The sequence below is a fragment of the Pongo abelii genome, chromosome 5 (assembly GCF_028885655.2).
Source record: "Pongo abelii isolate AG06213 chromosome 5, NHGRI_mPonAbe1-v2.0_pri, whole genome shotgun sequence".
In the NCBI taxonomy this organism is placed as follows: Eukaryota; Metazoa; Chordata; class Mammalia; order Primates; family Hominidae; genus Pongo; species Pongo abelii.
In genome coordinates, this window is record NC_071990.2 from 109,093,442 (window position 1) to 109,159,235 (window position 65,794).

General features: G+C 41.1%; 1 protein-coding gene across 2 annotated transcripts; it reads right to left on the reverse strand.

Annotated features, from left to right (window-relative positions):
- Window positions 1-22,219: 22,219 nt before the first annotated feature.
- OSTM1 (osteoclastogenesis associated transmembrane protein 1) lies at window positions 22,220-54,318 on the reverse strand. Of its 2 annotated transcripts, XM_063724933.1 has the most exons (7): window positions 53,774-54,318; window positions 43,504-43,618; window positions 41,680-41,775; window positions 33,887-33,984; window positions 30,392-30,559; window positions 28,632-28,797; window positions 22,220-24,244 (listed from the first exon to the last, which is right to left on the reverse strand). In XM_063724933.1, exons 1-7 carry the CDS (start codon window positions 54,173-54,175, stop codon window positions 24,189-24,191), a joined length of 1,101 nt encoding a protein of 366 aa, XP_063581003.1. In that variant the 5' UTR covers window positions 54,176-54,318; the 3' UTR covers window positions 22,220-24,188. The 2 variants fall into 2 exon arrangements, with proteins under 2 accessions (XP_063581003.1, XP_024104633.1); XM_024248865.3 differs by lacking the exon at window positions 41,680-41,775.
- Between the last annotated feature and the right edge of the window lie 11,476 nt (window positions 54,319-65,794).

Consider the following 65,794-nt stretch of genomic DNA (forward strand, 5'->3'; position numbering starts at 1 on the left):
ATGCTGTGATTCTGTTTTCTCCTGTGAGAGACTTTTGTGAGGACAATGTAAGAGATAAGGGGAAAGTTTGGGCAGAAAAGGTCAGGAACTTGGGGTATCAACAGGGAAGTGAAAGTTTTCCTAGGCTCGAAACAAAGCGTGGGACCTGGGTGTCACTCTTGCTGGTGCTGGTTTTGTGACATTTGACAGGTCATCGGCTTCCAGATGAGATCTGGTCTCCATGAAACCTTTCTAGAAATCAGACTCCTTCCAGGATGGCTTAAACATTTCAAAACAAGTTGACAACATACATCTTTACAATGAGTTATACTGAAATTAAGGAAACTTCAGTTCAAGGCCACATTCCTCAAAGAACGTTTTTAATTTTTTCTTAATACCTTAATAAGGTTTTGTGGAAGAAAAAAGGGGTGGGCAAAACCAATGTTAACCTGATTTCTTTATTGTAATTCTCAGAGCCTTTTATATATATTATATATAATATAAATATATGTATATTTTTTTAGATGGAGCCTTGCTCTGTCGCCAGGCTGGAGTGCAATGGCGCCATCTCAGCTCACTGCAACCTCCACCTCCCGGGTTCAAGCAATTCTCCTGCCTCAGCCTTCTGAGAAGCTCTGACTACAGGCGTGCCACCACACCCAGCTAATTTTTTTATTTTTAGTAGAGATGGGGTTTCGCCATGTTGGCCAGGATGGTCTCAATCTCTTGACCTCGTGATGCGCCTGCCTTGGCCTCCCAAAGTGCTGGGATTACGGGCGTGAGCCACTGTGCCCAGCCTAATGTTAATGTACATATATACATTATGAATCGCCAAGATAATGTGTGTGTGTGTGTGTGTGTGTGTGTGTGATCTCTGAAGACTAGAATTCTGCAGAATCTTTTTTTGGGAAATACTGACTTATTGAGTAATTCTACCTTCCTCTTATATACTTTTTTGCTGCAGAAAGTGTCAACACCTTTCTCTTCAGTGTCAACACCCATAAACAAAGTGTCAACACCTTTCTCTTAAGTGTCAACACTCATAAGTGTCAACAGCTTTCTCTTCAGAGGTCTTCATTTTCTTTGTGTGTGGCATGGCAAAAGCCAAAAAGAAAGTTTAGAGACCAAATATATCTAGATATATATACATATACAGATAGATAGATTTTTTAAATTTTATTTATTTATTTATTTTGGAGACAGGGTCTTGCTCGGTCACCTAGGCTGGAGTGCAGTGGTGTGATCATGGCTCACTGCAGCCTCAACCTCCTGGGCTCAAGCCATCCTCCCACCTTCGCCTCCCAAGTAGCTGGGACTACAGGTGCATGCCACCATGCCTGGCTGATTTTTGTATTTTTTGTAGAGATGGGGTTTCGCTATGTTGCCCAGGCTGATCTTGAACTCTTGAGCTCAAGCAATCCATCTGCCTCAGCCTCTCAAAGTTCTGGGATTACAAGCGTAAGCCACCATGCCTGGCCAAATATGTATTTTTAAATAAGAAGGAAGTAAGTTTTTCTTACAAAGTAGGTTTTGTCTTTTTGCCTATTGAAGCCAGGACCTTTATTATTCCTTTTTTTATGTATAAAATAGTCCCTCAGTGACCATCACAAACAAAAATATAACAAAACTGCTTTCCAAAAGACCATGAAGTTAGAAAAACAATTTTACCAAAATATAACTTTAAAAAATACACTTAAATAAAACTACCACAAAACAGAGATATAATGTGATTTTACTACCATATATTTGAAAAGTAGAATGACTCATTATTTTAATATTTCCTAAGAGTATTGTTTTATAATTTGCCCAAGGATTTGATTTGATTTTCTACTGGCCCCAAAGGTGGCAATATCTGCTTATGAAAGCCTTGATTTGGGCTGTGTAGGCTGCCAGAGTTTTTTTCAGATTTTTTTTTTCATTAAAACGAGATTGCACTATAGGTCAGCAGCATCACCCATGCTTCCTAGACGCTTATATGATCAGAATTTACTTTTTCCTTTTCCTTGAATAAGTTTTTTTTTCATACTTAATGAGTGTAAAGTATTATCTGAGAGGAATCCACAAATGTTGAAATTTCTTCCTCCTTAGGAAAAGACAGTAGATTGTCAGTTTATTTACCCTTTGTTTCACTCAAAATATTTTCTTACAAATTCCCTGCAGGTTTTCTCTCTTCCTTCCTTTCTATGGAGATTTGTGAAAAATGTGACACACACACAACTGATAGCAGTGGCATGGGCCTTGGCCCATCATCATTTGTCTTTTAAGAGGTGTCCTAAAAAAAAAAATTTACAGAAATTAGCTGGGCGTGGTGGTGATGCCGGTAATCCCAGCTACTTGGGAGGCCGAGGCAGGAGAATCTCGTGAACCTGGGAGGCAGAGGTTGCAGTGAGCAAAGACTGTGCCACGACACTCCTGCCTGGGCAACAAAGGGAGAATCCATCTCAAGAAAAAAAAAAAAAAAAAGAGGTGTCTATAAGAGTTTGAAACTAAATTTTTAATTCCTATTGGTATAATATTTATAGATTCTTTTTTTGAGTCAGGGTCTCTGTCATCCAGGCTGGAGTGCAATGGCATGATCTTGGCTCAGTGCAGTCTTGACCTCCTGAGCTCAAGATCCTCCCATCTCAGCCTCCTGAGTAGCTGGAATTACAGGAGCGTGCCACCACGCCTGGCTAATTTTTTATATAGACAGGGTTTTGCCATGTTTCCCAGGCTGGTCTTGAACTCCTAGGCTCAGTGATCCTCCCACCTCAGCCTCTCAAAGTGCTGGGATTACAGGCGTAAGCCACTGTGCCCAGCCTTATTTATGGATTTTCAAAAAATAAACAACCTGCCATCATCCTTAGCAAACTAACACAGGAACAAAAAACCAAACACCACATGTACTCACTTAAAAGTGGGCGCTGAACAATGAGAACCCATGGACACAGGGAGGGGAATATCACACAGTGAGGCCTGTCAGGGAGTGGGGCGTGGGGAGGGGGAGTATAAGGAAAAATAGCTAAAGGATGCTGGGCTTAATACCTGGGTGATGGGTTGACCGATGCAGCAAGCCACCATGGCATACATTCCCTGTGTAACAAAACCTGCACATCCTGCACATGTACCCTGGAAATAAAAATAAAAATAAAAATAAAAATAAAATAAAAAAAGAAAAGAAAAATGTCTAATAAACGTAAGACATTTTCAACTTCACTTGCAGTCAAAGGAATGGAAGTTAATAAGTTATCACTTATCTAAGAAAGAAAAGGAAAATAATTTAAAAAATAAAAACCACACTAGGCCCAAGTAGGCCCAGATAAGAAATACATCTTGGCCAGGTGCAGTGGCTCATGCCTGTAATCCCAGCACTTTGGGAGGCCGAGGCGGGTGGATTTCCTGAGGTCAGGAGTTCGAGACCACCCTAGCCAACATGGTGAAACCCTGTCTCTACTAAAAATATAAAAATTAGCCAGGCGTGGAGGCGGGCGCCTGTAATCCCAGCTACTCAGGAAGCTGAGGCAGGAGAACTGCTTGAACCCGGGAGGCCGAGGTTGCAGTGAGCCGAGATTATACCACTGCACTCCAGCCTGGGTGACAGAGCAAGACTCCGTCTCAAAAAACAAACAAACAAAGAACAAAACAAAACAAACAAAAAAATGAAATACATCTTAGTAACTCAAGCAACTCTTATTTGACTATCGTCTGCTCACTTTTATACTCTGACAGATGCTTCTCCTCCCTGTAGCATGAAGGAATACAGCAATAAGGGCTGAGGCTGTCCTGGAGGATAGCTAGAGAGGCGGCACTGAGGAAAGGCGCACAGTGAGACTCCAGGATGAGCCACCCATGCAGTGCTGAAGATTCTGGGCTGCCCTGTCAAAGCACGGTAAGAAAGTGGGTGGTCCCGAGCTCTGAGAGCTGCCCCCACTCCAGTAGGAGTTCTTCCTCAAGAGAGATTCTTCAGAGACAGAGTCACACTCTATGGCCAAGGCTGCAGTGCAGTGGTGCAATCATAGCTCACTGAAGCGTCAAACTCCTGGGCTCAACTGATCCTCTCACCTCAGCCTCCTGAGTAGCTGGCATATGTCACCATGCCTGGCTAGTTTTGTTTGTTTGTTTGTTTGTTTGTTTAGACAGAGTCTGGCCCTATCACTCCAGTTGGAGTGCAGTGGCATGAACTTGGCTCACTGCAACCTCCGCCTCCTGGGTTCAAGTGATTCTCCTGCCTCAGCCTCCTGAGTAGCTGGGATTACAGGCGTGCAGCACCATGCCTGGCTAATTTTTGTATTTTTAGTAGAGACAGCGTTTCACCATGGCCAGGTTGGCCTTGAACGCCTGACCTCAAGTGATCCACCTGCTTCGGCCTCCCAAAGTGCTGGGATTACAGGCATAAGCCACTGCATGGTTCCATTTGCTGTACAAGTTAGAGCGGTGGCTGGATTACAGAGCTGTTGTGTAGCTCTGAGACAACTGTGCAGGTTATAATTTCTCTACTTGCCTCCTGGATTCGTTTTTCATCCTTCCTTGCCCTGCTCTGGGCCCAAGGAGACTGAACCAACCCCTTCAGATCAGAGGGCAAGAGGAGAGAGGGGTCAGGCTTCATTCTCTATGCCTTTGCTTAGGAGCTGTGTCTGTTGGTAGCTGTCATGCTCCGCACCTATCACTCCCATCAGGTGGCCCATGTCACCAGGCTCTAATACCACTTTTCTCTCTCCTTGCTCCTTTAGTCCTAAGGGAAATAATGGTTTCCTGGAGCCAGACTTTGGGTGCCTCATGCCACAGGGCATGGATTTAGCTAGTAGCCATGGCAGTTGCCTGGCAAGACCATTCTGTTGCCTTCTGGCAACCTCCATAAATCACAGGACTGGATTTATGTGATATTTAAAATCTTAAAGATTTAATTAAAGATTTTCGAGTAGATGAGCACATAAGATCAGATATGTAGTCTGAGAATATTAACCTGGTAGAGTATTAAATGTATGGGAAAGGGAGAGAATGGAGATGACACCAGTGAGCAGAAACTGCCATGGTCCCTGTCAGTGGTGATGACAGGTGAGATACACAAGGTCAATGGGAAGGCTCCAGATAGACATCTACTCCAAAGGAACCAAAAACCGATTGTCTTCGGGGGACACAGTGGAAGGATGTTTCAAGTAGGAATCTGCCAATGTTGTCTTTTCTGAATTTCCTTTTGTGAGGAACTGCTCCTCTGCTACTCTGCATGATTTTGATGAGGCTGCCAATTGCAGGACTCTGTCCCTCTGACCACAGCGGGGTGTGTATGTGATAGTGGTAGGTGCGACCAAGAATAGTACCTCAAACCCAGCCCATCATAGTGCCTCATTCTCTTGGGCAGTGTGATTGATCTATTGGTGGTCATGTGCCTCAATCTAGGCCAATCAATGCCTTTTTTGGTGACTTTTCCATTTGGAGCTGAAGGAGAAGGGGCCTTACTTTCAGAAATATGTGAATGGGGATGCTGCAGCCTCTTTTTTTTCCCCACAACAAGAAGAACAAAGACAACATAGACAAGTGGGTGGAGAGTGAAGATGGTGACTTCCTTCAAGTTCTTGAGTCTGGTCAAACTAGAAGCGAGATCAATTTCTGGACTTCTCAGTTATGTGATCCAGTAAATCTCCTTTTATGCTTAAGCTAGTTTGAGTTTTGAGTTGGGTTTCTGTCACTTGTAATCAAAACAAGTCTGAACTTTAAAAAAAAAAAAAAAAAAAAAGCGGGGGCTGGGCACAGTGGCTCATACCTGTAACCCCAGCACTTTGGGAGGCCGAAGCAGGCGGATCACCTGAGGTCAGGAGTTTGAGACCAGCTTGGCCAACATGGAGAAACCCCGTCTCTACTAAAAATACAAAAATTAGCCGGGTGTGGTGGCATATGCCTGTAATCCCAGCTACTTGGGAGGTTGAGCTGGAAGAATTGCTTGAGCCTGGGAGGCAGAGGTTGCAGTGAGCCAAGATTGTGCCACTGCACTCCAGCCTGTGTGACAGAGCAAAACTCCATCTAAAAAAGAAAAAGTAACATGCTCTTCCTATTAGAAATAGGCTTAAGAAACTTCCATGAGTCCACAGTAAATTCAATGGAATGAATGTTTAAGCAGATACGATCTAAGGAAGTTTTATTAGCAAACTATGGATAAATCAAAGGTGTTTAGGAGAATGTTAGGGAAACCAGTTTTGCTCATTTTCATTCTTTATTTTCCTTCTTATGCTAGTAGTTTCTGCTTTTGAAATTCTAAGAGGAAAAGAAACAGTAAGTGTAGCCAGCCAAGGGAAAAGGAATAGACTGAGAAGCAGTAGAGGAAGCCTGGGAACAGAGTGATGGAGAAGGGAATCATGAGAAACGCCATGGCGTATGAGACAGCTCCAGCCTGGGAGTCAGGACCTGCGTACAGTCCTGGCTCTGCCACAAATGTGCCATCTGCTTGCATAAGCTAGTGTGACTAAGTTGTAATTTCTACACTTGAGAAATAAGGAGACCTGGAATAAAAGATGATTAATATTCCCTTTCAACAGTCTATTATTCTAGTGTGTCCCTATTTTTAGCAGGAACATGAAGGAAACAAGGGATTAGGGAGCATCACTATTGGATTCATAGCTGTGAAGACAGTTTCCCAGAAGGGTTCCCAGGAGGTCTGGCTTGGAGGGCAGCTGCTCCAATGCCCCCAGACCCAGGCTCAGATCAAACCACAGGCATCTGAGGCTCTGGCTTTATCCTGGAAGGGTTAAGATGTGGTCAGTAAGCGGGGGAACCAAGCAAGGTCTCCTTGTTTTGCTAAATAGTTAATGTAATCCCCTAGGCAGAGAGGGTAAAACCAACCTAATTTCCTCCTTCCCTCCTCACCCTTTTCCCACCCAATGAAGGAATCCTGACTCAACCTAAACCCCACCCACAGCAGCATACCTGGAACCCATCCAACCTAGCAAGTGCAGCCTGCCTAGTGGCGACCTGAGCAAACCAATTTCTCACCGGAAAATTCAATAGCCTGCTATTATCACAACCAGGAAGACAGGGAAGGAGCAGTTTCATCCTCACAGCAATTTAAGCAGGAGGAGAGAAGAGTATGGGGAGGAGTGGTGAATAAACACACAGGAAAAGGAAGTTCTGCAGAAGTTTGCTCCTGCTCCAAAGTTGGGTTTGAAGGGTAGTGTATAAGAAGAAATGAGTCTTCTAGCTCTTTAAAACCTTCTGCCATTTCTGCCAAAATACCACCAAAGAGTTTCTGAGTTCTCAGATTCCTGAGAAACAAGAACTGCCACACAGTAGGTGCTTGGTAGATAATAATTTTATGTTATTTTAAATTATTAATTTAAACACTAATTGAAAGTTAAACTAAAGGACGGATGCGGTGGCTCACGCCTGTAATCCCAGCACTTTGGGAGGCCAAGGTGGGCGGATCATGAGGTCAGGAGATCGAGACCATCCTGACCAACACAGTGAAACCCCGTCTCTACTAAAAATAAAAAAAAAATTAGCCAGGCCTGGTGGCGGGCGCCTGTAGTCCCAGCTACATGGGAGGCTGAGGCAGGAGAATCGCGTGAACCTGGGAGGTGGAGCTTGCAGTGAGCCGAGATCGTGCCACTGCACTGCCGCCTGTGACAGAGCGTGACGGAGCGTGACAGAGCGAGACTCTGTCTCAAAAAATAAAATTAAATTAAAATAAAGTTAAATTAAAATAAATTACTAATTATTAAGCACCTCGCTCTGTCACCCAAGCTGGAGTGCAGTGGTGTGATCATAACTCATTGCAACCTCAAATTCCTGGGCTCAAGTGATCCTGCCATCTCAGCCTCCAGAGTAGCTGGGACTCCAGATGTGCACCACCACACCTGGCTGTTTTTTTTTTGTTTTTTGGTAGAGGTAGGGTCTTGCTCTGTTGCCCAGGCTGGTCTCTAATTTCTGGGCTCAAGTGATCCTTCCACCTCCCGAAGTGCTAGGATTGTAGGCATAAGGCCCAGCGATAAATATTTACTGAGTGGATAATTGAACAAATGGATGGACACATCTGTTGGTCATCATATTGACTCTTTGTGGTGCCAGATGTGATGAGTCACAAAAGTAAAATATGCTCCATGAAAGAGAAGGGAGGATCAGGAGAGGGGCTCACGCACACTCAGCTGAAGCTGATTCCCCACTCTGGACTATCCAGGCAGAATCTTAATATTGGTCACAGTGCACACAGGGTATTTCCTTCAGTCAAGGAGCTTCCTATGGGCCCTTCCTATAGGCCCAGGACGACGCAGTTAGTTATTAGTCCCTGACTTATAAGAGCTTGCAGTCTAAGTGAAGAGACAGTGTTAGCTCGGAGGAAATAATGACATGATTTGCACAAATCAATAAATAATTGGGCTTAAGTAATGTAGGGAGATGTATAATTATAATGAGTTCGAAGAAAAGAGAGATAAGTGGGGCTAGAACAGTCCAGAAAGCACCATTAAAGAAGTGGGATTTGACTTTGATGCAGAGAACAGGCAAATGCTCATTCACGTGGGGGAATGTGGGTTAATTTTCTGAACCCTGATCCCACCTGGGGCATCACAGTGCTATTTTCCAGATGCATGCCCAAGTCCCCTTTCAATTTTCCATCCCTGGTCTGCATGGCAGGCAAGATTTCCATCACCATTAGAGCAGACGGGGCTTCACAAAGAGCAGTGCAATTTGAGTGCTGATGAGGCCAACAGGTTTGATTCAGAAGGTTGTTATTGCTGCCAGGCTGTAACTTAGACATATAAATTTGCTGCTTCAAATGTTCCATCAGGAGAATCAGCTGGGGAGCACTAATCCTAAGTGAAACCATCTCGATTACAAAGGAAGAAATGACAACACCATATCATTTAACTGCTGAATCCTTAAAATGAAACACAAAGCAGCATTAAAGTTCTCTGCCTGTAATGCCATGGTTTAAGCAGTTAATCTTATTTTAGCTGAATGGCATGTTCATTACAGCAAATAAGTAGATAATGTGTGGGATTACTGAAGTGGGAAGATAAATTAAACCAGTTATGGGCATCATGTTGGTTTTTTTCAACTGTCTGATTTAACTTGGTATTTTTCAACAGCCAGATCTAATAAACACTCATTTAGCAGAGATTAAGGAGATGGGACTCTTGCCCAGAAAAGGTATTATATATGACTTGAGATGCTAGTTTTAAGGGCAGTAATTCATGATACTCAGCACTGGCTCCAGCCTGGAATCTTCAGCGCTTTAACAGGAGGGGTTCATGAGTGGCAAAGCAGTGCTTCTCACTTTCCACTAAATAGTTACGTTTCTACCATTTATACTTTTCACGGGCAGCTGAAGGACTTTTCTTCAAGGTCTCAAACATTCTTTTCTGTAGACCTGCTACAAAGACACCTTCTAACATCATACAGTGTAGTTCAGGAATGTATTTTATCTTTTCTCAAACAAGTGCTACTCTAACTTCAAAAACCATTCATTGAACTATGGGTACAAAGGACAAAGGAGATAGAGTCCTTGAATTGGAAGAGATTACAATGTAGTCTGGAGAGGAGGAATAACAATCACACACAGTAAAGAACAATAAAGAAGCTGGTAACAGCATGAGCAGGTGCATAAACAAGTGCCAAATTACATAGCCAATTTGTGCAGTGTAGCCCATAAGGAAACAGATGGACAAATACTTACTGAGCAGCATGAAATACTCCAGGTTGGGTATTGTGCTGTAGGCTTTTTGTATACTTAATTTGTGCAAAATTTTTTTTTGAGGCAAGTATTATGAACTCCCATTTCACAGGTGTAGAAACCGAGGCTCAGAGAACCAAATTGCTTATCCAAGTAGGAGGAAAGCCCCAGGTCTGATTTCAAAGTCCTTGCCTTTTCCTTTATGGCAAGTTGCTTCTTTGAGAAATATGAAGAGTCAGGAGCAGAAGAAAATCATGTAAGATGTCATGGAAGGAGTGGAATTGGATCTGAGTCTGAATGTACCCTTCAACCCAACTTCAAAGCAGCAAATGCCTTGATGCAATCTGTTTGACAGTCAATTCTGCTTCCAGGAATTCAGCCTAAATAAATAATTAAGAAAATGTCCCTTTAGAAAGTTTGTATCCGTTTGCACTCACACCATATATTATGTAAATTCATTGTTCTCAAGCCAATACCAGACATTATCATTCCTTTTCAATATCTGCCAGTCCATTAGATGGAATATAGTATCACCATGTAGCTATAATTTGTGTTTCTTTAGTGGGTAGATATGAACACCTATTCATATCTTTGCTGCCTAACTTTGTTTTAGAATTCTCTGTGCCTTTTCCTTTGCTGCTTTTTTTTGAGACAAGGTCTCGCTCTGTCTCCCAGGCTGAAGTGCAGTGGCATGATCTTGGCTCATTTCAGCCTTGACCTCTTGGGCTCAAGCGATCCTCCCACCTTAGCCTCCCAAGTAGTTAGGCACATGCTACCATGCCCAGCTAATTTATTTTTTTATTTTTTTTTGTAGAGAAGGTTTTACCAGGTTACCCAGGCTGGTTTTGAACTCCTGAACTCAAGCAATCCTCCCGCCTCAGCCTCCCAAATGCTGGGATTACAGGCATAAGCCACCATGCCCTGCTTTATTTTTCTATATTTATTTACCTCTAAATAATTTTATTTAAAATTTAATTTTATAAATTAAAATTAATTTTCATTATCGCATTTAGAACACTACATATTAAGATTTTTGAATTGTCATATATGCTGCATATTACTTCTAGTTGATTTTTTTTTTAACACAGACAAATCTGAGTCATTTTCTTTATAATTTCTGCAGTAGCATCCTGGAAATACAGTTACAGCAAGAGGTAACCTTCAGAGTAGACAGCTTTCTCAAAATGGTAGCTCAGGTGAAGGGATAGCCAGGGCAGACTTGTACAACTTCTATCTGCAAGGACAATCCCAGTTGTGCAGACTCAGGGCTCCAATGAGATTCATAGTTGTTAAAAGGACAAGTAACTCCTGATGGCTATACAACTAAAGGTCGCCTCAGTTACACTGATTTCTTAGTAACTTGAATTCCTAGGATAATATCTAATTTGTTCAAAGTGTACTATTCTTTTAGCATACTGTTAAGTCCACAAATACTATATGTGACATTTTGTCTTCAGATTGATGCAGGATTTTTCTTGGCTCCTTCACTGGACTCCCAACCGGAGGGAAAATTTACTCGGCCCACCATATTCAACCCCTTGTGGGTGGGAGCCTGTCAGCAAGTGAGTGCGGGATCCAGCCGGCCGCTCTGGGCACCAGCAGAAGCAAGCTCCATGTGGGGCCCATGGCCAAACCAGACATGAGCAAGTGAGTGTGGGATCTGGCCAGCTGTTCTAGGCACTGGCAGGAGGAGGCTCCATGTGGGGCTCATGGCCAGATCAGGAGTGAGCAAGCGAGTGCAGATCTGGCTGGCCACTTTGGGCAGTGGCGGGAGCAAGCTCTGCAGGACCCATGGCACCACCGAGGTGAGGATGCCCATGACCCCAAAACCCCAGGGGGCATGTTACAGTGCTCTCTTAGTGCCGCCATCTGCAGATGGCTATGTGTTAACAGCTCAGCTGGCCCCTTGTCTCATCACGTGGGGTGGCTGCCCTCTAACAGCAAGGGCGAAGGGCTGGTGTGATAGCCTTTTTGGGTCCCCACACTCGGTGAGTCCTGAGCTCTTGTCCATCCAGCATCCAAGAAGAATGAGGTTGTGTGGACACTTGAAGGATGGTGAGGGTAGAGAATTTAATTGAGCAGTGGAAATGGCTCTTGGCATAGAGGGGAGCTGGAGAGGGGATGGGAAAAGCAGATAGTCTTCCCCAAAATCTGGCCGTCTCTTCCCCAAAGTCCAGCCATCTCTCCTTTCTACTGACTGAGTCTGGGATCTTTATAGGCACAGGATGTGGGTGGGTGGAGTGGGGTGGTCCACAGGTAGTTTTGGAAAAGACAACACTGGATTGGTAAAAAGACATTATTCAGAAAGAACCAATCAAGAGAGAGTGAGCAAACAGGAATAGAAGTTCTCACTTTGGACTGCAGGTTTCAGGCTTTTAGGATTGAAGATGGGGTTTCACCAGGGACCCATCCGTTTGCCTAGGCGTTTGGCTGCCTCCTGCCACTCTCAATATTTTTGTTTGTTTGTTTCGTTTTCACTCTCAATATTTTTTAGTGAGTTTTTTAGTTCATTTTTGTGCTATGTTCATCAGGTTTGACATCAAGATGATGCTGACTTTGTAAAATTAATTGGGACTTCCTTCCCTTCCTCCCTCCCTCCCTCTTCCCTCCCTCCCTTCCTTCCTTCCTCCCTCCTTCCCTCCCTCCCTTCTTTCCCTTTTCTATTTAATCTACTTACTGATATTTGAGTTTAACATGTCATGTTACTATTTGTCCTGTCCTGTGTTCCTGTTTCCCTTTTTTCTTGATTTCTGTTATATTGATATTTCCCCCTTCCTCCATTAGTTTGGTAGTTATACCCTCTTTTACTTTTTTTTAGCAGTTACCTTAAACTTTTCAACATTAATCCTAATCTTCAATGTTACTTGAATTTTTGTCTTATTCCCAAATAATGCAACAACCCTAAAACATTTTAACGCCAAGAATATTGTGATGGTTAATTTTATGTGTCAACTTGACTGGGCCACAGGGTGCCCAGACATTTGATCAAACATTATTCTGGGTGTGTTTGTGAGGGTATTTCTGAATGAGCTTAGCATTAGAATCAGTAGACTGAATAAAGCAGATGGTCCTCTCCAATGTTGGTGGACTTCATCAAATTAATTGAATACCTGAATAAAATAAAAAGGCTGATAAGAGGAAACTTCTCCTGCCTGACTTGTGAGCTGGGGCATTAGTCTCCTGCCCTCATTGGAACTACATCGACAGCTTTCCCAGGGCTGCAGCTTGCCAAATGCACATCTTGGGATGTCTCAGGTGCCATAATCACATGAGCCAATTTCTTACAGTATGTATGTATGTCATAGGAGACATTTATATGCTAAATATATATATGTCATAGGAGACACATAACAGAGAATATATAATATATAGATCATATAACATGTAGATTATGTTTCATATAGAATGTTATATATGTAGATTATGTATTTCCTATGACATATTAAACATAAAACATATATATAAAATATCTGTCTCCTATGACATACATATTAATTATTAAATAGTGGCTTATGGCCAGGCGTGGTGGGTCACGCCTGTAATCCCAGCACTTTGGGAGGCCGAGGCAGGCAGATTACCTGAGGTCAGGAGTTTGAGACCAGCCTGGCCAACATGGTGAAACCCCATCTCTACTAAAAATACAAAAGTTAGCTGGGCGTGGTGGCATGTGCCTGTAATCTCAGCTACTTGGGAGGCTGAGGCAGGAGAATCGCTTGAACCCAGGAGATGGAGGTTGCAGTGAGCCAAGATTGTGCCACTGCACTCCAGCCTGGGCGACAGAGTGAGGCTCTGTCTCAAAAAATAAAATTAAATTAAAAGTGGCTTATATATTATCATATATAATATGGCTTATATACCATATAGCTCTCTCTCCTCTTGGTTCTGTTTTTCCTGGAGAACCCGAATACAAATCACCTCTTGACTTTTATGTAACTTGTGCATTTTATTCTTTCTCTGTGTGTATGTGTGTGTGTGTGTATATATATATATGTTAACTCCACATGACATCATTGTATACAGCCAGTATTTATTTAGATTTATCCATATAGTTACCCTTTATACTAATTTCCTGTTCTTGCCCCTGTGAGTTTCCAACTGGGTTTATTTATTTATTTATTTATTTTTCTGAGGCAGAGTCTCGCTCTGTCTCCCAGGCTGGAGTGCAGTGGCTCGATCTCCGCTCACTGCAAGCTCCACCTCCCGGGTTCGCGCCATTCTCCCGCCTCAGCTTCCTGAGTAGCTGGGACCACAGGCACCCGCCACCATGCCCGGCTAATTTTTTGTATTTTTAGTAGAGACGGGGTTTCACCGTGTTAGTCAGGATGGTCTCAATCTCCTGACCTCGTGATCCGCCCGCCTCGGCCTCCCAAAGTGCTGGGATTACAGGCGTGAGCCACCGTGCCCGGCCCCAACTGGGTTTATTTTACCTCCACCTGAAGACGTCTTTAGCGTTTTTTTAATGCAGTGCTACTTGTGATAAATTCTTTTTGTCCTGAAATGCCTTTATTTCCCTTTTAATTTTGAAGACCATTTTTGCTAGGCATGGAATTCTAGACAATTGGTTACCCTCTTTTTTTTTTTTTTTTTTTTTTTTTTAAGCAGACTCTTGCTCTGTCACCTAGGCTGGAGTGCAGTGGTGCAATCTCAGCCCACTGCAACCTTTGCCTTCTGGGTTCAAGCAATTCTCCTGCCTCAGCCTCCTGAGCAGCTGGGATTACAGGCATACTTACTACCACGCCCGACTAATTTTTGTATTGTTAGTAGAGATGGGGTTTTGTCATGTTGGCCAGACTGGTCTCGAACTCCTGATCTCAAGTGATCCGCCTGCCTCGGCCTCCCAAAGTGCTGGGATTACAGGAATGAGCCACCACACCTGACCAATCAATTACCTTCTTTCAGCACTTTGAAAATATTCCATTTGTCTTCTGGCTTTCATTATTTCTCTGGAGAATCCAGCAGTAAGTCAAGTGGTTGCTCTTTTGATGGTGATGTCTTTTTTCTCTAGCTATTTTGTAAGATTTTATCTTTGGTTATCAATTACTATGAATGTGCCTGGGTTTTTTGTGTATTTTAGATTCTGCTTGGGTTTTTTAATCTGTGACAATGCTTTTCACCAATTTTGAAAGTCCTCAGCTATTATCTTTTCAAAAGTTGCTTCTAGGCTGGGCACAGTGGCTCACACCTGTAATCCCAGCACTTTGGGAGACAGAGGCGGGTGGATCACCTGAGGTCAGGAGTTCAAGACCAGCCTGGCCAACATGATGAAACCCCGTCTCTACTAAAAATACAAAAATTAGCCGGGTGTGGTGGTAGATGCCTGTAATCCCAGCTGCTCGGGAGGCTGAGGCAGGAGAATCTCTTGAACCTAGGAGGCAGAGGTTGCAGTTAGGTGAGATCACGCTATTGCACTCCAGCCTGGGCCACAGAGCAAGACTCTGTCTCGAAAAAATAAAAATAAATAAATAAAGTTGCTTCTCTCACATTTTCTCTGTTCTCTGCTTTTCAGGGACTCTAAATACATTTATATTAAATCTTCTCATTGTATCCCCTATATCTCTTACCCCCTTGTCTGTACTTATGACTTTTTTCACTCCATGTTTCCTTCTGGAAATGTTCTTCTAATGTATTCTTAATTATTATTTGCTATAAAATCTTTCCATTTAGTTCTTAATTTCAGCTACTATTTGTTTTTGTTTGCAATTTTGTTCTTTTTATGGTTTCCATAATTATTAATCTTGTTTCTTGTTTTAGCTCTTCAAACCTATTAAACACATTTCAGAGCAATTTTCTGTCAAGTAAAACTTGACAAAAAAAAAAGCAATCAATAAGTTCCAGTTCCACTTATGATACAGAAAGCCAAGAAGCGTTGCTTTCACAAACTACTTTGCCTTGGGCAGAGTACAGGATGAAAGATAGCAGCAAATTTAAAAAAAAAAAAAAAAGAGAAGAAAACTGAAATTTTAACAAATGCTTCAAGAGTAAGTGTGGGCTAGTGTGACAGCTTAGAATCCCCGGAAGCCACAGATACAAGGAGAGTTTAGCCCCAATTACTGGCTCTTTTTCATAGCCTCCACTGGGTATTCATAAGAAAAACTGGGGACAGAGCAGGAGAACTGAAAGAGACTCCTTTTGGTGACACAGGCATGCAGGTGACAACCAGCTACCACTGTGAGAGAGACATAAAACCCAGGTCCTTCTCTTACATAAAGAAAAAGCCATCTGCCACCAGGGAAGTGATACAAAACCTCCTATCCCCTGGTTTCAGCCAACAAAGTTGGCTGTAGGCAGGGAGGAGTTAAGCAAAAACCATCTGCTGTTGGACGGAGCAAGGAAACTCACACTTGTGACCATGATCCTGCACTGATACAAAGCAGAGGTTTGGCGCCAGTGAGAGAGGGACAGGAAACTCACTCTCACCTAAGACCCCACAATTACAAAACAAGTCCTGAGTGCCACGGAGAAAGGGGACCCAGCCCTGAAACTCACAAACCCATGGTTTGCATGAGACTGAGGCTGGAGGAGGAGAACCGCCTCCTGCCCCAACCGTAAGCCTTGCACAAAGTAGTAAGCAATAGATTTCTACAGCTGAGGAGGAGCAGGGGCAGAGAGAAAGAGATATCATTGGTGGTACAAGTGTGCAGAGTCTGCTAAAAGCTGAGGGTGGAGCAGGAACACAGAAAAACTCTGGCACTGTAGGCCATACACTAAGCCCACAGCATCAGCAGTCCACCACTGAAGAATTTGAAATCTGTGATATACTGAAAGTAACTATAGCAGCAACAAACTCAAACCCAGATCAACTATTTATTAGAGTTATTTGCCTCTCCCCCAACACTAATGGCCTAATAGAAGGACAGCTGTGCCCATTTCCAGATATAAATACTATTTACCTCAGTTTCTACTGTTCTTTAACATGCAACATCTGACATTTAATCAACAATTATAAGACATTTTAAAAAGTAAGACTTTGGGAGGCCGAGGCAGGCAGATCACGAGGTCAGGAGATCGAGACCACCCTGGCTAACATGGTGAAACCCCGTCTCTACTAAAAATACAAAAAATTAGCCGGGCGTGGTGGCAGGCGCCTGTAGTCCCAGCTACTCGGGAGGCTGAGGCAGGAAAATGGCGTGAACCTGGGAGGCGGAGCTTGCAGTGAGCCGAGATCATGCCACTGCACTCCAGCCTGGGTGACAGAGCGAGACTCCGTCTCAAAAAAAAATAATAAAAAGTAAGAAAAAAAATGATCCATTATCAAGAGATAAAGTAGTCAACAGAACCAGATCCAGAGATGACCCAGATATTGATATTATCAGATAGAAACTTTAAAACAACTATAATTAAAATGCTAAAGGACCTAGTGGAATGGAAGGACACCATGCATAAATAGGTTGGGAATTTCAGCAGAGAGATGGAAACTGTAAAAAAAGAGTTAAATGAAAATGTTAGAAATAAAAACATGATATTAAGAGATAAAGAGCCGGGCGCAGTGGCTCACGCCTGTAATCCCAGCACTTTGGGAGGCTGAGGTGGGTGGATCACAAGGTCAGGAGTTCGAAACCATCCTGGCTAACACAGCGAAACCCCATCTCTACTAAAAATACAAAAAAAAATTAGCAGGGCGTAGGTGGTGCATGCCTGTAGTCCGAGCTACTCGGGAGGCTGAGGCAGGAGAATGGCGTAAAACCCGGGAGGTGGAGTTGCAGTGAGCTGAGATCATGCCACTGCACTTCAGCCTGGGAGACAGAGCGAGACTCCGTCTCAAAAAAAAAAAAAAAAAAGAGAGATAAAGAATCTCTTCAACAGGCTTATTGGTGGACTAAACACAGCACAAGACAGAATCAGTAAGCCTGAAATAGGTTAACAGAAATAATCCAAATTGAAACACAAAGAAAAATAGAGTGTATAAAAGAAAACAGCACATCCAACAGAGCCGTGGGACAATATCAAATGGCCTAACATAAATCTAATTGCAGTCTCAGAAGAACATTTGATCATATAATGGTTGAGAATTTTCTAAAATTAATAAAAAACAACAAACAGATCCAAGAGGTTTGGAGAATCTCAAGCAAAAGAAATACAAAGAAAAACACACCCAGAGGCTGGGCACGGTGGTTCACGCTTGCAATCCCAGCACTTTGGGAGGCCAAGGTGAGAGGACTGTTTGATCACAGTTGTTCCAGACCAGCCTGGGAACATGGGGAAACCTCATCTCTACTAAAAAAAAAAAAAAAAAGAAAAGAAAAGAAAAAAAGCTGGGTATGGTGGCACATGCATGTAATGACAGGTACTTAGGAGGCTAAGGTGGGAGGATTGCTTGAGCCCAGGAGGCAGAGGTTGCAGAGAGCTGAGGTCACACCACTGCACTTCAGCCTGGGCAACAGAGTCGACCCTGTGTCAAAAAAAAAAAAGGCACATCCTAGTTTAACTGCTGAAAATTAAAAAAAAAAAAAAAAAAGGATATCTAGAAGGCAGCAAGAAAAAAAAATTACATATAGATGAACAAAATTTAGAATTACAGCAGAACTCTCAACAGAAACTTTGCAAGCCAGGAGGCAATGGAGTAATTTCTTTAAAGTATTAGAAAACTTAGACTTTACCACAATCCTACCAGGTAACTTGAAATCTTGGTGTTGGTGAGGCTAATCAGGGCTAGAATTGAGAAGAAAGATGGTGGTACTGTGGGAACAAGAGTAAATGACAGGGCTTAGATGCAAGGTGCTGGGGTGTACCTGAGAGCCAGAATGACATGGGTATGCCTCTTGAAATCAGACCATCAATAAGCAAGGTCCCCAAACCCAAAATGGGTTCTTCAGAGCCAGACCACATCAGACTACATTCTCTAAATCACTTTCAGCACAGTGGAGTTGGTTACAAGCAAAATTGCATAACTGCAGTGCTCAGCTAAGCACCTATTCCCCAGTGTCTCAAAGACATAGAATGAATGGTACAGATTGTGACAAAAGCCAAACTACAAAGGATAGTTCCTATGATTTCATCTATTGTGATATCAGGAGACAGGAAGAAGGTGAACAGATAATCCACTGATGCAGAGGTCACAGACCTAGGAGGAACTGAAGCAGCTAAACACCCATGTGCTCCTATTTGAGATACTGGGTTGAAGCAAGGGGTAAGTCCTGAATGGATGGTGGGCCAAATGTGCCAAGTAGTGCAAGGTCAAGCAGAACTTCAATTCTTTCCACAATCTCCATCATTTCCCAAAAGCTTAAAAATATACAATCTAATTTTACAATTTTTTTTATTTTTATTTATTTTTTGAGATGGAGTCTCGCTCTGTGGCCCAGGCTGGAGTGCAGTGGCGCGATATCAGCTCACGGCAAGCTCCGCCTCCCGGGTTCACACCATTCTCCTGCCTTAGCCTCCCAAGTAGCTGGGACTACAGGCGTGCACAACCACGCCCAGCTAATTTTTTGTATTTTTTAGTAGAGACAGGGTTTCACCATGTTAGCCAGGATGGTCTCGATCTCCTGACCTTGTGATCCGCCCGCCTCGGCCTCCCAAAGTGCTCGGATTACAGGCGTAAGCCACCATGCCCGGCCTAATTTTACAATTTCTATGCATACACTCTTCCAAGACAAGTGACCCCCAACTTCCCTTTTCCATGTGGACTGCTACCTCTAGTTCCCTCATATACATTCAGGAATCACAGGATGGAGCCACGATTGGGAGTAGTGGAAATTCGATCTAGAGATTCTACTTGCTTATTTACCTTCTTTATGCTATCCTTATGCTAGTTGTTTGCCTGCACCACAGTAAGAGAAAAGCAGCAAGAGGGAACGTGAGCATGGGGTGGGGAGGGAGGTGGGTGGGTGTTGGATTTTGACTGCTCAGAATCCCTGGGTTATACAAATAAACATTGTGCCTTATTTAATGGAGGACAGCCAAGATATAAAGAGGGTTTCAAAAAGCCAAGGCCAAGCAAGCCCTTGGTATCTCAGCTTCTATTACGTTACTGGCAATAGCACTACAAATCAATGTAGAAAATGAGGTACTAGTAGGAGAGAGAGGAAAAGGAAGAAATAGCTGATCACCTCTGGAAAGAGGGATGGCTGCAAGGCTTTCTGCTGTGGGCCCCTGCCTCTAAAGATACCCAATACAGTGACAGTAGCCTTCTCCTACCTTCTTTTTATTTTTTTGCTGGAATGCAGTGGTGTGATCTTGGCTCATTGCAAACTCTGCCTCCTGCGATTCTCCTGCCTCAGTCTCCCGAGTAGCTGGGATTACAGGCACGCACCACCACGCCTGGCTAATTTTTAGAAGAGATGGGGTTTCACCATGTTGGCCAAGCTGGTCTCAAATGATCCACCAGCCTCAGCCTCCCAAAGTGTTGGGATTACAGGTGTGACCTACCGCACCCAGCCCTTCTCCTACCTTTGTGTGATCACTCTTCTGTTTCAGAAGTCAAAACAGGACAAGCAACTAATAATTTTCAATTCTGCTTATCTATACTCTAGTTGTATACAATTATCTGAGAAATTACAATTGAATTATTTTCCACTTCCAATGCTATTGGGCAGATCTTTCAGACATGATCCTGAGCATTTAAGACAATGGAGGAATTACCACAATTTCTAGCTAAAATGAACCTATCATTCCTTTTACTTTTTAATTTTAAAAATATGAGATGGGGGTCTCACTTTGTTGCCCATGCTGATCTTGAACTCCTGGCCTCAAGCGATCACCCTGCCACAGCCTCCCAAAGTGTTGGGATTACAGGCAGGACTCACTGCACCCAGCATCATTCATTTTAAAGCTCTGAAATTTTTTGATTGCATCGGGGTACTGACATGGATTTTTTTTTTTTTTTTTTTTTTTTTTGAGACAGGGTCTCGTTCTGTCACTCAGGCTGGAGTACAGTGGCACAATCTTGGCTCACTGCAACCTCTGCCTCCTAGACTCAAGTGATCCTCCCACCTCAGCCTCCTGAGTAGCTGGGACTACAGGTACACACCGTGATGCTCAGCTAGTTTTCTAATTTCTTGTAAAGACAAGGTCTCACTATATTGCCCAGGCTGGTGTCAAACTCATGGGCTCAAGTGATCCTCCCGCCTCAGCCTCCCAAAGTGCTGGGGTTACAGGTCTGAGTCACCAAACCCAGCAGATTTTAAAAAATACCTGTTTATCACAAGAAAAACATATTTAAAAAATAATTATTGCAAAGCTCCACACTATATGAAGCATGGATCAGTCAAATTATCTTTTAAAAGCCCTCTTTAATTCCAAGGAGACAAAGAAAGTTATTGGTCATTAAACATGTTACATGTATGACTAATATTTATTATAGCTAATATAATAGTTTAGAACAAGGAAATTTAGTAGAGTTGTAACATTTTGGTGCTACATGTATAATTCAGCATAAGCCAAAGCCTTTTTAAAATAACCAATACTATCATTTTATGAAATCTTTACAAGATAAGCACAGTAGTACAATATTTAAGCATCTCAAGTCTCCATTTAAGAGTTGACTATCAAAGAATGACTGTTATAAATAAAGAGCTCTATGATGTTCTGCTTATTTAGTTAATAAGGTAGGGAAATAAGTGACACACTTTTTAGAGGAATCCATGCAGCCGACAGAAAGTCAGATTAGGTAGTCTCTAGGGATCCATCCAGCTCTGGGACTCTATGATCAGATGGCCTCTAAGGTTTCTTCTAGCTCAGAAAATAGAGGTACCTGGAACATAATTTTTTAAATTTTAAATGGTTATATAGGTTAATAGTATTTTTTGCTTTTCAAAATTCATTGCTGGTGATGTCTATTACTTATTTGATGTCATGTCTTTGGCCAGGAATGCAATCGTAATTAGCATTGTCCCAGGAAAACATTTCATTTTATAAGGAGCATATCCCAGAAACATTAGAAAATACTAGTCCCAACATAAGCAACATTTACCAACTAGACTCTGGGCTACACTTTAAAATATCTGATGTTCAGCCAGGTGCGGTGCTTATGCTTGTAATCCCAGCACTTTGGGAGGCTGAGGCAGGAGGATCACTTGAACTCAGGAGTTCAAGACCAGCTTGGGCAACATAGTGAGACACTGTCTCTACAAAAAAAAAAAAAAAAATTAATTATCAAAAAAAAAGAAAAAATATATCTGATGTTATTTCTATCTCTGAAGTTCAACAATAAATAAATAATCCAAAGTACATTTTTATTTGCAGCAAAATTTAAGACAGATGGTACTTTCTCTTTTTTTTGAGACAAGGTCTGGCTCTGTCACCCAGGTTGGAGTGCAGTGGTACAATCTCGGCTCATTGCAACCTCCGCCTCCCGGGCTCAAGACATCCTCCCATCTCAGCCTCCCAAGTAGCTGGGACTATAGGCACTTACCACCATACCCAGCTAATTTTTGTACTTTTTGCAGAGACAAGGTTTCGCCATGTTGCCCAGACTGGTCTCGAACTCATAAGCTCAAGCGATCTGCTTCAGCCTCCCAAAGTGCTGTAAATACAGGTATGAGACACTGTGTCCAGCTGATGGTACTCATAAAAGTAGGCATCTAAACTCAATACCTGAAAAACAAATGTGATGTTAAATTACATCTGAAATTTTAAAAATGTATTTAAAAATCCAAATAAAGCTTACAATTCCTTATTTCCTTTAATGTGTCAAAAAAACACTTAAAGATATTCTTGTGAATACATATAAGCTGTGTCTCAGTCAGCATTCAGTACTATGCAAATAATTTTTCAATATGACAAAATGAAAAATTTACACACTTTAGGGTAGCGCTTCATACTTATCTTCGAAATCTATTGCTGTTGCTAGATCTAAAGAGCAATGACTCAACCAGAAAAAATCGTAAAGGCTGCCTTTTCCTTTTTAAAGTGCTTATTAGCTTTATATCCAAAAACAATGGTTTTTACAAATACATAATACTGAAAGGTGCTCAAAAAGTCACCACTTACAGAATTGAACATGTCATTTTCTAACTCTGCACATGTAAACTTGTTTTATCTGCATTAATGAAATTGCTTCAAATGGCTCTCAATCATATGCTTCAAATCAAGACAGTGCTAAGTTCCAGCAGCATGAACAGTGACAGTAGAACAAACCCCAGCACATTTTCAGTGGATCACAGCAGATCAGAAAAAGTGTAACAGCTTTTGAGTATGTTATACATCCAAGAGCCTTATATTTCACTCCACATATACAGTAAACATAAAAGAAAAAAGAAACACTTTGTCTCCCTATAGAGCATTTTATAGGATAGGAAGGGATTCAAATTCTCTTATTATTTAACAAAACTCTTGTTTCTACATAGAGATTTTATATTCTTCATGTTTACAACAAAGCCTATTTCCACCAAAAAAGCAAGAAGAAATTAATAAATGAAATCCTGAACTCTAAAAACCTAAGAAATAAAATTGTGAACAATTCTGAAACGAAGTGTTTTTTTTTAAAGGCGAATACAAACATACCAAAATAGAATTTCTGAGCATGAAATATGTGATTTCATTTCAATCGTATCACTTTCATCTGATTGAAATAATTTAGAAACAATAAGGATGATCTTAATCTCACTACTTTCTGCATGAGACTATCGTTCTGATTCATCCCCTCAATACACACCACTGTCCAACAGTCTTACAGTGAGCATCCTCTCAGGTCCCTTTCTGCTCGCTGAACCTTAAGCTGGTTTTACCCCTCCTTTCTCTCTTCTCCAAAATCCTCTATATATCTTAAGAGGAAAATATTCCTTTAAAAAATGACAATTTAAATACAGTGTGATAATGCTACATTTGATTTAAAGTAGTAATAAATTATAAATTGCCAAATAACTTAATGTAATTCATGATGCAAATCCTTGGTATAAAAATAATCCATATTGCCCTGAATATAATAAAGCAATCCAGTGATTTTTAAATTACTTATGAAATAAAGGCAAAAATAAGATGTAAAATACTATTTATAAAAGTCAAGTAAGAAACCAGTTACCATAAATCTTTTTTACAAAGATAAATGTAATGTGGCTTACTACTTTTAAAAATTGTTAGGGAGGTTTGGAATCAGTGGTTTCAAAAATAACTCTAGGGAAACTAGAGACTGAATTATATATTATTGTGATGTACAACATATTAACTATAACAATAATACTGCAATGGGGGGTAATTAATCTTTGGGTCTGTTACTTTCTAACAAGTACATTTCTTTTTCAAAGTCTTTGCTATAACTGATTAATTTTTAAATGTTAATTTTCAGAAACTTTTCTACTTGAGATACTTATGTTAATAAGACACCAGAAGTCTAGAATAGTAATAAAATGCCTATAAAATAAAATAATGATTGTTCTTGCATCTTCTGTTATTGTGACAAATATACATTAAAATAGATAACATTGCTACACCTGGAAATTAAAAATATCCAAATCTGTTAGAAAGAAGTGGAAAAGGAAAGAAAAATGGAAAATTCTTATTTAAAAATGGATCTGAAGTCCTTGTATTTCTTAAGAACTTGACTTGTCAAATCACAGTTTATCTTCTTTCTGAAACCAAATTGTGTCTTCCACCATTCATTCACGTGATATGTCAATTCTCCATTTTGTAGGTCTCAGTTTGAATTTTCCTGAATGTTTGCAAAACTGGTACTGGACTTGAGACGTTTGGCTAGATAAATAAAAAGAATTATATTTTAATTTAAATTTAATTATCAAACATGATTATTTACTATTTTTATGTAATCTATAGTATTTGTCTATTAATTCTATGTTTGAATCCTAACAGTTCCAGCCTTATAAGAATTAAAACCTAATTGAAACTTTTTTCTACCAACCTCAAAAAAACATAACTTTGTTAGAAATTGCACATGACTTTGTTAGAAGCAGTACAAATAAAACATCATCATTTGTATCTTCTTGAACATCACAATCTTAAATATGTAATGTAGGTGAAATAAATGTACTTAGACAATGAAAGTGCTATAAGGTAGAATAACAAAATTATACATCTAAAAGTCTAAGTTAGAAATCCAAATCTGAATTTCTCTTAAAAGAATTCAGTGAAAACTTCCCCAACCTGATAAAGAGCATGTACAAAGATTCTATAGCAATCATTATGCTTAACTGTGAAAGACTGAATGGTTTTTCCCCCTAAGATCTAGAATAAGACGAAAATACCTGGTCTTGCTTGACATCATGCCACTAATTTATCACCAGTGCAATAAGGCAAGAGAAAGAAAAGGAAAGGTATACATATTGGAAAGAAAGAAAGAAAACTGCTTCTATTTTCAGATAAAAAAAATTCAGTGAAAGAACTCTGTAATGGGAAAAACAAAACAAAACATTTTAATGATCCTCAAAGAAAAGTGAGTTGTATATTATTATGGAACTCTGTATTGTAAAAAACAATTTTTAATGACCCTCAAAGAAAAGTGAGTTTTATGTTATATACACACACAAACACATATGGCTGCTAACAAAATACGTTACCATCAATTCTGATTTGATGCTAATGGGACTGAGTCATTAGGGTTAATAAAACAAATCATGGCTATTTGGCTTGGTAATATGTTTTGTACTTATAGTTAAACATGAATGTTTCTCATGTTCTAGAAATGAAAAACAATCATGCCCATAGTGAGAGTATTTTATACTGAGTAACTAAGAGTCTCCCTACTTCAGAGCTTCACAAAACTTGGGTAGAGGTTATGATTTAGAAGCTCTGCAATGGGACTCTAGTACCTGTACTTTTTTTTAAAGCTCTGCAGATAATTCTGATGTGTAGCCAATGATGAGAACCAGTGTTTCTGGTTTCTTTATCTTATTTTATTTATTTATTTTATTTTTTTTGAGACGGACTCTTGGCTTTGTCGTCCAGGCTGGAGTGCAATGGCTCCATCTTGGCTCACTGCAAGCTCCACCTCCTGGGTTCACACCATTCTCCTACCTCAGCCTCCCAAGTAGCTGGGACTACAAGCACCCAGCACCATGTCCGGCTAATTTTTTTTTTTTTTTTTTGTATTTTTAGTAGAGACGGGGTTTCACTGTGTTAGCCAGGATGGTCTCGATCTCCTGACCTCGTGATCTGCCCGCCTCGGCCTCCCAAAGTGCTGGGATTACAGGCATGAGCCACCGCGCCCGACCTACCAGTGTCTCTGGTTTCTTTCTTTTTTTTTTTTTTGAGACAGAGTCTTGCTCTGTCGCCCAGGCTGGAGTGCAGTGGCACGATCTCGGCTCACTGCAACCTCTGCCTCCTAGGTTCAAGTGATTCTCCTGCCTCAGCCTCCCGAGTAGCTGGGACTACAGGCGCCTGCCACCACGCCTGGCTAATTTTTTGTATTTTTAGTAGAGACAGGGCTTCACCGTGTTAGCCAGGATGGTCTCGATCTCCTGACCTCATGATCCACCCGCCTCGGCCTCCCAAAGTGCTGGGATTACAGGCGTGAGCCACTGCGCCCGGCCTGTCTCTGGTTTCTATCAACTGTAAGTGGAAAACCACAACATGACTTCCTGGACGAGTGTACTGCTTCAGCTTAAAATAAAGGGAAAACTTAAACTAAAAACATTGACCTAAACTAAAATCTACTTCTTAAGCCTTCAGTAGATTTGGGAGGCAAACCAAATCAATAGTTTGGGTTTTTGAGAATTACTTTGTTAAAAACTGCTAGAAGTGATCTAGCTTCTGACTAAATTTAAAATGACTTAATAAACTGGCCAAGTTAAATACGAATGAGTACATACACCTACATCTTCCTAGCCTTTATATTCCCTACCTGATAAATCCCCACATCCTTTAAAATTCTAGCCCAGGGATCATCTAACGGTGAATTTCAACACCTCTAATGCAGTTAGCTCCTCCCTCCAGGCAGGGAAGACAAACAAATAAAGTAGAGAATAAATGAAAAAGATGATTTAAATAACCAATTATTTAATTTAAATTAGTTTAAGTGATTAAGTGCCATTAAAGAAAGACGGCACAGAAAAATGAACAGAGAGGTGTATTCTTAGACTGAGGAGTCATAAAAGGTCTCTTTGAGCAAGTAACTTTAGAGCTAAGACCTGGCTTGCAAGAAGCCAGGTAAGGAAAGAGGGAAGGAAAAGGGGCAGTGTGAATGAGCTTGGTAGCGGAGAAGAACAGAAAGGAATCAGATTGTCCACAGCACCATGAGCAATGAGGAGAATGGATGTGACGAGTTTAGAAAGGTGGCTATGGGCCAGGTCATGTACAGCTTGGAGAGCAGACCCTGGAAAGTAAGTTTGGATTTATTCTAGGTACAATGGGAACACATTAAGGGTTCCAAGTTAGTAGAGAAACATGGTGAATTTGTGTTTAAAAAATTATTCTAGCCACTATGTGGCGTATGGATTTTAGCAGATCAAGAAATGGAAGGAGGGATACCAGTTAACGGGCTTTTGCATTAGTACAGATAAGAGATGAAGATGGTTTGGGCTAGGGTTTACCAGTGGAGGGAGAGAGACAACTGACTAAGTAGGACTGGCAGCATATTTGCTAATGAATTAAAAGGGGATAAAAGGGGAATGTGGGAATGGAAAAATAAAAGAAAGAAAATAATTAAGAAATGACTACAAGGTTTGTGGCTTCCATAGCAAATAGTGACACTAGTAGTGACTTTTACTTTGACAGCAAACAAAAAATCCTGATCACGAGCAGTAAATACTTTCCATAAAGTTAAATAGATTTGCAAGGCAAATAAGATGCTAAACTTTAAAAGTATACCAAGCTCTGAAAAATAGTTTCTCAATGGTGAGGTGCCCACAATATTTTGCTATTATTCTAAGTAAGTGCTTTAAGGACCTGAGCTACTACATATTTACAGAATGCTGGCAGCCTTCAAAAAAGCTTTAATAAATACACCCATGACAAAGACTCTCCCCTCTAGTAGCTAGCATTTTAAGGTTAACAAAACATTACAAATTCAGTTCAAACTGATCTACAGGTAAACTTTTTTTTAAAATTAGATATATTAGAAGTGAAGTTAGATGAAGTAGTGATCGAAATTTATAGGGAAAAGAATTTTTATATCAGACATTCCTAGACAACAAATAGTATTTGAGAGAAAAGAAAATTAACCTTTTCCCCTAAACAGTTCTCTTTTTTAAAAACTACAATTATTAAGGCATAAACCCATACTTTCATTCTGATAATAAACAAGAAAGCCACGTGACTTAGAAGCCACTCTTCCTTAGCTGGATGGGATCTTTAGTTAGTGCTTCTTTTGCTCTGGCCTATTTCATAGGGAGAAAGAAAGGGAATTAATATGTATTGAACATATACTATTATGTCAAGTAATCTCCTTGGAACTACGATTCTAATTTGTTCACAAACAAACTGTATGTCAGCTATAGTTTCTTCCTGCCTGCCACACTTTCAGGTGGTTCTACCATGACTCCAATGGGTCTAAGAGCTGTCTGTATCTCCCTGCTATTGCCATGTTAGGAGTGCAAAGCCTCTGTTGTTATTTTTCTGTTGTTGCCAACCTTATTCCAGGGGTAATCTAGCTTTCTCAATTTAATCATCTGAAAGACACTGTGTTTTAATTTTTTTTTTTTTTTTGAGACAGTCTCACTCTGTCTCCCAGGCTGGAGTGCAGTGGTGCGATCTCGGTTCACTGCAACCTCCGCCTCCCAAGTTCAAATGATTCTTCTGCCTCAGCCTCCCGAGTAGCTGGAACTACAGGCATGCACCACCATGCCCGGCTAATTTTTTGCATTTTTAGTAGAGATGGGGTTTCACTGTGTTAGCCAGGATGGTCTCGATCTCCTGACCTCGTGATCCACCCGCCTCATCCTCCCAAAGTGCTGGGATTACAGGCATGAGCCACTGCACCTAGCCCTGTTTTAACTTTTTATTGTCTACACTTACAAAATTTTCACAGATCTCTTTCACTAGTAAGCATGATTGTAAAACTTAAAGCAGAGAGTCCTTTTAGGCTAATCTACTTTGAGTTCTCAGAGTAGCTATCATTTCTAAAACAAGCCTAAATTTTTAAAATACAGGCTTTTATCTATAAAATAAATAATTGTAAAAAACTTACGCAGAATGAGTTTGCGTTTCTTTTGCTCTGAGTGAAGAAAGCTACTAAGGTAGAAGACAACAGGTAGAAAAAGAATGAACACAGAAACAGCAATTACAGGCACTGTGTCACTGCAAGGGACTGAACAGTTGAAAGTTCGACTCCATAGTTTTCGAGTGATGTTCATCTGGAACAAGAACAAACAATATCATTCTATTTTATATTTAACTTGTCTTCAATTTCTTATAATTATTTTGCTAATAACTAAACAGGAATTAGAATTTAGACTAAATACATACCTCTAAAAACCTACTGATAGTTGAGGACAACTTCTTCTGCCAGGAAAAAAACCTGGTTCACAATACAGTCATTGTATAAATTTATATCCATACAGAAATTTCATATTCTAAGTCCATAATACTGACCAAAGTATTCTAGAATGTCAACTATTTGTACATTCAAACAAACAACTTGTAAGAAGAGGAATATAGTTAGGCCCTGTTTTATTCATTTACAAAATATTTATTATTTATTGAGAGCCTACTAGAAACCTGGTACTGTTTTAGGCAATACGAATGGAGCAGTAAAAACAAACAAAAATCCACACTGTACATTTAAGTACTTTTTACCATCTCGAATATTATTGGTTCTTATAGTTCCCTCTGAGCTGCTGTGATAATTCACACTCATTCTCAATTTTTAAGCTCATTAATTCTGACCTCAAGTTCTCTACTTTGAGCCAATAATTTCTCAGTTTCCTCTAATGCCCCAAAACGCTGTTATCATAGTGCCTAAAAAGGCATGATTGCCATCTAGTGGCACCCTATGTAAAGGCAGGCTATAAAATGGAGAAAAAAAAATTTTTTTGACCATTCAATTAATACATGTTTATTAAGCCCATTATATGCTAGACTGTCCTAAATACTGAATGGTGAACAAAAACAGCCTAAGTCCTCGTCCTCATGTGGCTTATATTTTAGTGAGGAAGACAGACTAAAAATAAATAAACAAATAAATATTTTCAGATGGTAATAGATACAAGAAAATAAAATAATGGAATAGGAAGTGATTGAGGAATGGCTTCTGGAACATGTAGTGAAATCCAGAAACGTCTTTTTTTTTTTTTTTTTTTGACACGGAGTCTCGCTCTGTCGTCCAGGCTGGAGTGCAGTGGCGCGATCTTAGCTCACTGCAACCTCTCCCTCCCGGTTTCAAGCGATTCTCCTGCCTCAGCCTCCTAAGTAGCTGGGATAACAGGCGTGTGCCACTACGCCCAGCTAATCTTTCTATTTTTAGTAGAGATGGGGTTTCACCATGTTGGTCAGGCTGGTCTTGAACTCCTGACTTCGTCATCTGCCCGCCTCAGCCTCCCAAAGTACTGGGATTACAGGTGTAGTCACCGTGCCCAGCCCAGAAACTTCTTAAATTAGCAACAAGTGCACAAGAAACTGAAATATAAACATATAACAATACTTACACCTCTGCAAATGGCACATATTTTCAAATTTAAAAAGATTAAAATGTACCAAATCATCAACTCACTTATGAAGTGCCTAATTAATTTCTGTTTTATTTTTATCCTAACCATGAGACTACTGAGGAAATATCCATTTTGGTTTAACAGACCAGGATATTCTAAAACTTTACTACTTTATAACTAGTTATTTTTGGTTGAAGACAGAATATGCAGATTCCACCCTATCTCCAAAAAGAATAATCATACTGAAGGTACATTCAATAACACTCTAAAATATGTATCACATCAGAAGCAAAGTACTTACTGCATCTTCCACATCAATGCATAAATGTGTTCCAGGTTCAGCCTTATTCTCAAGTTCATTCATTTTTTGCATTTCACTGTACAGACTACTCAGAGTTTTGTATGCTTCACGGCAGTTTTTGCATACTTCTGAATAATTTTTTGTCTGTAAAAGACTATGTGCATTCTCCTAAAATGACAAAGGCACATGTAATATACAATAAACATTATACGCAATATCTCTTTAATGTAAGCTATTTACCCTTCTAGAAGACGGGAAACAATATGGTGTGTTAAAGTGCTAAGCTGTGATGTTGAGTAGGTTACTAAATCACTCTGAGTCTCAGTTTTATCATCTATAAAATAAAACAACCTCTACCTGTATTATAAGTCCAAAGGATTAGAGACCCGGTATGTGAAGCAGATGGCAAACTGTTTGGAACTTTCTAGGTGCTTCTAAACTAAATTTTGAAAACTGCTGCATTAGCTAATGTTAACTGAGGATAACAATAATTCATATGCCAAATGACTAGTAACTAAATACAAAATTTCCTAAATTATCTCATCATCACAAACCTGCACTTACCTATCCTACTCTCACTGAATAAATAAAATAGGTTCCTGCCTATGCTGACTCCAACACCATAGTTTATCTTACTGAGACAGAACTTTTTAAATGGAAAGGGAAAAGGCACCAAAACTGCATCCCCACTCAACTCTCTTATCACAAGGCTCATAATCCAGGCCTTTCTAGTCAACAAAAAGGGCCAAATACCAAAGAATTGTATAACCTAAAATAAGGATAGTGGAGGTACATAAAATATTATGCTAGTAAATCTCAATATTTTGTACTTCTAGACTGACACTTGTCTTTTCAAGAATAAGTTTGCTAAACACTCAATTCACACCTTTGCTTTCTATGCCCTTTATTCTTTACCGTGTAGTATGAAGAAAGAATATTAACTGAACATTGGGATGAAAGAGAAAAGAGAAAAATCAAAGTAATTACACTGATGTTGGCCCAACAATGTTAACCTCACCATCTACTTGACAGAAAAACTAAGTCTCTCCTTAGTCTGCTACAAGAAATAGCCCATTGCTTGGTTTTCACAGAACAATTGTGCACTTAGCTAAAAACTGAGCACAGGGCCAGGCGCGATGGTTCACGCCTGTAATCCCAGCACTTTGGGAGGCCGAGGCGGGCGGGTCACGAGGTCAGGAGATCGAGACCATCCTGGCTAACATGGTGAAACCCCGTCTCTACTAAAAATACAAAAAATTAGCCGGGCGTGGTGGTGGGCGCCTGTAGTCCCAGCTACTTGGGAGGCTGAGGCAGGAGAATGGCGTGAACCTGGGAGGCGGAGCTTGCAGTGAGCCGAGATCGCGCCACTGCACTCTAGACTGGGTGACAGAGCGAGACTCCGTCTCAAAAAAAAAAAAAATTGTGAGCACATAATCCATTTAGCTAAAATTGTGCACATAATCTTGATGGGGAGTAATTTAACCTTTTTTTTTTTTTTGAGACACGGTCTTGCTATTTTGCCCAGGCTAATTTCTAACTCCTGGGCTCAAATGATCCTCCCACCTCAACCTTCCAAAGTGCTGGGATTACAGGCAGGAGCCACCATACCTGGCCACAATTTTTATTCAAATTTAAAATGCACATATCTTTTGATAATATCAAAGTTGCAGACATTAGGATGAAATCACCTTTGTCAGACCCAGACAAAATAGAGACACAAAGAGTCCTTGTTTCCAAGGACTTTCTAAAAACCCCACAAGAAACCCTTTCATGCCCTTCATGCAACTCCTGCTTTCAGATGGTTTATCACTGCCATTCTTTAGGACTGCAGTAATTCAGATAAGATGCACTCAAAAGAACACTTGCCCAGTAATGGCATCTCCACCAATGAACTGACAACATGGCTTTGAGCCTCTGGAACCAATGAACTCAGTTTCTAAGCAGCTTGTGTGAACCTCTCCCTTTTTGCTAATAAAAGCTTCCCTTTACCCTTCCCTCACTGGATGTACTGGTGGTTTGACAGTGCATTCCAAATTATGATACTCCTTTCTTATTCCCCAATACTCATCATATTTGCAGATAATTTTCTCTAGTGTCTTTTTCTTAGGTTGACAATATAGTAATTCCACTTCTAGAAATCTACCAAACTCATACAAGTACTCTAAGTTAAATGAAAAGAAGACTGTTTATGGTGTACAGTTTAAAACTTATTATTTCCAGAATTTTCCATTTAATATTTTTGGACTGCAGTTGGCCACAGGTAACTGAAACTGTGGAAAGTGAAGCCATATATGAGGGATGACTTTATAGAAAAATTGCTATTTGAGTGTTATAACACACATCAGTCCACTAAAGGCTCTGAAGTCCTGTAGTAAAGCATTTCCCAACCTTAATGGAATACTAAACCCTTTCTGATAGGACATCTATCAACATGCTGCAGAACAAATTCTGAGAAACGTTCACCTAATTTTTTTTTATTTTGTTTTTTTGAGACAGAGTCTCTCTGCAACGCCCAGGCTGGAGTGCAATGGCACGATCTCAACTCACTGCAACCTCTACTTCCCGGGTTCAAGCGATTCTCCTGCCTCAGCCTCCCAAGTAGCTGGGACTACAGGCGTGCACCACGCCAAGCCTGGCTAAGTTTTGTATTTTTAGTAGAGACAGGGTTTCACCATATTGGCCAGGTTGATATCAAACTCCTGACCTCAAGTGATCCACCCGCCTTGGCCTCCCAAGGTGCTGGGATTATAGGCATGAGATACTGCACCTGGCCCAATTTTTATTATTCTCAGGGAAATTCATAATTCAGTGCTACCACATTTATTACAGAAGAAATCATACATGCTTATATCCTAAGCATGTGTACATCTACTATGGGGATTACTTACTTGTTATGTAAGTTTCAAAACTACATTTTAACCAGAGTTCCAACCTCGTCCTTCACCACGACCAGGCAAGTTCCAATACCAAAATTCAAGAGTCAGAGATAGAGATGGCAATAATCTACAAGGTTAAGATTCTTAAAGCTACCTTTTATTATCATAATTCAATACTCAAAGTTATCTTACTAAACAGTGCTTTTTAAGGTAGGTAAAACATATTTAAGCAAATTTCAGGCAAAGAATAAACTTCCTATAGACAGAATCATACTACACTGCAAAATACCTACGTAAGTCAGATTGAAAACCACTGTTTTAATTAAACAATCACACACCTCAATCAATGTTTTCACACTCATTATCTCACCAGATTCTCATTACAAAATACTTGAAGATAGGCGGGATAGATATTATCTCCATTTTACAATGAGAGAACTGAAGTTTTCATGATTTGTAAGTAGAAGAACTTACTTAAGAGCAGAAATACAGGTCCACTAACTCCTCTACATCATGAATTTAGATAAATATCAATAATTAGTGCTATAAAAACTTGGAACTGCACATTATTCCTTTGTATAAGGCAGCATTTTAATTTTAAATATTATATATAAAATACCTGAAGGTTATGCTCAAAGCAGGTCAGGGTGTGATTAAATAGATTAAGGAAATATACTGTGCTGTTTGATAATTCTTCACTGTTGTTTGTTAAACAATCTGTCAAAAAAATTCAAAAAGTATATTAATATAACTCAAGGAACAATTATATGTTGTCATTTATCTCTTAAGCTATCAGCTTTGTTTCACACTACAGTAATTCTTTATTCAAACAAGCATGAATTTTCCAAATATATGAAGCTTACCCCTTTTATTTTCCAAAAGTTAAAAAAAGTCATAACCATTTTCATGAGCATCTTAAAATAATCACATACTCTCCTCTTTTCATAAAAATATACCAAATAAAATTCAAATGGACTTTTGATGGCACAAGGTCATAATCACGGAATATCAGCTATCAAATGCTGCCTTAACAGTGCTATTTAGGCATAAGACTGTTTACCCTGCATTAATTTTACCGAAACTCATATGCCTTATCATTTTTTGTGTCAAATTTCATAGCTCTCTGCATCTTCCCACTTCACTAATGAGTCATTTATTGTACCTAACAGGGTAACTTTTAAAATTTGCTCTTTCTAATCCATCATGAGTTGGGAGCCCAGAGAAACAAACTGGTGAGAATTTTGCCTAAAATACTGACGTGGGGGCTTCAAGTAAATTCTAGAAACAAAATTATTTTACATTTTTAAAAATCCTACATAAATGGTATTTCTCTGCAACTGGCTATTCTTGCTTAGAGTTAGCTCAAGTTCACTCATTCCTTTTATTTTCTATGTATGTGTATATCACAATTTATGTATCCATTTTCCCTTCTTCAGGGAATAATCTATTCTTTTTTTTTTTTTTTAAGAAACGGGGTCTTGCTCGGTTGCCCAGGCTGGAGTGCAGTGGCACAACTGCAGCTCATTGCAGACTTGAACTCCTGGGTGCAAGTGATGTTCCCACCTCAACCTTCCAAAGTGCTGGGATTACTTAAAGGCATGAGCCACTGCGCTCAGCCAGGGAACCTAGTCTTTATCCTCAGGTAAACCTTTGTCTTTACCTCTCCTTGTGTTCTCAGCCTGCCGTCTCCAATTGAGGTTCAACTGCCTGCTTCCAGATCTTGGAACTTGTGGTCAGCCGTTTCCATCTGACTCTCCTAGAATCCTTGCCCTCTTTATCTTCCACATACTCACAGACATTTTCATCCCTGGACAGTCCCCATCTACTTTCTGTACTCTCAGTCTGGTTATAGAATACTACTACAGAAATTCTAAAATGATAATGAAGGGACTCAATTCAAATTCATGTGTTCTGATCTCAGGGCAACAAAATGATCCTTGTAGATGCCCTACTAATTGCTCTACAAGGGATGTTCCACATATTTTCTCATCTCTAGTCCCAGCGCTACTCTTGTTCCCCTTAATTTCAACAGATGGCTTTGTATTATGCCCACCTTATTTAGAAATTCAGGGCCATCCGATAGGATCTCTCTCAACTGGAAGTGGAAAGACAACATGCGAAGCTATTGCAATTACCCAGGAGAAAGGCAGCAGGGCAAGTAGAATTCGTGGAGAAAAGAGAGACTGACTAGGTAGACACTAGGATATGACACACTAAGGTACCTCCATGTACTCTGATAGACAACAATCACTACAACGAAAGTTAACACTTACTAAATACTTGCTATGTTCTAAGAACTATGCTTATACTGCACTTTAAACACATTTGCCCATTTAATTCTTGCAGTGATTCCATGAGGCAAAAATTATCATTATCTCCATTTTATAAATAAGGAACAGAGATAGGTTTAGATAAATTAAGGAAGTTGCCCAAGGACATAAAACTGGTTAAGTAAAAAGCTAGACTCTGTACTCAGTCTGATTCTTGAGGCTGCACTCTCGAACACTGCAAAATAAACATATTTATATCTACATTCTAAACCATTAAAAGTTCAAGACTCGGAATCTACAAATACATGCCACTGCCTACTCCCTCCACTACCCATGGATATCTTACACCATACAGGGATTCAGGCAGTCCCCACCAACTGATCAGAGTTAGCAACTGAGATGAAACCTAAACCTGGTAGACAGTGGGCAGACAGCACAGTAAAGCTCCTTTGTGTAAATCAGAAAAAGATATTCCCTCTGGGTGGATAAATTACAAAAGGTCATTCCTGCCTCCAGAAGCTAAGCTGGAATTCAGCCCCATTCACCTTCTTGCACAACCCCCTGTGCAGGGCTCCTTCTGCACCCATTGTACACAGGATCCTCTTGGTAAACCTATTTCTGGAGTTGTCCCCTCTGAACTCACATACTCTACATTCTCTGAAGCTTTATCTTCTCCAGAACATGAATCTCATTCTAACTTCTCACCCTTATTTAAATAATCTGAGGGATCACTACAAATTAGGAAACTAAGCCACAAAAATAGGTGATATGCTGATGATCATACCACAAGTTAATAAGCCACTGAAATAAAAATAGGCCAGCACGGTGGTTCACACCTGTAATCCCAGCACTTTGGGAGGCAGGTGGATTGCCTGAGTACAGGAGTTCAAGACCAGCCTGGGCAACATGGTGAAAACCTGTCTCTACAAATAATACAAAATTAGCCAGGCATGGTGGTGTGCCTCTGTGGTCCCAGCGGCTTGGGAGGCTGAGAGGGGAGAATTGCTTCAGCTTGGGGAGGTTGAGGCTGCAATAAGCTGTGATTGCGCCACTGCATTCCAACCTGCATGAAAGAGTAAGACCTTGTCTCACAGCCCCTCTTAATGCTAGTTTAATATCATCATGAAGTAGCCCGCAATCCTTTCAGGGATGAGGCAGAGTTGATAAATAAAAACAAACAATTACATAGTTTTTGTACATGTTTATAAAAACAATTATATAGTTTTTGTAGTTGATGTGTTGCAGGGAAGTTGAGGGAACACAATTTCATTCACAACAGTTGTACATCTGTGTTATAATGAGCTATGTCATGACAATTGACATACACAATATAGGGATAAAAGGGGTCCACATACTGCCTGCAAAAGTAGTATAAAGTGCATTATCATGAGAGAGCAACAGCAAATTTCTTCTATGCAAGATACATAATTAAAACAAATAATTTCTTCCTAAAAAGTAATTTATAAAGAAAGCTTCTCTGTAGAACAAAAGAACTTAATTTCTTCTATCTTATTGACAGTCATTTACTTTTTATGTAAAATAATTTGAAAATTAAACTAAAAGCCAATATAGACTGGTCATCTTGTTAAGTACTACATTAATGCAGTACTATCAAAACTTTTTCAATGATCATTAAGACGGTGGTAACATAAAGCATAAAGCAGTTCATTTATATAATGGGGTTAAAAAGTCTTCATTATTAAAAAGCCGTGACTTTCTGAATTGAAATAACACATCTCTAGTAAATTCCTTTTTTATCTTTTTGCAGGAATTGGGAGCTTAAGATTATAAACAGTGAAAAGCTATATGTTTTAGAAATTGGTGAGTTAAAGAATATTAATAATAATAAAGCTTCCTTTAAGCACTAAGTGAAGTGGTCATTATGAATTTCCTTCATCTTAGATAATCAATGGAGCCTCATCAAGGACAGATTAGCAGAGTGGCTTTCTCAGAGAAGGCTCAGGCATCAGCTTAAGAGTCATTCTTTTTTTTTTTTTTTTTTTCCTGAGACAGAAGAATCTCACTCTGTCACCCAGGCTGGAGTGCAGTGGCATAATCTCAGCTCATTGCAGCCTCCACTGTGCCCGGCCTCAAGAGGCATTCTTAAAGGTATTAAGGATTCAAGTTAAGACCTCACAGAGAAACCTACTAAATTATCATAACAGGAATTATGCATCTTTAAATAAAGCATTTGGCATCTCTTAGGAATTTTACAAAGATCTTTGCTGTTTTTCAAAACTAGTTTTATAGAAAATAGCAGAGATAATCACCAATTTAGGGTAAGCTTCAGAAAATAAAAATAAACTATGGAAACTTTGTACCTAAATGACTTAATTAAGTTTAACAAATATGAAAACTAAGATAGTTAAAATTATAAGATACAAATAATATGATTATAACGCTTAGTACATTTCCCTCTGGATAAAACATGGGAAAGAAAGGTTTTGGGCTGGGTGCGATGGCTCACGCCTGTAATCCCAGCACTTTGGGAGGCCAAGGCGGGTGGATCACGAGGTCAGGAGATCGAGACCACGGTGAAACCCTGTCTCTACTAAAAATACAAAAAAAATTAGCCAGGCGCGGTGGCAGGCACTTGTAGTCCCAGCTACTCGGGAGGCTGAGGCAGGAGAATGATGTGAACCCAGGAGGCGGAGCTTGCAGTGAACTGAGATCGCGTCACTGCACTCCAGCCTGGGCGTCAGAGCAAGACTCCGTCTCAAAAAAAAAAAAAGAAATGTTTTGGTTAATTGACTTTCTGGTTAACCATTAAGTACTACTGTTGTTGCTTTTTAAAGCATCGAGACATACATTTTATGTATTAACTGAAAGTTAGTTTTCCTTTGATGAATCAGAATATACATCGGGATTACATAGTGGTTCAACAGCATCATTATGCTCATTAATTATCACCCAGATCACCTGTATCACTGAAGATATAAGTTGCTCATAAAGAAAGAGTTTTCAGTGTGTAAGAACAAATATCTGAACTGATAATTTTGAGGCCTATCTTATTACAATAACGCTTCATACTGGATACCGCTTACCAAAGAACCAAAACACTAAAACAGTCATAAACTCATCAAATCTGGTCATTCTGCTGATTATTTAACTGTTGTATGCACAAGATAAGCAAGAAGGGTCTCAATAACAAGGCTATCCCTATGTCAACAATACACAGCTTTAAAATTCTGAGAAACCTTTAATATACTCTCTTTACTTTTTAGCAGTCATTCTCCATCAGAAAGAGCTAGTTTCCATGTTATTTGTAGTATGAGTAGAAAGAGTTGCACTCTTAACACTTCTTTTGACCTTCCATCGATTTCCAATAACCAGTTTCCTACCAAGACTAATGCCATTTGAAGACACAGGAATTCTGAGGAGAAAAGGGATGGGAGTAGTACATGGATGGCATTCTCTGCTCTCTTGGATTCCTAGCCTTCCTTTCATGAATAATAACTGCAGAGACTAGATGCCACCCCTATTTCAAGGTAAATTAAGCAGAACAGAAAGATAGTTTTGGGCAGTATACTCATTTTAATAATATTCTTTCTAGTAATATTTTACCTTTTATGTTTTTACATTTTTTCTGTTATTTAATAATATTATTTTACAAAAATTCTAATAGCCCCTGTTATGGTCTGAATGTGTCTCCCAAAATTGGTATGTTGAAACTTGATGGCCAACACAATAATATCAAGAAATGGGGCCTTTAGGAAGTGACTAGGTCATGAGGGTTCCTTCTTCACAAATGAGATTTACTCTTCCACTCTTCTACCATGTAAATGGGATGATGAATGACGATAATTTTTAATGCATAATTCTGGAAAATGAAATAGCTAATCTCTCTAACCACATCTGACATACAAATACTCATCACAGATTTGAACATTCTTTCACATTTTTTAAATTTCTATATATTTTTGAATAGGTATTAAATGTATATGGCATAAAATCCAAAGGGTACAAATGAAAATACAGTGAAAACTAAACCTTCCTTCCTTTCCTGTCCACGCAGCTATCCAACTGCCTTCCCTCAAAATACATATGTATTTTTAGAACACAAAATATCATACTTCTCTGTACCTCACTTCTTTTACCTGAGACCATATATCTGGGCGAAATTAATTTTAATTGGGAAGAGTCTTTTAAGTAAGTCATATCTAATTGCTTAGCATTTTATTTGGTCCTCAGAAGTTCAATGTAAGGAATATTTTCAAGATAGGATGCCGCACAGAAGAACAAAATGCCCTAAGAATTTATTCTAAAGCATTTTATACCTGCCATCCTGAGTAAAACATTTTCTTTTCAACTAACTGGGGAAAAAAGGTCTGTACTTCGAATTAGTGAAATCTTTATTACAAAACACCTTTTAAGCCAGGCACAGTGGCTCACACTTTCAATCTCAGCACTTTGGGAGGCCAAGGAAGGAGGATTGCTTGAGTCTAGGAATCCGAGACCAGCCTGGGCAACATGACAAAACACCATCTCTATTAAAAACACAAAAATTGGCCAGGCATCCTGGTGCTGCCTGTAGCCCCAGCTACTTGGGAGGCTGAGGCTGGAGGATCACTTGAGCCCTCAAGAGGTGGAGGCTACAGTGAGCTGAGATTGTGCCACTGTATTCCAGCCTGGGCAACAGAGCAAGACTCTGTCTCAAAAATCAAACAAACAAAAACACCTTTTAAAGAAAAAAAATGCCCTGCCTCTTCTAAGTATATAAATTTAGTCACATCCGTCAAAAGAAGTGAACCCCTGGCTCGTCTGAAGGTAGTGAGTTATCTCAATTAATTGTTCAGTCGGTTACAGACTGTGTTCTACTCTTTCCCCTCTTCTCACTGCTGCACTTGACTAGTCTTAAAATAAAATTTAAAAATAAAGAAGTGAATCCCAGTAGATATCCACTTATTCCAGTTAACTGATTTTAAATTATTTATAATTAACATATTTTTCTATGTTAATGGATTTTTCTAAAAAGCTTAAGAATACTTAAAAACAGGTCTACATACATTAAGCAAATGTTCTTCAATCATATTTATACTAGAAAATTTTACTCTGAAAAGTAAAGGATAGCTAAAAAGAAAAAGTTGTGTTAGTCAAGCTTCGGAAACAAAATTTTAAAAGTCAATATTCAATATACCATGGTATACTGACAAGGGAAAAAAACTGGCTGGGGCTTCTTATCCCATTTTAGTTTTTCTTCATATGAACTAAACAAAAAGACAAGTCTTTATAAAAGCTAAGCTACTTAATGACTTACAGGTACACAAATTTTTAATCTATCCTTCTATTTCCAAGGCCCCTCCCTACTTCACATTTTCTTTCCTTCTTGCCTAAACTATAGCAGTAAACTTCTTCCTGGTCTCTTTCTCTTCCAATGAGGTTCCATGAAAAAAGGATCTTTGTAGTTTTTTGTTTTTTGTTTTTTTTAAAGGCTTAGAAAGTGCTAGGTTAAATGATGTTTAAAAAACCTTTCTCTTTAAGACAGGCTCTTGCTCTGTTGCCTAGGCTGGAGTGCAGTGGCGCAGTCATAGCTCAATGTGGCCTCCAACTTTTGGGCTCAAGCACTCCTCTCACCTCAGCCTCCCAGGCAGCTGGGACTATAGGCGTTTGCCACCATGTCCAGCTAATTTTTTTCTTTTCTTTTCTTTTCTTTTTTTTGTAGAGACTCTGTCTCTACAAAAAATGTTGCCCAGGGTGGTCTTGAACTTCTGGGCTCAAGCAATACTACCATCTTGTCCTCCTGAAGTGCTGGGATTACAGGTGTGAGCCTCCCCATTGAGCCAAAAAAAAATCCTTTTAAAAAAATCTCAATGCATTTAATATTCCAGGTGCATTGTAAATCCCAAAGATATTACAACATACAGTAGTCAACTCTTATCTTCAAGGGATATATTCCAAGACCCCCAATGGATGCTTGAAACCAAGTATAGTACCAAACCTTCTATATACTATGTTTTTTCTATTTCTATGTTTTTTTTTCAAGTATAGTACCAAACCTTCTATATACTATGGTTTTTTCTGTTTTCTATATCATACCCATGATAAAGTTTAATTTATAAATTAGGCACAGTAAGAGATTAAAAACAAAAACTAATAATTATGTTACTATTATTAAAGAATTAGTAAGTAAACTAAGGGTTACCTGAACACAAGTAGTGCCATATCATGACAGTTGACCTTATAACCAAGATGCTCCTGAGTGCTTCACAGGAGGGGCAGCATCTACAGCATAGATATGCTGGACAAAGAGATGATTCATAGCCCAAGTAGATGAAGCAGGGTGGCATGGGATTTCATTATGCTACTCAGAATAATACACAATTTAAGATTATAAATTGTTTACTTCTGAAATTTTGCATTTAATATTTTTGGACTGCAGTTGACTGCAGTAACTGAAACTACAGCAAGTGAAACCATGGCTAATAGAATACTATATAATCATAATAGGAGAATACTGTATAAGCCTTTCTTTTCTTTTTTTTTTTTTTGTTGTTGTTGTTGTAGACAGGGTCTCATTCTGTTGCCCAGACTGGGGTGCAGTGGCAGAATCATGATTCATTGCAGCCTTGACCTCCCAGACTCAAGTAATCCTCCCATCTCAGGCTCCCAAGTTGCTGGGACTATAGGCACATGCCACCAAGTCCAGCTAATTTTTTATTTTTTGTTGAGACAAGGTTTTGTCATGTTGCCCAAGCTGGTCTTGAACTCCTAGGCTCAAACAATTCTCCCACCTTGGCCTCCCAAAGTGCTGGGATTACAGGCGTGAGCCACCATGCCTGGTCTATAACCCCTTCTTAATAATATGGTGATATTCTAAGCAGTATAAAAAATGTTGGCCCAAATAGTAAACTACTCTATCAGTCAAGGTCCTACTTTCCCTTGCCAACTTTACCTCCCACTACGCTTCCTGGAACATCTGTTGCCCTTTTATACCTCTGTGCCTCTGCCCATGCCATTGCCTGCAATGTCCTTCTCTCATTTCTACTTTTTTTTTTTTTTTTTTTAAAGACAGGGTCTTGCTCTGTCGCCCAGGCTAGAATGCAGTGGCACAATCATATCTCACTGCATCCTTGAATTCCTGGGCTCAAGGGATCCTCCTGCCTTAGCCTCCCAAGTAGCTAGGACTACAGACACACACCACCATGCCCACCTAATTAAAAATACACATATTTTTGTACAAACGGGGGTCTCACTATGTTCCCCAGGCTGGTCTCAAACTCCTGGGCTCAAGCAATTCTGCCTTGGCTTCTCAAAGTGCTGGGATTACAGGCGTGAGCCACCTCACTGGCGTCATCTCTACTTATTGAAATCATGTGCAATAGTACAGGCCTAGGTTCAAAAGGTAGCTCCTCCAGGAAGTCATTTCAAATTCTCCCCAGTAAGATTTATTTTCTTCTTCCTCCAAGGACTCTATAACTTTATTAAAGCATGTATGTGTCCGTCCTAGGTTGTATTTGTAAATATATCTTTCTCACTCACTAAATTATAAGACTTGAAAAATAAGAACTGCCTAGCACACAGTTGGTATTCAAAACCTTATCTGAATTGGAATAGTGATTTTAATTTTTCCAAAGAATATCTAAAAATAGATCTTATTACACAATTACACACAAACCTGCGAAGAAGGTAGAACAGATGTTATCATCCCACCCCACCCCCTGCCACACACCACTTGAGAGATTACGGTAAACATCATAATTATTATTATACTAAACAGTTAACATTTCTTGAACATTAAGTATGTGTCAGGAGTTGAGCTAAGTGCTTTATAGTAACTGCTACACTTTTCTGCCTTTCGCTATTTGCTCAGTTGCCATTAATAAACCATGGTGTCCATGACAGTTTATTTAAACTTAGCAATAAAAAGTATTATCTAGCTTCAAAGATCCCAAAATTCACTAAAATAAAATCTGAAATCTGTACTACTGAACCATAACTGCAACATGAAAATGAAAGAATTACTTACTTGCACAATTTGCCTCCTGCCATGTGGTATTAAAAAACTCTGAGAGAATCACAACTATTTGCATTCTATCTGCCATTAAGAGACTTCTGGCACAACTCTGACTCTCTGAAGCATTCTGTAACAAAAAGAAGACAGAAAAATACAATCTGAGTATTTTTAGACTTTGCAAACAACTTGAGAGGCAAAAACCTTACAAAAAATAACACTTATTATAAGCTTTTTAACATTTTGTTTGATATGATCAGATAATGTTAACATTAATAATAACAATGACAATAAAGTAATTAGCAGCTAACATTTATTGGTACTAGGTTCACTTGCAAAGGAAGAAAATCTTTGTATCTAAATAGTTTGTACCCAGATGGAAAAATATGCTTTTGCAGATCATTTTAATAATGAAAGAAACTCATGCTATGCAAATAATAAATCCAAGTTCCCAAATCATTTGATCCTTATCTATTTCCTTTCCCTTGTGCCCCAAGCAAAGAACTAACTCCTGCTGACCCTTAATTCTTTCAAAGTTATTTAACTCCTACTATTTACTAGGCATTATAAAAATCCTGAAGTTCTGAGGATATAAAAAATATAAAAGAATGCCCTCAATTCTGGGGCTTCAAGAACCTCTCACAGATACACAGACGAGTTATACAGTGTGATGAATAATGAAAGAGAGTGGTAACTCCTGGGAAACAAATGATCAGTCATGTGGGAGAAGAAATGGAAAAAAGGAGAAAAGAGGGAGAAAAGGAAGAATTTCTGCTTTAAAATATTTGCTGATGTTCATTTTGGGAAGGTTATCTTCTTTGTAGCTTAGTTTTGTCATCCCATTAAAAGGTACATTTGAATGAGTGCTTGCTTTTAAAATAGTGAATTGAACAAAACATTTTATTTATTATTATTATTATTATTTGAGACAGAGTCTCACTCTGTCACCCAGGCTGGAGTGCAGTGGCAAGATCTCAGTTCACTGCAGCTTTTGCCTCCCGGGTCCAAGCGATTCTCATGCCTCAGCCTCCCAGGTAGCTGGGACTATAGGCCCATGCCACCACACGCAGCTAATTTTTGTGTTTTTAGTAGAGACGGGGTTTCACTATGTTGGCCAGGCTGATCTTGAACTCCTGACCTCAAATGATCCACCTGCCTCGGCCTCCCAAAGTGCTGGGATTACAGGCATGAGCCACTGCACCTGGCCATGAACAAAACATTTTAAAACACTTTTTTTTAGAATTACCTTCTGAGCAATACCAGTCATAGAAGAAAATTTTCTATTATCATTTTTTTTTTTTTTTTTTGAGATGGAGTCTCACTCTATCGCCCAGGCTGGAGTGCAGTGGCGCAATCTCAGCTCATTGCAACATCTGCCTCCTGGGTTCAAGTGATCCTCCTGCCTTAGCCGCCCGAGCAGCTGGGACTACAGGCACGTGCCACCATGCCTGGCTTATTTTTATTTTTAGTAGAGATGGGGTTTCACCATGTTGGCCTGACTGGTCTCGAACTCCCGACCTCAGGTGATCCACCCGCCTCGGCCTCCAAAAGTGCTGGGATTACAGGCGTGAGCCACCGTTCCTGGCCTATTATCACTTCTTAAGTAGAAGTAATAATACTGTATTGATACAAGCCTGGGTCACTAGCTAGTCACCTTGGGCAGCTGACCCAACCTCTCTAAGGTTCAGTTTCAAAATCAAGGGTCCTACAGTTACTGTATTAAATGAAATAGCATACATTAATCACTCAGCACACTGTCTGGTACACAGTGACTGATAATATGCTATTTCACCTAGCTACCATGCTGCCAACCTGAGGTGCTCTAAGTAGGTTTAGTTGGATAAATGTAATTAGTTGGTTAAGTTGAATCTTCATAAGTAGGTGACTGGCTATTTTAAAAATCAATACAGTAGAGCCTGTATGAGTGTTCAATGTGTGGAATAGTTCAGTTGAGGAAGATATCAATGTAGTTTTGAGAAATTAGGAAGGAGTTCATGAAGGAAGCAGGATATGAACTAAGCCCTACATTGAGGAAGAGAAGAGGATTCGAAAATAGAGGAATTAAATGATCATGGGGTGAAAGTGATAATGATTATGTGGTATTCGGAGAGTATTCAGTAGTCTATGAAAGTAGGGCTATTAAAGGGCTAAGTTAGAACAAGGTTATGAGAGGCCTTGAGGGTCATGAGAGTTATAGCCAGTGAGAAATTCTTTAAGATTTATGAGGAGGGTGTCATGAAAAGCAGTTTTAGGAATATATCTTTAGGCCATGATATATAGGGTGAGGAGGCAGGGAGACTCATTACACTACTTCCATAGCTCAGGTATAATGAAAGGATGATGGCAACAATGAGGACAGAAAGGAAATGATTAATAATCCAAATGATGATGAGGTACTTATTTAGTACTTACCACTTCTAAATGTTCCAACTGCATTTCCTTATTTAATCCTTATAACAACTCTATGAAATAGGCAGTGTTAGCTGGGTAGAGGGTAAACTATCAGAGGTGACTGAGAAGGAAGAATTGGAGAGATAAAGAAAAACAAGGAGAGCATGATGTCCTGTAAATCAAGGAAAAGGGAAGGGGTGGTTATTTGTGTCAAATCCTGCTGAGAGAATTGGAGGTACATCTGTCAACACTGGCAGTATTGGTGACACTAATAAGAATGAGTTTGATGGAGTCCTTGGGTGTGAAAGTGAGATCAGAGTGGGTCGAACAGGGAATGGAAGATGAGGACGTGGGAAGAGTGAACCTAGACAACTGCTGAAGAGTTTGGCCTTGATAGAGAGATAAGAAAGAGAGGTCACCAAAGAGCAATGTGGGACCCATGTGTCACTACCGTGATGCATGGTTTCTTAAAGCATGATATCCACCTATATATGTTTAGGTTTCTCTTCTGGACAGATGTCCCCTTACAATGGAAACTGTCACATCTTTGTATTCCCAACACCTCGCCAAGTGACCAAAAAATCAATGGTCCTTGTTTATACTTAGAACTCTTAATACTCAAATCTATCCTAACCACTTAGCAGAACCCTAACCATCATGAAGCCAGCCATTTCCTTTGATCATGCCTGCACCCAGGAAGTCAGGAGCTGCTGGCAAAAAATTAACAACACAGATTAATTCCACAGTAAATCCATAATCCCAAACCATACCCCTCACTTTTCTATCTGCTCATTCTCTCCTTTTTACAACCGCTATTTCAAATCCTCTCCACTCTCCCAGAAACTCTGATCTCTCTCCCACCCTTTACTCTCAAAAGAAGATCTAGCCTCCTGGATGACAGAAGCCTTCGAGCTGAAACTCTAACCTGCCTACCTCTACAAGCAACCTCTCCTTCTACCCTCCTATTATGGTGGGAAAGCACCTGTCCCTTTCAAGGCCCTTCTCTCTGAGAATGCCCTAGATCCCATCTACCCTGCCTTTTCTGGAAACTGACCTTGTCTGCTTCCCACTGCCTCCTACAGAATCTTCACCTTCTCTAAAGGACCCTCACAATCAGCATTTAAACATGTCCAGCTCTCTCCCATCTTGGGCAAGGAAGAAGGGAAGGCAGGACAGAGGAATGGAGGGACAGGGGAATGGAAAGAAATGACAGAAAGTCGGCCTGGCACCATGGCTCACGCCTGTAATCCCAGCACTTTAGGAGGCCGAGGCAGGCAGATCACCTGAGGTCAGGAGTTCGAGACCAGTCTGGCCAACATGGTGAAACCCCATCTCTACTAAAAATATAAAAATTAGCCGGGTGTGGTGGTGCACACCCATAGTCCCAGCTACTCAGGAGGCTGAGGCTGGAGAATCGCTTGAACCCGGGAGGTGGAGGTTGCAGTGAGCCAAGATTGTGCCATGCATTCCAGCTTGGCTGACAGAGCGAGCCTCTGCCTAAAAAAAAAAAAAAAAAAAAAAAAAAGAGAGAGAGAGAGAGAGAGAAATAAAAGCAAGCCTCTGAGTCCCACATTTCTCTTTAGCGACCTCTGTTTCTTATCTCCCCATCAAGGCCAAACTCTTCAGCAGTTGTCTAGGTTCACTCTTCCCACGTCCTCATCTTCCAATCCCTGTTCAACCCACTCCAATCTCACTTTCATACCCAAGGACTCCATCAAATTCACTCTTGTTAGTGTCACCAATACTGCCAGTATTGACAGATGTATCTCCAACACGCTCAGCAGGATTTGACAAAAATAACCACCCCTTCCTTTTTCCTTGATTTACAGGACATCATGCTCCCTCATTCTTCCTTATCTCTCCAATTCTTCCTTCTCAGTCATCTTTGAGAGTTTACCCTCTACTTAATCTTAAACTCTTAGTGTTCCTACGCATTCTTCAGGTATGTTCACCCATGTCATAATTTCAAATGCCATTTTTCTGCCGACACTCCCAAAGGTGTTATCTCCAGTCCAGTCCTCTAGATGTGTATATTCAACCACATAGGCAATATATCCACTTAGAAAGCTCATAAACACCTCAAAATCAACAAGTTCAAAACTGAGTTAATGATCTTCCCCCACTAAACAGACTCCTCCCTCCAGCTCAATAAATGACAACCCTATTCACTAAGCTGCTCTTATTAAAACCCTGGAAATCACCACTACCTTTTCCTTACTCCCCACATTCAGTTAACCTCCAAGCCTGTAATTTCTGCCTCCTAAGTATCTCTGAAATCTACCCATTTCTCCACATCATGACGGCCCCCACATAGCCTAGCCACCACTGTCTCTCATACCACTGCAACAGTCTTCTAATTCATCTCCCCACATATCTTCTTCCCCTACCCTCCCCAGCCCCTACCCTTTCCATTTTCTGTCACATAGCCAGCATAGCCTTTTAAAGTACAAATCTGATTATGTCATTCCACAGAATTAAACCTTTCAATAACATCATACTGCTTTAAAATCAAAGTCTAAAATCCTTAACATACCCTACAAGGCCCACATGACCTGGCACCTGTCCACTTCTTTAGGCTCAGACCACGGGTCTCCTTCTTGCTCACTGTGCTGTGTTCTAGACCTCAAATACACCACAAACTCCTTCCCATCTCAGTCTTCATGGCTGCTATTTCTTTGCATGTATACCTTCCCTCCCCTGCCCTGTGTTTTCTCCAATTGTAGGTGCCTGCTTTAATCACTGACCATTCTACCTATCCCCCAGTCATACTCAAGATCAGCACTCTTGTCATATGCATTGGTAGCATCTGGGTTTTTTAATCAGCAACACTTATCACACATGAATTAAATAATTATTTGTATAATGAGATGCTTAATGTCTGTCATCAGACTACAAGCTCTGCTCATTCACGCTATATCCCTAGTAGCTACCACAACCTGTACATAATAGGTACTCAATAATTTTTTTGAATGAATGCAGAAGAAATATTACATTTTCTGATCTCTAATGAAAGACATAGATTATTATACTATGTTCTGGTTTTCTCCCTATAGTCCTCAGAATTTAATAATCTACAGTAAAAGTATATTGAATACTCACCAAATACATAACCCAAATGACTAGCACTTCACAAAGATATACAGATACATAGATACATAGAGATAGATAGGTAGATGGATGGATCTATAGATCTAAATTTTAAACACTATCTAAATTTTAAACAAACCAAATAGAATAGCACAGAGCCTACCAATTCAGAATCTGAGGGGGAAAAAGCATCCTCAGGACCATTCTGATAATGCTGAATCACAATGAAACTATGTCCCTATCAGTTTAAACTAAAAGGAGAAAGTATGACTCTAAGGAAGAGGGAATCCCTCAGTTCTATCATTCAGGTTTCAGAAATCACTGTATTTTTTACCTTGAGATAATAAAACTATATGCGATCCCTGTCCCAGAAATTCTAAAAGGAAGTGACAAGAACCTAGGATTGTTATCAGGGAATTCTATTATAGTTAAACTAATTATATTGCTGTACCACATAAATAGCTTACTAGTTTCTGGCTTTGATTCTTTTTTTCTCCTTGTTATACTCCTCTCCTCTCTCAATCAATCCATGTCCATTCACACTAAAGAAGGGTAGAAAGAATGCCTTGAGATTCAGCTTGTAGGTTTCCCCTGATGAACCAGCCTTGCTCTGTTCTCTCATTTTTTTTTTTTTTTTTTTTGAGATGGAGTCTCGCTCTGTCACCCAGGCTGGAGTGCAGTGGTGCAAACTTGGCTCACTGAAACCTCAGCCTCCCAGGCTCAAGTGATTCTCCCACCTCAGCCTCCTGAGTAGCTGGGATTACAGGCACACGCCACTACTCCTGGCTAATTTTTTGTATTTTCAGTAGAGACGGGGTTTTGCCATGTTGGCTAGGCTGGTCTCGAACTCCTGGCCTCAAGCGATCCACCAGCCTCAGCTTCCCAAAGTGCTGGGATTACAGGCATGAGCCACTGCATCTGGCTCTGTTCCCTCCTTTAACTTGGCATTCCTTTCACTCTTTTGCTCTAAATTGCTATGGTACAATTTATAACACTCACTGATATTTTCCTATTTCCCCATATAAGGTACTTTATTTCCCGTAACTATTCTGATAAAGGCCTGAATCTTACCTTTCTTTTCCTTCTTATCCTTTTACCAGCCCAATATTCAAGAATAGTAGGTGCTTGCTAAAAACTGATTTAAATAAAAGACTGAGTCTGAGTTAAACAAAATACATTACACTGGATAGGCTGGGCGTGGTGGCTCACGCCTGTAATCCCAACACTCTGGGAGGCCAAGCCAGGTGGATCGCCTGAGGTCAGGAGTTCGAGACCAGCCTGGCCAACACAGTGAAACCCTGTCTCTACTAAAAATACAAAAATTAGCCAGGCATGGTGGTGGGCACCTGTAATCCCAGCTACTTGGGAGGCTGAGGCAGGAGAATCGCTTGAACCCGGGAGGCAAAGGTTGCAGTGAGCCGAGATCCCGCCATCGCACTCCAGCCTGGGTAACAAGAGGGAAACTCCGTCTCAAAAAAAAAAAAAAAAAAAAAGGGCTGGGTGTGGTGCCTCACACCTGTAATCCCAGCACTTTGGGAGGCAGAGGTGGGCAGATCATGAGGTCAGGAGATTGAGACCATCCTGGCTAACATGGTGAAACCCTGTCTTTACTAAAAATATAAAAAATCAGCCGGGCATGGTGGCGGGCACCTGTAGTCCCAGCTACTCAGGAGGCTGAGGCAGAAGAATGGCATGAACCCGGGAGGTGGAGCTTGCAGTGAGCTGAGATCGCACCACTGCACTCCAGCCTGGGTAACAGAGCAAGACTCTGTCTCAAAAAAAAAAAAAAAAAAAAAGAAAATACATTACACTGGATAAATAAACCTCCCCAAGGGACAACTAATTCCTTCAAGTTCACTCATGACACATTTTTCCATAGGTTTTTGTTTTGTTTTTTTTTTTTGCAACGGAGTCTTACTCTGTCCCCCAGGCTGGAGAGTGGTAGCACTATCTTGGCTCACTGCAACCTCCACCTCCCGGGTTCAAGCAATTCTCCTGCCTCACTCTCCTGAGTAGCTGTGCACCACCATACCCGGCTAATTTTTTTTTTTGTATTTTTAGTAGAGGCAGGGTTTCATCATGTTGGCCAGGCTGATCTTGAACTCCTGGCCTCAGGTGATCTGCCTGCCTCGGCCTCCCAAAGTACTGGGATTACAGACATGAGCCACCATGCCTGGCCTCATAAGTTCATTATTATACATGATGGTTCAACTCCCAAACCAGTCCATATAGCCTTTTAAATCTATAAAGTACCTCAGAACTGTAGAAGTCACACTTTTGAGCTAATGAATCATACCCAGCTCTACTGGGGAAATAAGGGGAGCCAAGACCAAGGCCTAGGATGAGTTGGAGAGAAAATAAAAAAAAAGTTTCCCTGCCTCTTTTCACCTTTTTATCTACTTCCTTTCACATCAGGGTGAGTTGAGCTGGGTACCCGGGTTGCTGTTAGAATCTGAGGGAGAGGAAGGGGGTTTCTACAACTCCCCCACTGGGAAGCCTCCTCTGGGTAGTGGGGAATTCATATGGAAATTCATATGCAGATTGGGTGATGCCCATAATACTGCACCCTAGAGTTTGAGGTGCTACTTTTAGCCTCTTTTTAATTCCACAGTACCTACACACATAAGAAAAGTATTTGCTGCCTTCAAAGACCCAAACTTTGCATCATGATCCCTGGCCATTCTGCCCACAATAGCACTTGTTCTTCAGAGTAAATGGAACCCTAAAACAACTCATCTTAACCGCTCAACACTGAATATGATGCTATATCGTATCCTGCTGTAGTTGACAGGGACATGTCTTGGGTACTTTATTTTAAAGTGATAGTAAGATATATATTCCTTGCTATACCCAATGGAAGTGTGCCTGGAAAATACTGCATGTAAGCCTGAATTTATTTACCTTGAAAATATGTCCTTGGCCAGGTGTGGTGGCTCACACCTGTAATCCCAAATCTTTGGGAGGCTGAGGTGGGTGGATTATTTGAGGCCAGGAGTTCGAGACCAGTCTGGCCAACATGGTGAAAACTGTCTCTACTAAAAATACAAAAATTAGCTAGGTGTGGCGGTGCACGTCTGTACTTCCAGCTCCTCAGGAAGCTGAGGCAGGAGAATCACTTGAACCCAGGAGGTGGAGATTGCAGTGAGCCGAGATGACACCACTGAACTCCAGCCTGGGCAACAGAGCAAGACCGTCTCAAAAAAAAAAAAGAAAACAGAAAAAAAAACATGCTCTTTACAGAGAGATTGACCACAGAATTTATTTAATGCAAATAAATTCCCCATTTATGTAAAATGACAGATTTTTATTTTATTTTTATTTATTTATTTATTTTGAGATGGAGTCTCACTCTGTTGCCCAGGCTGGAGCGCAGTGATACAAACTTGGCTCACTGCAACCTTGGCCTTCCAGGCTCAAGTGATTCTTCTGCCTCAGCTTCCCGAGTAGCTGGAAGTACAGACGTGTACCGCGATTCTTCTGCCTCAGCTTCCAGAGCAGCTGGGACTACAGGCACATGCCACCAGGCTCGGATAATTTTTGTATTTTTAGTAGAGACGGCGGTTTCACCATGTTGGCCACGCTGGTCTCGAACTCCTGACCTCAGGTGATCCCCCCTGCCTCAGCCTCCCAAAGTGCTGGGATTACAGGCATGAGCCACCGCACACAGCTATGACACATTTATTTTAAATAATAACAGGCTGACTTAAAGCAGGATACAACTAGGTACAAATTTATATTTAGTGCAACTATAAACAAGTTTAGACAAGTTTAAATTTATGGAATAATTCCAACCACATTTTCATGAGACTACTTGCTGTCCCCGTAATACAAGAGGAACTTTCTCATTCTCCAATCCCAATGTTATTCCTCATGTTTTTCCTTTAACCAAGCATATCCGGCCCACACCTCGTGACTCCCACCAACCCTGACACTCTAATCTTTTCCTAGTCTAAACTTTATAAAGTGCTTAGGAGCAGGAATTGTGTCTGTTTTTCTTTTTAAAATTAAGTCCCTCACAGCAGCTACCACACAACTAGAAAACCCTCAAGGTACCAAGAATGAAGAGCAGTCTTACAATTTCTTAAAAATTTACCTCCCATTTACTTAGAGGTATTACTATGTGTCGTTTTCTAAAACCTCCTTTTATCCCCATCTTACAGATTAGTAAACAGGCACAGAGAATGTAACTTGCCCAGAGTATACCGCTAATAAGCAGAGTGGAACTGGAGTCCTGGCCGCTAGCTCCAGGCTGTTCACATCACTAAAATGAAGTCACAGGCAATATCTCTTTTAATTCTTCCAACAGCCGCATCAGGCAGCTGTTCTTTCCACTTTATAGAGGAGGAAACTAAGGTTCTGAGAAGATAATTAATCCAAAGTTACATAGTTAGAAGTTGGTGGACATGAACATTTCTGGCTACAAAGCTCAAATTCCTAACCACTACCAGTGTCTCCACCCCACTTGTTTCAGAAAAGGATCCTTGCTGGGAACTCCAGGTGAAGATGAGAAGAAGCTGTGGTGGAGTGGGTGGAGGAAGAGGAAGAGGGTTGGGGAATCAGGACCCCCAAGAAAACCAATCACATCTATATGAACCAAAGATGTCCAACAGCATTCTTGGAAGCAAAAACCCAAATCTCAAGCCCCATAATGCCACCCCCTTTTTCTGATGCCCCAACTCCACAGACCCAGTCCAACCCCTTTTTCTTACTGTTGGGGAAACTGAGGCCCCCAGCGTTGACCATCATTACATCCTCCTCCTTTCCCAACTCTCCCGCGCCACAGTCCCGGACGTGGTCCTGTACCCACCCCCGCGGCTCGGCTGATGTTGTCCATCTTGCTGACGACCTGTTGGAAGAGGGGGTAGCAGGTCTGACAGACGCGTACGGGCCGGGCGCTGCGCACCAGACACCCTGTCAGCTCTGCGCTGCTGTTGGCGAAGTCCAGCAGGAGCTCCCGGCACTCGGGATCCAGATCCGGCAGGTCCGGGGGCAGCGACAGAGGCCCCAGCCCTCCACCGTGCAGGAGGGACAGGGACAAGTCCTCCACCTCCATCAGCTGCTGCTCCGACAGGAGGTCGTGGAAGACCCTGTGCGGACTGCTGCCGAAGGGGAGCGCGCCCAGGGCCAGCCCCGACCACAGCAGCAGCCCCAGCGGCAGCCACGGCGGCAACGAACACCTCCGCTGCGCGGCTGTCGGGCCCGGCGCCATCACCGGGCTCACACACCCCAGCGCGCCCACCGCCGCCTCTCCGCCCCCAGCCGGCACCGCGGAAAGCCGCCGCTTCCGGTTTCCGCGGGCGCAGGCCGAGAGCCGGGTCACGAGGAGGGCGCGTCACGGCCCCGCCCCCTGCGCGCGGCGCCCCGCCCCATTGGCTGCCGGCTGCCTCCGGGCCGCGGGCCTTCGCGCGTGCGGGAGCGCGCCCACCCTGCGGCCGCGCGCTCTCCAGGCGGCGTTAGGCTCGGGGCGGGGCGGAGTGGTGCACTGGGGGATCCCGAGTCGAGGCTCGCAAGCCGGTGACTACGAGCACCCGCCGCTTTGGACAATTGCATCTCGAGGGTCCTGACCCTTGAACGCCCACCCCTCTGGGAGTTCCGGGCGTCCTACAAGTTTCTTACCTCGCTGGACCGACGACGGCGTCCGCTGTGGAAATGGCCGTCGGCTGCGTTCGCAGAGAAAGCCCGCTGGCTGGTGCCTCGGCAGATTTTCTGCATGGTGTTCCTTAGCGTAGTTTTTTCCTCATCCCATTTGGAGAGAGTAATAATGCCCGTTGGTTATTATAGGTGGTGGAGACTAGCGGTTTCCAAGCTTTTTGTTTTTGTTTTTTAAAAAACTCTCAACTGTCTGCCTCAGCGTTGTCAGAACTCTCTGAGATGAGGGAAATATTCTATATCTGCGTTATTAAGGCAGCCACTGGCCACATGTGCGGTGTTGAGCCGGCTGAAGAACTGAATTTTAAATTTAATTTAGGGCCGGGCGCGGTGGCTCACGCCTGTAATCCCAGCACTTTGGGAGGCCGAGGCAGGCAGATCGCTTGAAGCCAGGAGTTGGAGACCAGCCTGGCCAACATGGCGAAACCCCGTCTCTACTAAAAATACAAAAATCAGCCGCTGGGCGTGGTGGCGCAAGCCTGTAGTCCTAGGTTGAGCGGGGAGGATGGCTTGAGCCAGGAGGTCGAGGCTGCAGTGAGCCGAGATCGCGCCACTGTACTCCAGCCTGCACGACAAAGTGAGACCCCATCTCAAAAATAAATAAGTATTTAACTTTAAGTAGCCACATCTGTGTAGTGGCAACTGTACTTGACGCAAGTCTGGTCCTACAGTGGCCAACAAGCAGGTTTGCTTGGAACTGAAGGGGTACCAGGGACGCAGTGCGTTCAGTGCTAAAGCCCGGGAAATCCTGGACAAACTGCTCAGCTGCAAACTCCTATCCAGTTTCTGACATGCCCGAGGCAATAGCAGGGGACACTCTAAAAAGCGTCCTGATACCGTTGCCAGTCTGTAAAAAGAATTTAAGCTCATAACCTGGAAAACAGTTTTCTGACAAGTATCTGACCAACCAGACTGGTAGAAAATTATTTCCGGGCTTTGTGTCATCCTGCTTTTCAGGGTTGTAATTTTTGCCTTGTAAATTGCAGAGCTGCTGCACTAAAGTCTACTTAGCTTAGGGTCCTAATTTATGTTTCTGAGGGTTCTTCAAAAACTTTTTTGTTGTTGTGTATTTTGTTTGGTTTGGTTTTGAGACATAGTCTCGTTAGACTGCCCAGGATGGCCTCGAACGCCTAGGTTCAAGGGATCCTCCTGCCTCGGCCTGCCAAACAATTGGACTACAGGCACAGGCTGCTGTGCTCAGCCTGGGGGTTCTTATAGTTACTTTTTACCCCGTCTGTTTGGTTATTGTTTTATGTTCCTAAATTTGCTTGGGATAGCTAAATTTTGTTTCATTTTTGTTACTAAGAAACTGAATAGCAGGAAATTTGATTTGTGTAACAATAAATGTATTTCCAAAAGAGAAAATAAGTTGTCTTAAGTTTTGCAAAAGTCATCATGTAACTCTTAGGTCTTTCTACGTATTAGAATTATCTTTCTTTTAAATTCTTTCAAGCACCATCCTGTGTTGCAGGTGGATGTGTAAATTGTTAACTTCTATGGAAATCAATGTGTAGAACCAACAACCTTGCAAATGGATGAGCTCTTTGATGCAGCAAGTTCACAACCTTGTCATAGACACTTATTCATTGCAATATTGTTTGTAATGGTAAAAGGATGGCTTCAAAAAGCATGTTAAGGGGCCGGGCACGGTGACTCATGCCTGTAATCCCAGCACTTTGGGAGGCCGAGGCGGGCAGATCACCTGAGGTCAGGAGTTCGAGACCAGCCTGGCCAACATGGTGAAACCCCGTCTCTACTAAAAATACAAAAATTAGCCGGGCATGGTGACGCATGCCTATAATCCCAGCTACTCAGGAGGCTGAGGCAGGAGAATCTCTTGAACCTGGGAGGCAGAGGTTGCAGTAAGCCAGGATCACGCCACTGTGCTCCAGACTGGGTGACAGAGCAAGACTCCATCTCAAAAAAAAAAAAAAGTTAAGGAAATTACAGACACTTTCCCTCTTCCTTTCCTTTCCTTTCCATTCCTGGAACAATTCAATCTTAAAGGTCAAGTAGAGCAAGATAAGCATCTGTGCTTGGTAGGAATGGGGTGTCAGAGGCCCAGAGAGATGTGTCAGAGCACAGGTAAGCTGAAGAGGACAGTGGTGTGAGGGAGGGTGGCAGCATCAGCCTGATGCAGAATATTGGGTTCTGAGTGGATAAGAAGGGTCTCCATGCAGAGAATTGGGCAGCAGTGACTGGGAGGTTGCTTACATTCAGAAGGATTGATGGAATCAATAAATATATTAAGAATAATTGGAGTCCAGTTTCAGACTGTCAGAGAAGAAAGTTACAAATATGAAAAGAGAGAAATGAACTCTAACGTTGGATTAAAATTAGAAATATCAGTGCAAATTCATAGCTTAAAATACATAGTCATCCCTTGACACCAGCAGGGGAATGGTTTCAGGACCCCCCCACAGATGCCAAAATCTTCAGATCCTCAAGTCCCTTACATAAAACGCCATGGTATTTGCATATAACCTACACATTTCCTTCCGTATACTCTTTTTCTTTTTTCTTACATTCTGTTAAAGCATCTTCTTTATACCTTTAAATCATATCTAGATTACTTATAGTACCTAATACAATATACATGCTATGTAAATAGTGGTTATACTATGTTGGGTTTTTCATTTATATTATTTTTTATTGTTACTTTTTTTCTACTAGGAGATACTACTTTTTAAAAAATTATGGTAAAATATACATAACATAAAAGTTACCATTTTTAATGTACTTTCAGTGGCATGTTACTTTTTATTGTGGTTTTATTTTTCTCTTTTTTTTTTGTAGAGATGGGGTCTTCCTGTGTTGCCCAGACTGGTCTCAGACACCTAGGCTGTAGTGACCCTCCCACTTCAGCCTCCCAAAGTCCTGGGATTAGCAGTATGAGCCACTGTACCCAGCCCTCAAATATTTTAGACCTGCAGTTGGTTGAATCCAAGGATGCAGAACCCATGCATACAGTGGGCCAACTATATATAGTATAGAAATAAATACAGATGTAAATTTATGTATATATATTTTATATGTGTATGTACATATATGAATATATGGTATATGTATACATATATACGTATTTGTGTGGGTGTACTTCCTCTGGCTTTGTCCACTTAGAACACTTAGTAGCAAAGGTACCCCAGTGATAATGAGCATGCATAATGCCCAGATCTTGGATTCTAAGTATCATTCTCCACTAAAAGGAACCAAGGATCCTTGGAGAAATGGCTGATTCAGAAAAAGCACAAATTGAGACTGGATCATCTTGTGCCAGAAAGTAAGGAAGTGCTCAAAGAATAATGTTGGAAACATGTTAAGGGCATACAGAAACAGCTTGAATGGACTCCCGCTGGTCAAATCTGAGTCACTCTCAACATCGAAATAATGATGGTTAACAAACTATAACCCATTACATAAAACCACAAGCTCATAGTGATCAATTTAAATAATAGATTGATAAGGACTAATACATTTACATACTTTCATAGATTCTCCCCACCAAATACTTATTAATTACAAAAGGGGGAAAAGGAGTAAATTTACAGTGGAAAACCTTGTCCAGTCCTATGTTAATCAAATGATCAACATGAACATCATCATAATGGAACATATAGAAATTGTGTGCACCTGATAGGCTGCAATTAGAAAAATACAGTGTCAGTTCTGTTATATTCCTGCCAAAGATGCATAATCTGATTCTAATCATGAGGGAAGTGTCAGACAAACCAAATTAAAGTTCGTTATATAAAATATCTCGACTATAATCTTCAAAAGTGTTACAGCTACAAAAGTCAAGGAAAGATTGAGGAACTGCACCTGACAGGACATTACTGGGACAACTAGCAAAATTCAAATAGGGTCTGAGAATTAGATGGTAGTTATGTACATTGCTGATGAGATTAATGATTATGAGAGATTATATTCATCATGATACAATAGCCCCATAGTGTAAGAATAAGGAAAGGTCTTGTCTTGAATGTAAACCTGATAAAAAAAAAAAAAGTAATGCTATTGCCTAAATTCAGGTCCTTTGCATCTCTTGTCTACGATATTGTAACAGCAAAAACTAGCAATCAAAGGGAAACGTCTGGAAAACCAGAAAAGATGGGAAATTGACCTACAATGCCACCTCACATTCCTCTTGTAAATTCAAAATGTTAATCAAGACTCTGTGAGACTTTAAAAAAAATGTTTTCATGAGAAATTGTTAATAAAAATTACCTCAAATTTGGAAATAAAGTAAAAAACAATCAGCATACTGGGGCATATTTTCTTATTCTTTCTTTGTCTTTTTCATATGGATTAATTAAAAAACCTTGTCTTTGAGCTCTGAAGTTCTTTCTTCTGCTTGTCAATTCTATTGCTGAGACTTTCCAGAACATTTTGCACTTCTATAATTTTTGCATCCATTGTTTCCTGAAGTTTTGATTGTTTTGTATTTATGCTATCTATTTCACTGACAATTTCTCCCCTCATTTCTTGTATCATTTTTTATTTCCTTAAATTGGACTTTGCTTTTCTCTGGTGCCTCCTTGATTTTAGCTAATAACTGAACTTCTGATTTCTTTTTCAGGTAAATCAGGGATTTCTTCTTGGTTTGGATCCATTGCTGGTGAGCTAGTGTGATTTTTTTGTGGGTGTTAAAGATTTTTTTGTGGGTATTACCAGAATTGTTTTTCTGGTTCCTTCTCAGTTGGGTAGGCTGTGTCAGAGGGAAGGTCTAGGGCTCAAGGCTGCTGTTCAAATTCTTTTGTCCCATGGGGTGTTCCCTTGATGAAGTACTCTCCCCCTTTTCCTAGGGATGTGGCTTCCTGAGAGCTGAGCTGTTGTAATTGTTATTTCTCTTCTGGATCTAGCCACCCAGCAAGTCTACCAAGCTCCGGGCTGGTACTGGGGATTGTCTGCACTGGGTTCTGTGATGTGAACAGTCTGCAGGTGTCTCAGCCATGGATATCAGCACCTGCTCTGGAGGAGGTGGCAGGGGGGTGAAATGGACTCTGTGAGGGTCCTAGTTTTGGTTGTTTAATGCACTATTTTTGTGCTGATTGGCCTCCTGCCAGGAGGTGGCACTTTGAAGAGAGCATCAGCTGTGGTAGTATAGGGAGGATCAGGTGGTGGGCAGAGCTCTAGAACTCAGGAGAGTATATGCCCTTTGTCTTCAGCTACCAGGGTGGGTAGGGAAGGAGACCATCAGGTTGGGGCAGGGTTAGGCCTGTCTAAGCTCAGGTTCTCCTTGGGTGGGTCTTGCTGCGGCTTCTGTGGGGAATGGGGATGTGGTTCCCAGGTCGATGGAGTTATGTTCCCAGTAGGATTATGGCTGCCTCTGCTGTGTCATGCAGTTAGTCAAGGCAGTGGGAGAAAGCTGGCAGTCACAGGCCTTACCCGCCTCCCAAGCAACCCAAAAGGCTGGTCTCACTCCCACTGTGCACCCCCCAACAGCACCAAGTGAATTTCTAGGCAGTGGGAGAGCAGGGCTGAGAGCTTGCCCCAGGCTACCAGCCTCCCACTGTGAAAGCCAGCTGGGTTTTTGTTCCTTTCAGCCTGTGAAGTCTGCACACCAGATTCATGACCTCCACCGGGTTCTGGCCAGGAGACTTCACATTCAGTTGGAATTGTTACAAAGTTCAGCTAGAGGTTTCCTTCTCCCTGTGGTCTTTTCCCTGGCAGTCCTCCTCAAGGACCCTTGTGAGACAAGGCAGAAATGGCTACCCAGGGGACCCAGAGAGCCCACAGGGGTTTTCCTGCTGCTTCCTTTACCCCTGTATTTTGCTCTGCTCTCTAAATTGACTCAGCTCCAGGTAAGGTCAGAATATTCTCCTGTGATCCAGACCTTCAGGTTCCCCAGTGAGGGTATGTGTTCAGGGGTGGACAATTCTCTTTTCCCACTACCGCAGCTTGGGCACTCACACACAGTATTTGGGGTGTCTCCAGTGTCCTGCAGGAGTCATCTGCTTTCTTCAGAGAGTCTATGGGTTTTTTCAGCTTTCCTGGTTTATTCCTGCAGTAGTTCTGGAGCAAAAGGTTACAGTGCGAGTCTCAACATACTGCTCCGTCTATCTGCGTGGTAGCTGCAATCTAGTCCCACCTCCCATCCACCATGATCCTCTATGCTGTCCGGCAACCTAATTCTAACATTACTTTTTCAGTGCCTATACCCAGTTTGAGAGACATTGAGTTAATATTAATGAGTTAATAAACATTCGACACATTTTCATTCTATATTTGTATGAGTCACATTTTTAACTTTTTGAAAATTATACTTTGATAATTTTTCCCATTAAAACATGGAATAGTGGGGAAGCAAGAATTTAGGCCAAGAAGGTAGTCGAAGATGACCAGAAAAGGCCCAGGAACCAAGGCCAATAAAACAGTCTGCCTATTGATACTCTTTCTCTCTCATGGATGGTTTATTCTAACTACAGCAGACAAAGTGATCCTTTCAAAACCTAAGTTGGATCATGTCACTCTTTTTATTTTGACCCTATCAGTGGCTACAGATATCACCCAAAGTTAAAGCAAAGGTCTTGTTATGCCTTAGAAAAATCTGGGATCTGCTGCTTTTATCAGCATTCCCTTTTCCCCAACCTGCTTTATTTTTTTTCCATAGCACTTAGCACCATACGGAATCCTATACACTTGTTTATTTATGTCTCCCTGCACTGAAATTTAAGTTCCTTGAGAGCAAAGACTGTGTTGTCCACTGCTCTCTCAGTGCTTAGAAGAATGGCGTGAAATAGATGCTCAATAAATATTTATTGAAATATGATTTCCTTTAGAGAGGGGTAGAATATAAGCAGTTTGAGGCTCAAAAAGAAGGTATGAAATAATTATTCTGGAAAAAATAAACTTACGAAAAAATAAATGTATTAGGTATATGTAATACCATTGCCAGGCAATATTGAATGCCTATTTGAGATCCATGGGCACAGTTTTAAGGTATAATCAATAGACCTAATTAAGTGTTCTCGTCAGCAATGTTTAGTTGTTCAGGTGACAATGTAGAGCAGCATAATGGTTGGGCTTAAAATTGTTGGGACATTGCCTAGGCCAGTATGATGAAAGGAGAGTGCACCATATCACCTTACACATCCCACCTGACCCAGTTTCCAACGCCTTCCCACCTTCCCAAACCATTCCACTGGGTCCTTTGGAACTCATGATCTATCATCTGTAATCTCTATTTTCTTCAATATCTTCTCTAAACAGTCCCTTTACCCTCTTTGATGGAACAAAAGCTGACTATCTCTTGATGACCTCACTTTTGCTATGCTTCATGGCCTCTATAGATTTTGTGGAGCTTCCCCAGGAGCAGCCCCTAGTTTGAGGGTAAGAGGAGCTCAGTGAGCATTCCAGTCCCCAAGCGGAGCAGCCCACTTTGACCTGCTTTCATGATTGGAATTTCACAGAAGATTATTTTCAAGTTTCCCCTGGGGCAAAAAATAGTTTGGAAACCACTGTTTTGTTACATTTTGCAGTGGGCTAATGTCTGCTATGTGTCTCCAGTCCCCATTTCCTAGGTTATCCTGATCCTGTTCCATCACTGTGCATTGGTATATGAGGAGAGAGAGCTTAGCCTTTCAGCTTATAGGTCTCTGGATCTGAAGGAGCCACATTTGAACCTGTTGTAGAAACTATCCCACACACTACCCAAACATTCTAGACTTTGAACTTTATACTATGACATGATCGGCATTTTGGGTTGTCTCCCTTGGAAGAGGTTTATTACCACAGTAAAACCTAGTCAACCAAATACATCTTTGCTGGTTTCTGAGGTTATCCTGCTTCCCGACTTTGAGATTCTAGACTGAACTTTATACTATGACATGGTCAGACTTTTGGGTTGTCTCCCTTGGAACAGGTTTATTACCACCACAGCAAAACCTAGTCATCCAAATATATAGTTCTTTGCTGATTTCCTCTCTGCTATTTTCTCTGGTTCACTCTTTTGGAATGTGTTTTTATTTGGATGTTAAATCTTTTTTCTTTTTTTTGGAGACAGAGTCTCACTCTGTTGCCCAGGCTGGAGTGCAGTGGCAAAATCATAGCTCACAGTAGCCATGAACTCCTGAGCTCAAGGGATCCTTGGCCGTCTAAGTAGCTGGAACTACAGACACATGCCACCATGCCCAGCTAAAATGTTTGTGTTTATTTTTTGTAGAGATGGGGTCTGACTATGTTGCCCAGGCCGGTCTCGAATTCCTGGCCTCAAGCAATCCTCCTACCTCTGCCTTCCAAAGCACTGGAATTATAGATGTGAGCCGCCAGACCCAGCCAGATGTTAAACCTTATAGTGGAGATTGCTCAACTTCCTCCAACATCCATTCTCTCCTTCCTTTTAATGATAGAACTCCTGAGATTTAGCCGAACATGGCAAGACTATGTAATCTTGGCAAGACTACATGCTCCAACCTCCCTCGCAGCTAATTGTGAACTGAAGTGCATATATCTTACTAGTCGTATCTTTAAGTCATGAATTGTATCTGCCCTTTTCCTTTTAGTTAGGAAATGTTTTTTGTTTTGTTTTTTGAGATACAGTCTTGCTCTGTCACCCAGGCTGGAGTGTAGTGGTGCAATCTCAGCTCACTACAACCTCTGACCCTTGGGTTCAAGCAATTCTTCTGCCTCAGCCTCCCGAGTAGCTGCGATTATAGGCACGTGCCACTGTGCCTGGTTAATTTTTGTATTTTCAGTAGAGACAGGTTTTGGCCATGTTTGCCAAACTGGTCTCAAACTCCTGACGTCAGGTGATCCACCCGCCTCAGCCTCCCAAAGTGCTGGGATTACAGGTGTGAGCCACTTCGCCTGGACAGGAAATGTTAATAACTGAAACATCAGGCCTGGATACAGAGATGGAGATGGATGCAACATGTTTAGCATGACGGAGCCAGCTGGTCGTAAAGCAGAGTTATCTACCTACTCTAGGCCACAGAGAAATGAACTTCTGTGCTGTTAATACCACTATATTTTGGAGTCTCTGTTACAGCAACTTAAGCTGATCCTAATGCAGTCCTCCTAGATGGTTATTTAAATTTTCTCAACTTCTATGTCCTCCTATTTTTTCATCTCTTTGTATATTTTTATTGTACTTCCTAGAAATTTTGTTAACTTTGTTCTTCAATGCTTCTACTGAGTTTTTTCATTTCTGCTATATTTTTAATTCCCAAAATTTCTTTTTTTTTTTTTTTTTTTGAGACAGAGTCTTGCTCTGTCGCCCAGGCTGGAGTGCAGTGAAACGATCTTGGCTCACTGTAAACTCTGCCTCCCAGGTTCAAGTGATTCTCCTGCCTCAGCTTCCTGAGTAGCTGGGATTACAGGCACACACCACCACGCCCAGCTAATTTTTGTATTTTTTATAGAGGCAGGGTTTTGCCATGTTGGTCAGGCTGGCCTCAAACTCCTGACCTCAGGTGATCCGCCCTCTTTGGCCTCCCAAAATGCTGGGATTATGTAGATGTTACATCCTTTTAAAGTTTTTTTCTTCCTCCTAGCCTGTTTCCTCCAAGTTACTTTTATTTATTTATTTTATTTTATTTTTTGAAATAGAGTCTCAATCTGTCACCCAGGCTGGAGTGCAGAGGCACGATCTTGGCTCACTGAAACCTCCACCTCCCGGGTTCAAGCAGTTCTCCTGTCTCAGCCTCCCAAATAGCTGGGACTACAGGCGCCCGCCACCACACCCAGCTAATTTTTGTATTTTTAGTAGAGACAGGGTTTCATCATATTGGTCAGGCTGGTCTCGAACTCCTGACCTCAGGTGATCGGCCCACCTCAGCCTCCCAAAGTGCTGGGATTACAGACGTGAGCCACCACAGCTGGCCAAGTTACTTTTATTCCTGTTTGTTTTATCTATACTTTTAAGTGTCTAGTGAACCTTGGCTTTCTGCTTACATTTAAGAGAGAGGCACTACAAAGCTGAATGGAAACTCTGTGTTCATGGATAGTTCTTTTTGACTATGAGTTTCAATATAGGCCAGTGGTTCTCAATGGGGACAGTTTTGCTCCCCACCCTTGTGGTATATTTAGCAATGTGTGGAAACATTTTTGGTTGTCAAAACTGGGAGAAGGTTATGCTACTAGCATCTAATGAATAGAGACAAAGAACACTGCAAAACATCTTAAAATGCACAGGATGGTCACCCAAAACAAAGCATTGAAAACATCAGTATTTTAAATCATTTCTCTTGGGCAGATTATCCTCTTCACAGAAGACTCTGCCAGCATGCTACCTTGCTTCCAGTAATCTCTGATCCTGGCAGTGGAAAAAGGCTGGCAACTCAACTTCAGTGAATGAACTTTTACTTAATCTCCCTGTTTTAGCAAAATGTCCCTGCCCTCAAATATGCTTATGTCTCTTGGTCCAGACTCCCTTTGCTTCACTTTCTCCAGATATCAGGATTTTAGTGGTATTCTGTTGGAGTTGGGATGGGACATAGAATAGTAGGGAGGGTATTGTAAATAGCCTTTCAATCATCTTGTTTTGGTTCTTCTTTTATCTACATTTTCAGAGGTACCTGATGTCTTTCCACTTCTTGGGCTCTTTGAGGGTTCTATAATATGATTCAGTTGCCTTTTTTTCCTACTACAGGCATACAAATTTAGCTTTTCTGCTTCAGTTCTGCTAAGTCAGTTTTTATTAGTCCACCTGCTTTCCAGCTTCCAATATATTTTTGAAGAGATGGGGTCTTGCTATGTTGCCCATGCTGAATTTAAACTCCTGTGCTCGACCGGGCGCGATGGCTCACGCCTGTAATCCCAGCACTTTGGGAGGCCGAGGCAGGCAGATCACGAAGTCAGGATATCGAGACCATCCTGGCTAACATGGTGAAACCGTATCTCTACTAAAAAATACAAAAAATTAGCCGGGCATGGTGGCAAGCGTCTGTAGTCCCAGCTAATCAAGAGGGTGAGGCAGGAGAATGGCGTGAACCTGGGAGGCGGAGCTTGCAGTGAGCCGAGATCGTGCCACTGCACTCCAGCCTGGGCGACAGAGCGAGACTCCATCTCAAAAAAAAAAAAAAAAAAAAACAAAAAAACTCCTATGCTCACGTGATCCTCCTTCCTCAGCCTCCCAAGTAGCTGGGACTACAGGCATGCACCACCGTCCCAAGCACCAATATTTTTACTTTTTCTTTTCTCCTGTTCTCTATGTTCTTATGTGTCTTTTTAAAAATCCTTT

Bases quoted from the DNA above. Each gene is read 5' to 3' on its own strand.
- OSTM1 (XM_063724933.1), bottom strand. From the start codon at position 54,175: ATGGCGCCGGGCCCGACAGCCGCGCAGCGGAGGTGTTCGTTGCCGCCG. The intron at 41,776-43,503 runs GTAAGTAATTCT...CTCTTTGTCCAG, and splicing joins GCAGGAGGCAAATTGTGCAA to CATATCTATGCTGTAGATGC. The intron at 33,985-41,679 runs GTAACCCTTAGT...TTTTTTTGACAG, and splicing joins ATGGCACTACTTGTGTTCAG to ATTGTTTAACAAACAACAGT.